At 48.6% G+C, this 71,447-nt stretch overlaps 1 protein-coding gene across 1 annotated transcript; it reads right to left on the bottom strand.

The window, feature by feature from the left end:
* Positions 1 to 30,829: 30,829 nt before the first annotated feature.
* Positions 30,830 to 35,886, bottom strand: Tcl1b (TCL1 family AKT coactivator B). Its single transcript, XM_015488574.1, has 3 exons — positions 35,716 to 35,886; positions 31,257 to 31,427; positions 30,830 to 30,883 (listed from the first exon to the last, which is right to left on the bottom strand). The coding sequence occupies exons 1-3, from the start codon at positions 35,884 to 35,886 to the stop codon at positions 30,830 to 30,832; spliced, it is 396 nt and encodes a 131-aa protein (XP_015344060.1).
* Positions 35,887 to 71,447: the final 35,561 nt, after the last annotated feature.

The following is a 71,447-nucleotide window of genomic DNA, read 5'->3' as shown; positions in this document are numbered from 1 at the left end:
TTTAGTTAGGAGCAGTCCTTGCAAGATTGTTGACCAGATAGATATTCACCACCTCTAGGAGCTGTGCTGGGCACTGGGGACACAGCAGTGAGCAGAGCAGAGGCCCTGTCGACATGCCCATGTTATTCTGGGAGAAGATAAAGGAGAAGCTTAGAACCTGCAGAATCCCAGAAGAAAACAGAACTGGTGGCTTGGGGCTGGGCTGGGCTGACTGGCTGAGAACTGCTTGCCTGTGCAGGTGGCCTTTAAGATGAGCCTTGAAAATGAGGGCAGATTCATGAATCCAGAAGAGAGATTGGCAAGGCCTAGGCCGGTATAATGTGTCATTTAGAAAACGGAAATACAGCAGAAGGATTTCTTTTCACTGGAAGCAGTGCTGTTTTGCAAGGAGGATAAGTGGCCCTAAGAAATGAACTGTCCATGAACTTGGAAGCTGTTTTCCACAATAAGAATGACCTTAGGGCTTTGGTTGGAACTGCTGGGTGAGCCACGGGGAAGGGTCAGTTTGGGCAGGGAGAAATCAGGAGTTCTCAGGCTGCATTTGAGATTCCCAGAACCCCTCCATTTGGAAGTGTCAATCGGCCTTTGGTTGAATATGATGGTTCTAGAACTCAGGTCAGGACCAAAACAATTACATTCAGGAGTCTAAAATATAAATAAATAAGGGGCCTGACTGAGGTCTAATGTGGAGATGGTGACTTCATGCAAGAGAAGTTGCAGCTGTGTGCACATGTGCAAGAAGGGTCTGCAGAAAGGGGTCATCTGATGAGAGCACAGATAGCTGGGTCCCAGGCAGACCCTCCTGGAGGGACCCTGAGCCACAGTGGGTATGTGGGCATCTGCCTGGCAATCCTCTGTTCTGCCACTCTTGTTCTTCCCTCAAAGTCGAGGTTTACTGTTTGGTTGAAATCCTTTAAGTACTTCATAATTTCAAGTACTGTACATGAACATTTATTTACATTATCTTTAATTTCTTTCAAGCAGGTGTTGCAGGTTTGGGGGCTTAGGGCTTGCAGTTCTTTTATTAACATGATTCCTAAGTATTTTATCCTTTTTTATTGTGATTTTTTTTAAAAAAAAAAAGATTTTGAGAACTTTTTTAAATTGCATGGCTAAAACTCTAGGCCTTTGGAAGGGAATACCCTATTTCCCCACCCTTGCCCCGGGCAACCACCACTTCATTTTCTGCTTCCCTGAGTTGGAGGACTTTAGCTACTTCATCTGAATAGAATCCTGCAAGTATTTGCCCTACGATCAAGGCTTATTTCACTGAGCTTTTTGCCTTCCAGCTTCCTCCATGTTGAGTGGCACAGGATTACCCTATTTTCTAAGGCAAATAATATCCCACTCTTCATTCATTCAGTGGACATTTGGGTAGTTTCCTTATCATTGATCATTATAGGTAATGAATGCTTCAGTGGACGTGGGAGAGCCAATGTCTCTGCAAGTTTGGGCTTTCAGTTCTTTTGGATAAATGCCCAGAAGGGAGATTCTGGTACTTCTGTTGTTAATTTTTTGAGAGAAGAACCTCCCTGTTTTCCATAACAGTTGTACTGTGACAGCCTAGGGGTGCTGGGTTTGTTGTCTCCCTTCAGCAAAGAATTGAAGATCAGGACACACAGAGAGCAAGCAAGCAGCAGGTTTATTGCCAAAGCCACAGAGACAGACTTCTCTACAGAGAAAAGGCCCCAGAGCTGGGAGTCCAGAGCAGAGTTTGGCCTGTTCTTTTTATGATCTCTGGAATTCCCTCCTTTTCTTGTCACACCCCCACCCTCCACGCTCTCGTCACTATTACTGACAGGTGCCCCCTCTGTCCACACGCTTATGTTAGTTTTTCTGTTGGATCCCCCACTTAGGAGCACAGGTAGGGAAGTGTCTGTCTGAGTGGGTCCCCTGCTGTGTCCAGGAGGGCTTTCATCAAGCAGGAAGTTGACCTCATTGGAAGGCCCTCTCCAGGCTCCTTTGTTCTGGCCCTGCCCCGACATCCTCACTGCCATCTCGCCCCCACATGCCTGCACCCTCCTCTCTCTGCCTTGAGAAACCAGCCTCTACCTCAGAGCAAAGCCTGTCCAAGGAAGGGGGCATGACCCTTGTCCTTGGAAAAAACCCACAGAGCACTCCTAGGCACATACCCACCCTGCTAAGTTGTTTATCTACAAATAACAGGAGAGATCTGCAGCGCCAGGTGTCCCTGACTCAGGCTAGGTGAGGACCCAGAGCAACCCCCTAGCAACCACCAGTCATCATGAGACAGGGAAAATACCTGAGATGTCAGGTGACCCCCCAGTAGTTTATGGTGGTTGATAACATGTTGGGAAACCATGTAGTTCAGCACGTACACCCCTCGAGGCTTAAACCAATCAATTCAAATGAATCCCCCTCTGTACTAACCAATCACCCCTACCCAACTTGTTCCCAACAGTGAATGTACTAATCATGTTTTAGAGTTGTTTTATGATTTTCCCGCGGTGTGTGATGATTTGCTAAGAGATGCTATGATGTATGTGGAATCCCTGCCTTCCCCAAAGAGTGTTTAAAACTGCTGCAAACCCTGGGCTCGGGGCCTCTCAATGTCACCAGTTTCTGTGTGCACACGGAGGACCGAGCTAGCTCGCAATAAACACCTCTTTGCTGCTTGTAAGGGTCCGGCGAACGACGGAGGAAGAGACCACCAAGAGACCGACTCATGCAACAGCAAAAGGGGGTTTATTGCAGATCCAGCGTGCTGGGGCTCCAGGCTCACTCAAGAAGGGAGAGCGGCCAAGAGCCCCGAGCAGGGGTTGAGCAGTGCTTAAGTACACTTTTTTAGGGAGGGCAGGGACTTTACATACATCACAGTCCCCTTTAACAAATCACCATACACCGCGGGAAAATCAAACAACAATTCTCAAACATGATTAGTACATTCATTGGCGGGAACAGGTCAGGCTGGAGTGATAGGTCAGTCCTAAGGAGGGGGATACATTCAAACTGATTGGTTTGGGCCCTGAGGTGCCAAGCTGCACAGGGTCCAGGTTGTTAAACAACTAAGTGGTCAGGGGGAATTATCTAATGGGCAGTCCCGGGAATTGTCCTAACAGCTACAGGAATTTCAGGCTTTGAGTGTAGCTTAGAAACTTAACAATACCTGGTCCTTTACATTTTAACTCAGGCTTTGCAGCTTAGAAACTTTACCCATCACTGCTTACATCGATCTTGGTCTTTGGTGGCCTTTTGGGGGTCCCGAATTCAAGCATAACAGCCTCAGTGACATTTTACATTCCCACCTACAGTGCACCAGGCTTCCATTTTCTCCTTGTCCTGCCTCACCCATATTTGTTACTCTCTGGGTTTCATTTTTTTGTTTGTTCTTTTATTTGTTTTGTTTTGATTTTACCGTAGTCATGCTAATGGGCAGGAGGTGATATTTAATTTTATCTTTTCTTTTCCAGTCTGGATGTGAGAAACTGATGTGACTCCATTTTTTAAGACAGCTTCAATCTCAAGGCCTGTCCAGAGGGAGGGGGCATGACCCTTGTCCTTGGAAAAATCCACAGAGCACTCCTAGGCAAAAACCCACCCTGCTGAGTTGTTTGTCTGTAAGTAATAGGAGAGATCTGCAGCACCAGGTGTCCCTGACTCCCTTAGGCTAGGTGAGGACCCATAGCAACTCTCTAGCAGCCAGCAATCAGCATGAGACAGGGAAAACACCTGGGATGCCAGATGACCCCCCCCCCCCACCCCCGCCCCAGTAGTCTCTATGATTGATAACATGTTAGGAAACCATGTAGTTTAGCATGTACACCCCTCACGGATTAAATCAATCAGTTCAAACCAATCCTCCTCTTGAACTAACCAATCACCCCTAGCCAACTTGTTCCCTCCAGTGAATGTGCTAATCAATGTTAACAGTTGTTTGACTTTCCTGCGGTGTGAAATGATTTGCTGTGTGATGTTGTGACTCATAGAGTATCCCAAAAAACCTATAAAATCTCACTGGACAAAGGACCAGGACTCACTCCCTGGGACCACTGTGTCGGAAACGGTTGTGAGTCCAGGCTCCAGCTTGCAATAAAGACTCTTGTGTGATTGCATCAGATTCGGCTCCTGGAGGTCTGTTGGGGTCCCACGAATCTGGCATTACAGAAGGCTTTTCTTTTGTTTTCTTGCCTGGGTTCTTCCCTGGCTAGAGCCTCAGTACCATATTGAAGAGGAATGTCGAGAACAGTCATTCTTTCCTTGCTCCTGATCTTAAGGGAGGAAAGCTCAGCCTTTCCCCATTCCGCAGGATATTAGAGAGGTCTTTCATCACTATTGTGGGTGGGGGGAGGAAATTCCCTTCTGTGCCCAGTTAGTTTAGTGTCTTATCATGAAGGGATGTTGGATTTTGCCAAATGATTTCCTGCTTCTATCGAGATGATCATATGGGGCTTTTGCCCTTTATTCTATAAATATGTCACAGCACAGTGGTTGGGTTCTGTATATTTGACCACCTTGCTTTCCTGGAGTGAATCTGATGAACCTGTTATGCGGGATTTGGGGAACCCCAAAAAAACACCAGGAGCCGAATCCGATGCAAGCACACAAGAGTCTTTATTGCAAGCTCGAGCCTGGACTCAACTGTTTCTGATGCAGAGGTTCCAAGGAGTGAGTCCTGGTCCTTTGTTCAGTGAGGATTTATAGGTTTTGGGGGGATATTCTATGCAACACAACATCACACAGCAAATCATTTCATTCCCCGGGAAAAATCAAACAACATTAACATTGATTAGCACATTCACTGGTGGGAACAAGTTGGCTAGGGGTGATTGGTGAATTCAAGAGGTGGGGGCACGAGGGGTTGCAAGGGTGTACGTGCCCACGGTTTCCTAGTATGTTATCAATCTCTGAGACTCCTGGGAGGGTCACCTGTCATTCCAGGTATTTTCCCTGCCTCATACTGATTGGTGGTTGCTAGGGGGTTGTTATGGGTCTTTCCAGGAACTAGCCTAACTGAGTCAGGGTCACCTGGCACCACAGATCTCTCCTGTTATTTACAGACAAACAACTCAGCGGGTGGCTAAGTACCTAGGAACTGCTCTGTGGGTTTTCTAAGGACAAGGGTCACCCCCACCCTCTTGGACAGGCTTTGCTCTGAGGTAGAGGCTGTTTTCTCAAAAATGGAGTCACATCAGTTTCTCAAACCCAGCCTAATTCCATCTTAAGATTGGGAGCCATCTCGTCACAAAGTCACAAAAAGTTCATTTCTGTTTTACTGTAAAATACTAAGATTTCCTTTTGGTCTGACCATAAACTTGTTTGGAATTTCTGCCTGTGCTCTGAACTCACCTATGCCTGGCTCTCCTTGACCAGATAACAACCCTCCCTAAAACCTCAGCGGCTCCTCGTAAATTCCGATGTTAGAACCTCAATTTACTCTCTACTTTTGATAGACCCAACCTGATCTTTTCTTAAAATTGGGAGCAATCTCGCCACAAAGCCATGAAAAAGATAATTTCGGCTTTACTATAAATTACTGCAAATTCTGAATCTGCTTGGAATGCTTGCCCGTGCCTTGAACTCACCCATGCCTGGCTCTCTGACCAGATAGCAGCCCTCTCTGAAACTTAGCGACACCTCATAAATATTGGCCTTCCCTGGCCAAACAACGACCCTCTCTGAGACTCTAATGGTCCTCATAAATTCTGATGTTGGGGCCAGCAAAAATGTAAACTACCATTAGTGTGATGCTTGTCAGAGTTCTGTTATCGGTAACCCCCCCTTTGTGTAACTTTCTGGGCTATAAAGCTGGGCTGAAGGAAAGCTGGGGTGCTGTCTTGTTCCCGCCGTTTTGGGAGGGAAAGGCAGCCCGGCCGGTCGAAATAATAAGCTTGCTTTAATTTGATTTTAATTGGAGTCAGTGGTCATTTCTTGCGTCCTGGTCTAACACTTTGAAATGTTAAGCCACATAGATCAGTGACCTGCTATTTGCCCTTGTATCATGCGTGCCAGGAATACATAATATTATTAGCATATTAATAATAATAATAATAATACCTGTTAGCTCTAAGTTTCCTAAGACACTTGCCTTTGGAAATTTTTGTTATAAAAGCCTTCTACCCTTAGATTGGGGCTGTTCTCATCCTGGCTTTTGGGTGAGACAGTCGCTGGCCAGCTCTCTTGTGTACACAATATAAACTAACTTTAATTTGGTTTAAAATTGGAGTCTTGTCTTTGCGTCACGGGTTCAACAAATCCCACTTGATTACAGTGGATTAGTCTTTTCATGTCGTTGGATTTTTTGATGGTATTTTTCAAAGGAGTTTTATATCTATGTTCCTAAGGAGTAAGTGTTCTGTAGTTTTCTCACCTTGGATGTGTTGGGGAAAAGTATAATGCAGCCGCACCCCAGGAAAAAACCCCAACATGGCGCCTGAGGAGCTTCCCTTCCTGCTTTTCCCTTTCCCGCCGGCACGAAAAGATCCTGCGGGCGCCAACTCTCCTGCGGGCACCAATATTTCAAATCTCGCTGGCGGGGAACCTTAGCCCCAATAAGAACTAATTCCGTGGGCTCCGGAACTGATATCTGGAAGAACTTGCCAGTAAACGGGTGGCCCACCATTTATCTAAGCCCTGCCATTTCTCCTTAGATCTATACCAGCCCACAGCCTTTTGCAATAAAGTGGAACTTTCTCCAGTGAATTGTCTGCGTGGCTGCTTCTTTCAGGATGTTTTTGTCTGACTTTGGTAGTATGTAGATTTTTCAGATTGCAAATTTTCTTCTATTCACTCTATGCCATACCTCTGTCATTTTTATTATTTTCTTTCCATCTCCCCCAGATCTATGAGGTGTTTAAGAGAGTGTTTTAAATTTTTTAGGGAGGGGTAGAGCTCAGTGTTGGGGTAGCTGGTGCAAATAGCCACGAGAGACACAGATCTGAGTTCAAGCAAAGGGTAATTGACAGAGAATATCTGCCAGGCTACCCTTCTGCAAGGCGCAGAGCCTGCTGGGAAAAACTTCTTAACTATATAGTCATGTACAATGGAGTAGTTAAAAAATAATCCATCTGGTCCTGTGATTGTTATTTGGAGCCTTTGCTATAATTTTGGTAGTTAGGGAGCTTGTGGGGATGGGCCTAACAGGAAGGTCATGCCTGATGGACAGGTGCTAATTTTCAAAATGGAGTTACATTGGCCTAAGGACCTAACACTCAGTGTGCTCAGCATTGCAAGCCTGTCTTGAGTAGCACTATTAATAATTATTCAGAAGTGGATTGTCTTTAAATGCAAGCGTATATTCAATCACATCAATCATCAAATATAAACAATTAATGCTAAAAGTGTTGTGTGTGCAGGAGCACCCCAACTAGCATTCAGTGCACACCAATTAAACAGCATAAGCAAATCACATAATCCTAGGGCAACCATGAGCCACAAAATACCTCCGAGGCCACAGGACTTCTCCTAGCCAAAGAGCAGACGTTGTCCTTGTCTGGTGGTTCTCTCCAGCTGGACGTCTGGGAATGGTGGAGTCAGTCTCACCCAGATCCTTGGAGCAAAAACTCTTCAATGTGGCAGGAGCAGCAATTTAAATACAATTCCAAGTTGGTGGTATATGTTGGTGATTGGTTATACCAAGTGAAAGTCAGTGTCCTTTGGCTATGTCCAGTGAGGTGATGTAATTGCAGCTGGGCATGTTCTTTGCACATGTCTATGGAGCTGTGCTCCCTATCAATTGTAACCAGTCATTGCTCAGCATGCCTGTGGCTAGTGCCCCTTACAGCTCCTTATCAATTACAAGCAGACATGACTAAGCAGTCCAGTGGCTGCTGTTCCTTATGTCTATGCATGTCTATGGCAGCTGTTCCTTACACAGCCTTTGGGTTAATCCCTAGTACTGTTATGGGGAACCGCTTCAGAAAACATTCTAAGGCCGAATTCAAATCAAAGAGAACTTTATTTACCTGGCCAGGGACTGTCACCCACCCGTAGAGTCTGAAGCTCTGTGGGAGAACAGCAATTTTCTGGCCTGTGTCTTGGTAATTTAAGGATGAAAACCACAGCTCAGGGGCTTTTCTCAGCATCATGCAAGCAAGCCAATAGTAAGCAGGACCTAAGCAAGACTGGAATGTTCCAGTTAGCAAGCAAGCAAGTTACAGAAGCTGAAGAAAGCCGTTAGCTTAACTGCATCTTGGGTCCGAACAAGTGTTAGACAACTGTATCCTGAGTTTCAGCTGAGCGGGGGGCAATGATCTATTTTAAAGTCATGTAGACCCATAAATGTACTCAAACCCAGGATGTAGCCACTGCAACCACCACCGTATCCTGAGTTGGGTACATTCTGTGGGGTACAAAGTACAGAAAAACAATTTTTTTTTAAAAGAAGACAGCTTTCGTTTGTGTTTTTCAGAAATGGGCCCTCCCACAGTCCTCTCTTCACAGAAGCAGTAACAGGAAAACTAAGACGGAGTCTGGAACAGCTAAGATGGAGTCCCTATGGCCACACTTCTTGTTCAGAGAGCCACAGTGACTCCTGCTGTCCCATGAGAGTAACTTATGTGATGCTGGCAGTTACCTCATTTACTCATCGCTTTACTCCTGATATCTATAAGCCTCATGTCTACAAGATCAAGCTAATACAATTGTTCACAACTATATTGATTTAACCTTGTCCATATCTGTATTAACCTACCAGCCTACATTGATCTATCACTGTAGTGGCATACGGACTCGTCACCTTTCACTGTTCCATATCTGTTTCCTGTGGCTTAAATCCTAAGTCTTACAGTTACATGATTTTATTACCATTACTTAGCCTTACTCCTGATGAACTTAACTGTGTCTTACCGTTGCTTATCTATGTTATCTAACCTTATTCCTATGATCTGTAACCTATGTCTATGACTTATTGATTACACTGATCAGTTCACACCACAACAATGGCCGTAAAGGTGGTGGAGGCCAGGCAGGGCCAGGCAGCTCTCGCAAGGGCCTTCCACAAGCTTCTTTGTATTCAGGTAGCCATTCGGGGCAGTGTGGACCTCCTCAGTGTTAACCTCCTCCCTCCGACGGAGAGTCCCCAAGGACAAAAGGTGGGGTTTGAGAGCACACAGATGCCTCCCTGGCCTTCTAATAAGAAAGCTAGGGCACCCCGATTTTTATCACGACACTGACCAAGAGGCCAGTCATATAGCAGCTATGCTGTTGGGTTTTTTTCCCCTCTTTCTACTTTTTAAACAGTTTTTCTTAAAGCTTTAATTTTACTTTATGGGAAGCAAAGCTGCCCCAAGGAGCAAGAGATGCAAGGACTGCCCCCCGCCCCGCCACCTAGAGAAGAATGTGAGGGAGACAGAGAGAAAAGATACACTGTTCAAAAGAGAAGCCCCAGGGAACTGTGGGGACTCAAGAAACCCCCAGGAACAGTCGGAAAGTAAAACAAAGTCCTGAGCCACCAGCCTGACCCCTGCGCCCTTGTCTTCACCCATAGAAAGTAGCATGATGTGAGGGCACCTGGTCTAAAATTGCCTCACATTGCCCTGACTCCACCCCAGTGCAGTCCCTAGCCGCTGACCCTCACTACTATCAGAAGCCCAGCCCAAGATGTTGCTTCTCACTCTCGAGAAATCCCCCACTCACTGTCCTAAAGAAACGTCCGTGCCTATCTGATGCATCCTTGAATTCATTTCTGGGACATTTGTCAAGAACCCTACTCGTCCTGAGTTGAGGCCCCTCTTTGCAGCAACTCCTCTACCTCCTCCAGTGACACCCCCATGACTCCCACAAGAATCATTCCCACAGCACGTTTACACAGGTGTGTGTGCTGGTTGCCTGGATTTGTTCTAGCTTTTTACCTGTGTAAGAACAGCATCTCCCAAGATCAATTTAGAGGTCTCATCAACCAATAAAGCCAAATAGCCTGGCTAACCTTAGGCCACAGAGTATAGCAATTTGAAGAAACAGGCTACTAGTCTTGGAATAGGGTCCAGTTTGCAGGTAAAGACCTTCTAAAGTCAAATCTAGCCATTTATTTATGGCTTTTACCCAGCAATAGCTTGTTTGCTTTTGGTTATATTTCCCTGCTGGGTGTGTAAGACTAAGTGGACAATTGTCCCTGTGATGACCCCAAATCAGCACCTTTCCTTCCTACTGTTAAGGTTTTTTGAGGCTTCTCAGGGATTGAGTTTTAGGGTGTTGGGAGGAATCCCTTGGCTCCTTTAGCTGTTTCCTCTATCCGTGTGCCATCTGCTAGGATGGGAAAGGTATTGGTGACCATGTGGCTCTTTCTTGGTCCCTCTCCAATGACCCTCCTCTTTGCAGAATGCACCCTGGGTGGCTTCCTGTTCTCTAGGGTCTTTTCAGTCCCCTAATTAGCAGGGTGGATTCATCAGAGTTGCGGGGCCCTTTTAGAGAGGTCCTGTTGAAAGGTTAAAGAAATTGAAATGTAAAGGATAAGATTTGTTTCAAGTTCTCTAAAGTTTTTAAGTTCTGTTAAGTTGCATTTGGAACCTGAAATTCATGTGGAAGTTAAAAACAACTCCCGGAAAAGCCGCTGAAATGTATGTTGAAATCTCCCCTGACCATCTGGTTGCTCTGTAAAAACAACCCCCCCACACCCAGAAACCGTGCAGTCCGGCACGTACACACCTCAGGGCTTAAGCCAATCTTTGTGCTGACCAATCACCCCTACCCGACTTGTTCCCGCCAGTGAAGGTACTAATCATGGTTAAGAGTTGTTGTTTGATTTTCCCGCGGCGTGTGATGATTTGCTGTATGTGAAGTCCCTGCCTTTTCCAAAGAATGTATATAAGCTCTGCTCAAGCTGTTCTTGGGGCTCTTTGCTCTCTGCTCCTCCGAAGTGAGCTCTGAGCCCCAGCATGCTGGTCCTCCAGTAAACCCTTTGCTGTTGCATGAGATGGTCTCTTGGTGGTCTCTTCCTCCGACGCTCGCCCGACCTTTACACTGTGATGACCTGGGTCCTGGCTGACCTCAGAGTGCAAGGACCATAACTTTGCCTGTCCTCTCAGCACTTTTCTCTTCCTTAGTTTTGGCTTCCATGTTTCAGTCACTGGATCCCCCAAAAGCTAGTTTCTTCAGTCTTGAAGCAGGAGCAGTGGGTTTTAATCATAACCTTTCTAATTTTCTAGTCCCCTTCCATTGGCTCAGGGGCAGTGTGCGCACTGGGGGGCAGTGTCGTGTCCTACCTGTCCTGTGGGTGATGGCTGACTCAAAACCTGCCCAGGGTTGTTCCGTTAGAAGTTGTACTTCTGCAAAATGGTAGCAGGCCACATTACAAAGCTTTACAAGGAAAATACAGAACAAAATAATGAGAGCAAAACAAATCCAGTTTCACATAGTAATTCTAAGCCAAGAAACATAATCTTTACAGCAGGATCAATTTCTACCAGATAGTTAAAGGAAAAAAAAAAAATGTAAAAGCAAGTCTGGTTTTGTCATAAAGCTGTATTTAAGAGTACCTGAGAATCCTTTTTTGAACCTGATTGTAAATGCTTTAGAGAAGAATGAAAACTGGGGACAGAAGCTGAGAAGAGCCCTGGCCGAAAGCTTAGGAGAGCTCAGCCCCTGACAGAGCCACGCGACTGTTCCACGCGGCCCAGCACTCTGCGGTGGCCATTCTGCCGCAGCATGAACCACAGCCACCAGGCTCCTCCTAGCGTTCCACTTAGGTTTCCATTTGTGTCAAAATAACCATTCTCTCTAGGTATGACTTATAGGTTACTCTTATCTAGTTACAAACTAGTAAGTGAAATAAGTCCCCATCTAATTAGTCTTTTAAGAAAAAGTGAGGGGGCATGGGGGCAGGAAAGATGGAAATCATTACTCTAGGTACATGGATGACTGACTGCATGTAGTGTGTGACTCTACATCGTGTACAACTACTGAAATGAAAAGTTGTGCTGCAATTGTGTACAATGATCAAAATGCATTCTGCTGGCATATATACCTAATGAAAATAAATAAATGAATTTAAAAAAAAAGAAGTGAAATGTTTTAAAAATAAAGGGAGACTGTCCTTGCGTTCAAAGGAATTCCCTGAGTGACCAGTAGCCAATCTTTTTAATTATCAAAATGGCATAGTTTGGAATGCCAAATGTTTGCGCACATCTAATTATCTTTGTCCAAAGATTATAATTGTAAACATGGCACAAACATAAACCAGGAAAAAAGCTGTTCCTACAAACAATTTTAGTTTGGAAGACACTAGCCTGGTGAAGGGGTCTAGGCTTTGCACTGTAGAAGACTTGTACACTGGGGGAACATATAAAGTCGCCAATAAGCACCACAGCTACGCAGAAGACCTTTTTATATAAACTTAGTTTTTACTTTTGAATCAAAATTTATAATTCAATAAGATAACTATAGTTATGTAGTTTTCCTTTTCACAGGTCTACATAGGTCAATAGCACCCAAATTGTTTTTTTTTCAAGAATAGCTTTAGACTTCTGATAAGTTTAAGAAACAGTGATAGAATCACAGACAGACCAATTACTTATGTGCTAGTGCATCTGGTGTACAATAACAAAACACTTGTTTAGTCAAAGGCAGAAATGCCCAAAATTTTATTGGTCATTTTATATGTTTAAAATCTACATACGATGCATACTGTATAAAAGAGAGCACTTACGAGTCACCTAGCATGTCTTAAATTTACGTAGCTTTAATTCCAGGTTTGGGGATAACTTTGAGACAATATCCAAACACGCATTGTAACAGTGGGCCACTTCGTGCTGGGAACAGAGCTGTGTTTCAGCCACGAGGCTTATTTTAAAATGGACACCTTTGTCTCTTCTCCCTAATCTTCCCTTCCATAATCTCAAAGGAAACAAGATTACCATTCCTCCCCATCCTAGGCCAAGTTATCTGTCCTGAGCACACACCCACCACAGGTATGGAAGCAGTTCAGACTTGGGGGATGGCTCCAAGATCTAAGAAGCCTCCCCAAAGAATAAGTGAGTCACAACCCCCATCAGGGCACACCTTGAATGAAGCCTTTGAATCACCTTTTCAAAAAATCCTGGTTCCCTGGTGGGCAGAATTGTTACCGAAAACTCAGTCCTTGTCCCTATGCCAATTCAATAATAAATACAAGACTTTGAGAAAAGAAAAAAAAAATATATTGCTTTGGTAGCAAAGGAGAAACAGAGGGGACTCCTGCCCCAGAATCTGTGATTCTGCCCATGATGGGGAACAAAGAATTTTTAAAGAGGTGATTCAAATGCTACATTCCAAGTATTCTCTGTCCATGTTGCGGGATTCTTATGCAGAGAGACAGGGCACCAGGGCATTCAGCAGGAAGCAGCGTTTATTAGTGCCAGCACCAGCCCAGCAGATTTTCATCCAAAGGCTGAGCCCTGAACATAGCAAATTGCCTTATCTACCTCCTGTTAATTCCTCTTTACTTGCCAGTGCAATGGCTCTGATTCTGATGGGGCTTTCTATTTCTATAGTAAAGAGTTGCAGCTGTGTTACAATAGAGCTGTGGGCTGTGCACATTGGTACTGATGGTGCCATGTTATCTTTCCTTTGTTCTGAGAAATTCCCTACCACATCCAGAGTTCTAATTCAAATGTTAATTTGGGGGGAATCATTTTTGCCATTTTCTAGAGCCATCCCCAAGTCCGAATTACTTCATTCCTTTGGAGGTGTGTGCTCAAGGATAGATAACTCTGCCTAGGATGGGGAAGAAAGGTAATCCTATTTCCAGGAGATTAGGGAGGAGAAGATTAGGGAGAGGGAGGGAGAGAGGAAGAAAAGTAAACGTGACCCTTTTAAAAATAAGTCACAGTGGCAGAGCAGCAAGGGCTATATTCAAAGCATAATGTGGACCACTGTTACATTTTCCCACTGTCAATTTCTCATTCCATTTCTATGGAAAAAATGGGCAACTATGTCTCTAAGCTGCTTCCTGCTGAGAGAGGACAATGTTCGTTCAGGGAAGAGGCTCACAGTCAGGGCAGTCCAAAGGTCCATAGTGGCAGTTGGCAGGTGACTGGACAAGGCATACATAGGGCAGAGATCATTCTAGGACAACAATAAATAAGACAGCAAAGCATTACTTTTTTTTTTTAACAAACAGTTAGTACAAAAGCAGTATTACAGCCAGTCTCTGAACATCATGAAGACAGTAACTCATCAAAGCTTAAGGTGGGATCCAACATGCCATTGATTTGTGAGGGAGGTCACTTAAGTCTTTAAAAACATACACAACATTTAGTTTTTATAATGGCACATGTCCCCTTGAGCTGTAGTTAAGATATCTAATGTCACCTGATTTATGCAGAATAACTTTCTTATTAGCATTACCTCTAAGTTTAGAATTAGAGATCCTTCTAATTTTGTCATTTAGAGTGCTCTTTGTGCCACATTGCATCTTTTAGACAAATCTGAGGAATAAATATCAGGGCTAGATAATCATAGCAGTGAAAAATAAGTGGATTTTATTTATGTAGGAAGTTAGGAAGATTTGTAAGTCTATGAAATCTGGGTCAGATTGACTCAGGAGAAACTTGTGACTCTTGAGTCCTTTGTGGTCATCATTTTTTCACAGTCTCACACAAGAACCAGTCCTGTAAAACCTCCAACTTTACTTACTTTGGTAGGGGTGACACAAGTGCACATTTTAAGTCATTTTTTTAAAAAAACTGTCTTTCCTTTTAAATGTAGAAGTATGGAGCGTACTTTCCTGCCAGGGTTTAAGACCCAGTTGGTCAAGATTGGCCTTGTTCTTATCTTCTCTTTGGGTCAGCTGAGATTTCTGAGATCATTCTTGGGAATATGTGAGAAGCCTTTAGGCTCCTTTAGCCTTCCTCTCTAGTCATGTCATCTCGGGATGGGTCAGGGTCTTGCTGACCACATGTGGCTTCCCTTGGAATCATCAGGGATGTTTCCCTCTCTGGTGACCCTCCTACTTGTAGAATGTGCACTGATTGGCTTCCTGTTCTCTAGGGTCCTCTCAATCTCCCTGATTGGGAGATCAAGTAACTCACTGGAGTTGCAGGGCCCTTAGAGGGGTCCTATCATTCCCTGGGTCCTAACTGACCTTAGAGGGCAAGGGTCAAAATGTTGGCTGATTTATGTTTGGCCCTTTTACTTCCCTGACTTTTGTCTGTAAGTTTTTTTAGTTTAAACATCCAGTAGGCCAGTTTCACCAGTCTTACAATGAGAGTAACTGATTATAACTTCATCTATAATTTTACAGTTTCTCCCTTTTATTTACTTGGGGTAAATATTAGTACTGGATGTCACCATTATATTCTGTCTGTCCTGTAGGTAATGACTTATTGTTTCAAATTAGCTCAGGTTGTTCTGTTAGAAGTAGGACTTCTGCAAAACACTAACAGGCAACAGTTATAAGATTTTACAAGTAAAATACAAAATGAACACTAATGTATCTTTGATATCTATTTAGCCTCTACAAACACCCAGATATTTATCAACTCAATTACATATAAGTTTGTCTTTTTAAAAACTCTTTTATAAACCTAAACACCTTTTATGGTTTACCAAAACCTTCACTTAAGTTTTGATTATATCCATTGTTTGATATCATACCAATCTTTACAACAAAAAAAAATCATGTTTTGAACACAACTTTAAATAAGCTTAATTCTAGCCTATTTTGGAATCATGCTAATATGGAGAAGGACAAGAGGCAAAACCTTAACTCAGGTGATGCTGGCCTATGGACAAATCATCAAGTATTCTACTTCTGAAGCTGAAAATTGCCTCTTTTAAAAAAATTTTTAGTTGTAGGTAGACACAATGCCTTTATTTTTATTTATTTTTAGGTGGTGCTGAGGTTCGAACCCAGTGCCTCACCTACACTAGGCAAGTGCTCTACTACCGAGCCACAATCCCAGCCCCGCCTCTTTTTTTTTTTAAGTATCATTCTAAAAAGTGTGCATGTATTGTTTCCTGAGTCTCTCTGAATATCAGTTAACATAATACAACATTATAACTGAAACATGAATCAAACAGAAAGGATAATAATGTTTTCATGTCCCACATTGTCAACCTTTGAACAAATCAGGCTCTCTCTATTACCTTCTAAAAAATGTATTTAGATTAGGCGCAGTGTTTCATGCCTGTAATCCCAGCAGCCCAGGAGACTAATGCAAGAGAATTGCAAGTTCAAAGCCAGCCTCAGCAAAAGCAAGGTGCTAAGCAGCTCAGTGAGACCCTGTCTCTAAATAAAATACAAAATAGGGCTAGGGATGTGGCTCAGTGGTTGAGTGCCCCTGAGTTCAATCCCTGGTACCCCTCCCCCCAAAAAAGAAATATATATATATCCTCCCAAAATAACCCCTTTCTTGGGAACCTGCCTTCTTTGGGCGCTTGCTTTCTTTCTTTTAGTCTGACAAATCCTGTTACTTTGCTCTCTCCCTGTGCCTGTAGATTTTATTCTTCAAATTCAGGAGTCAAATGACCCACCACCTGACATCCACCCTCCAAGTTACACCTTCATAGTCACAAATTTGTTACCTCTGGGACAGGAGCCTCCTGTGTTTCTCCTTTGTTAGAAAAGCAATAAAACTCTGTTTTCCTTTTTGTCAAAACTGTGTCCTCATTATTGAATTGGCATCAGGGACAAGGACCAAGCTTTCAGTAACAATGACATATTTAGCCCTCAGATATATACTCATTTCTAATCACAGATATCAAGGGTGTCAAATATACCACAATAGCCTAAAACAATAGTTGTTTATTTAACCAGCTATAAAGTGGTTATCCACAACACTTTAAAACACATACTTAAATACACCTTTTCTTTTTTTTTTTAAAGGAATATAAAACTATTTATTGACCATTGTTCACCAGTATTTACAATAAAGTAAACAATATACAGTTGGGTAACATTCTGATTACTACAAAGTTATTTTCCTGGCTTGTGTTGAACCAGTAATCCGAATACTGAAAAGACTGAGCCTACATGTTAAGGATGAACTGGGGTGAAGAAAACACATGCAGGTCAATAGTTTAGACTGTAAAAATTCCCTCACCAATTTATGTGAGCAGGCTATAAATTGCCAACATCTTTAGCCATCTGATCAGGTTTCTATGAGCCAAATCTTAAAGACATTCCATGAATTATGACCTTTTAGTATGCAGATTTCAACTTTTAAAAAAGGAATGGCTAACTAGAAGAACTCTTAACATGCCCACTTCTTTCTTCAATAATTTTAAGACAAACTAGGATTTGTCTAGTTTACTTGCCTGGGTGCAGAAGTGGCATAGTGATAGTATTTTTCCTTTCAGGAATTTTGCAAATAAAACTGTTGCATTTATGTGACGACAGATGTAAATTTAATGTGCTTTTAATCATCTAATTTAAAGTGTCCAATTAACTACAGAATCACTTATTTAATCTGAAAGGTTAAGTTTAGGGAAAATTTCAATTTAACTTGAAGTGACATTTCTTAGGTTGCAGAGGATGATGGCATCTCAGGAACTTGGGTTTACTACCCATTGTTTTTTTTGTGTGTTGGTGAATGTTTAAAAAACCAAAACCATTATGTAAGTATTTTATGTGCACATGCACACACACACACACACACACACAAATAAACAAAACCCCCAGAATGGTCCTTAGGCATATGAGTTAAAAACAAGTTCTGAGTAATGACTACAGAAATTTCCCCAACTTTTAGAAAAGCAGAGGAAATATACCATCATATCAAATGCTCTTTTCTGATAAAGGAAGCAACTATAGAAAGCTTTTATTTGTTCAAAGTAACCAGTGCTACTGATGCAAAACAAAAAATAAAACCCAACAACTCCCCAATACTACTTTCAAAACCAACATATCAAACTTGATTGGGGTTGGGAGTGGGGAGAAAAAGGGAGGAGGTGGCTTCACCTCTAGGTGCAGAGGACAGCCATGAATGAGAGAGAAGTCAAACCTGTCTCTGTCTCAGACTCATCCTGTTGTTTGAATAGTTTCTCCTGCCTTCTGTTCCTCTTCTATTGGGGTTGTATTATGCCTCTGTTGGACTTTCTTTGTCTGTTTTCTATATCCATCACTTTTTCTTAAATAGTTTTGGACTTTCTTCATTTTACTGACTTTTTTGTTCAGTTTTCAACTTACGTTTTTCGATTATTTTCTTATATTACTAGTAGTCAAAAAAATTACTTTGTTATCTTCTCTCTCTCTTTTTAAACGACTTCATTCACAAAGGGGAAATGCCTTTAGAGATATGCCAATTCTAAACCTGTCCTTGCATACAAAATGAGTTAACTTGAATCAGTCCAGGGAAGTTACCATCAGTGAGTGAACCTTTACAAACTTAAGGGAGAATTTTTCAAGAAAATGCTCTCACAAATACTTCCCAATCATGACTGTTTGTTTTTGTTTTATGATACCAAGGATGGAACCCAGGAGCACTCAACCACTGAGCCACATCCCCAGCCCTTTTTAAATATTTTATTTAGAGAGAGGTTCTTGCTGAGTTGCTTGTAGTTTTGAGATTAAAAAATCAACAGCTCTTGAAACCATTAAGCCCAATTTCAGTAATACAGGAGAGCTCTTGCATTTCAGCTTTGGATCTTGGTGCATGGGACTTACAGAGCAGGTTCATGGTTAAGATGCCAGTTACTTGAGGGCCCACAAGGACAAAATCCAGAGAGCTTGGCTGTTACAGCTCTGACCAGATGGCATCTCCCCTCAACACTGGCTTCACCACCCACCAGAGGCCACACCCAGTTGAGCACCCGAGGGACCATACCAAGTCAAGTGTCTGCGGTGCCTCATTTCTACCGGTCTTCTCACTCTCGAGAATCATAAGCAATACAATAAATCTTCATTTTAGAAGGGACACACACATATTTAGAACAACTTATGTAAAACTATAGACTATGGCCATAATTTGGTAATCCCATCTGGCTCACAGTGAAATCCCCAGCCCCGACTGTACCTCCATGTCAGCTGGGGCACTCTATCCTTTTAGACTTGGTTTCATTCAGCTTGGGTCACCCCGACTGGGTCACTCCAAGTCATATATCTCAGTCCCCCAAAGACTTCCGTGGGGTCTCATACTGCTCAACATCGCCCGACTCTGAGCTCCAGTAGTGTCACACAGAGTGTGGAGCTGGGTGGCTTCTTTGTCCTGCAGATTCAAAGAATGGGATTCAGGGATGGCAGGGTTGAGAGCAGAGTGTAAGAATTTATTAAAGCAAAGCAATCTGCCCCAGCTGAGAGGGGACCAGAGAGGGCTGCCCGTGAATGGCTGTGGTCTAGGAGTTTATGTGGATCTATAGGTTTGAGGAAGTCAGTCCCGGCCCAATCCTGGGCAAGACAGTTGGTGTCCACAAGGCATTCATGCAGCCTTTAGTCCAAGATATTGACCAGGCCTTTCCTTTGGTCACATATGTTCCGAACTCCTATGAACTCCAGGTCACATAGGTCCTGATTTTAAAATAAAATCTTTGTAAGTTTCTCAGCAAAATCTGCAGTGGCCATTTGTGCTCTGCTGGCCAGGAATTGCCCAGGCCCATTTCCCTGTCTGCCTGGACTTACCTCTTCCTCTGACCTCAGCAGCATTTCTAACCTAATTGAGTTTATGAATAGTGCTGTTCCTGTTCCACACAGACCACCCCGCCTGCCCTGTCCATCACTCAAATTCTTTCACCACAGGGCTGTAGATGACAGGCTTTGGGGACCTATTGGGGGTTCAGTTCGAGGGTTTGGGCAGATTTGTGGGTTCACATTCAGACTGTAGCATGAAGTGGGAAATGAGATGCTCTTGCTTAGAGAAAGCCCCTGAGCCACACATCAGTCCCCCCACTTTATGCCTTCCACGTCCCTTGGGCTCCTCCCAACTCACAGATCACATACCCTCCTCTTGAACAGCCGACAGTCTAACTTCATGTGCAGAGCAACTTGCTCTCCGACCTGGGCCAGCTTCCTTGATTGGAGGCCACAGCCATGTGATTTGCTAAATAAAAGAAAGGCTGTGTCTCCCCACAGCAGAGCCACCGTGGCTGGTTACTAGCTTGCCGTGTCCTTCTGAGGACGCCTGCTCAGTGAGCTCTGGAGTTGAGAAGGAAGAAGGAAGGGGAAAGCGTTTCTGTGAAATGAGCTATTCCAGAACTCTCCTGAAACTCCTGAACTCTCCTGAAAGCCGATGGGATTCAGGTCCCCTGAGGGAAGTGGGGGCGGTCAGCACAGGCCAGGAGAAGAGCATGCACCTGGCCCAGGACTGAGCACCCTGCTGGGCTAGCAGTGCCTTCTCTCCTGCCTCTGGGGAGGTGCTATGGGAACTGCCTCCTTCACCCAGTGAGGACAGGGCCTAGAGAGACACCCCAGGCTCCAGGGTAGAGCTAGTCAGTGGTAGGCCTGGGTGCTCAGGCAGGCAGCCCCGCTCCAAAGGCTGTGCCCTCAGTCCCCGCGTGTTGTTGAGAGCTGGAGAGAGAGCCACACCTGGACAGAAGCCCGGCCCAGCCACTCATCAGACCCTAAGCAAGGTGTTGCCCTGCTCAGAGCCTCGGTTCCCTCCTAGGTGCACTCGAGTCGATGTCACGGTGTTCCTTTGGATACACAATCAGCTGACCGACGGAAAGTGCCCAGCACAGCCTTGACACTCCTCCTTGTGATATTTTCTACTTTTAGTAGAAAGTGTCATTAATGGTGTTCTTAAGGGGAGACATGGAAAATTTTCCTAAGATTATTTTACTTTGTTAAAAAAAGGATCATAAGAAGCACTGAGGGGCACCCCAAACGTCAGTCAGTCCTGTTCTTGTATTCTTAGTGGTACAATTTAAACTGAGGGAAAGAGTTTGGGCTGAGGTAACTAGCCTGAGAATATTTCAAGAACAATACAACTTGCTTTACTTAAAAAAAAAATCAAGTGTTTGACTCTTTCGCGGGCTTCCCTTAACAAACATGACATATAATCATAAGTAATTAGGCTGATTTTTGCTCCAAGTTACAACTGCCTTTTTTCAACATTTCTGCTTCCCTTGGAGACTGTTTAGCAGGGTGACAAGCACCCTCATCCACGTGTGCTCCGGGCTACCCAAGGACAGACTTGTCCAGGTGCTGATGCCCCTGGAGGAAGAGCTCAACCTGAAATAAAACTGTCTTGCTAGGCTCACAACTACTTCAAAAACGGTCTCTGAATGAGTGAAGAGAACAACAAACTTGTGTGCTACTCATTTCCCCATATTTCCAGGCAATCCTTTCCGTAAAGAAAGAGATTTGTAGACACTGTGTCCAGAATTTTGCTGATCCCAGTATTGGGTGGTTTTAAAATGTGCACAGCCCTTCAGCTGCAGGCACACTGCCCACCGTCTGGCAACGTGAAGCTGAAGGGCACAGTGCCACACAAGGAGCTGTGGGCGGGGACTTTGGTTCTGACTTGCCTGAGGACTAAGTCCTAACAGCCCTGTTCTTACCTCAGCCACCTCCTCGGTTGAGAAAGGGAGTGAGCTAGAAAATAATTACAGCATCCTGGCTACACAATCCACAGAGGTCTCTGCTTAAAGCCTTATGAAGAAGTGTGAAGTAAGGTCACAGGAGGCCGCTGGTTAGGGCCGAGTTCCTGCACATGGCCTACAGCAGACCAGACCAAAATGGAGTCCCTCATGCTAAAGTCTTGGTCACCAAGCCACAATCAAATTGTACATCTGACTTTCCAAGAAATCCAGGAAGAGAGCGAAGAGCCAAATCCCCAAACGTGATAAAGAAGCTCCCTCTGCTTTAACCTCTGCAGGAAAAGTGCCGTGGACACACGTAAACCTCGTTTTGTTCTTTCCCATTTCCCTTAGCCCTTTTCTGTCTATAGGACCAACCATTCTGCTCTGCCCCTTGGGACACTCATTCTGGCTTTAGAACAAGGGGTTGCCAGATTTTGGAATCACAAGTAAAAGCCAGTTAAGACCTTTGAACTAACTTTGTTGTAATTTTGTCTTGGTGGAAGTGGATACTCTTGTTATCCCCAATTTCCTGGTAAAGAAACAGGCTCAGAGAAGAGCGGTGGCTTGCCCCAGGTGAGACACGGTGGGGCCTGGATGCCGCCAGAACCTGCCCCCCCTCCGGCTGGGAGTGCTTATCTGTTCTGCTAGGCCTTGGCCCTGAGCCCCGCACAGAGGACACAGCAGCCCCCGCAGCAGCAAACACACCCCAGCACAGAAAGACGCGCGGGCACAGACAGGAGCAGGCGGTGGTCAGAGACAGGGAAGGACCTCCCGCGCACAGGCAGTCAGTGAGGCCTGGGAGGAGGTGACACCAAGCTGAGGCGGTGCTGGAGGCCATCCTGGGAGCTGGGGAGGGCTTCACGGCCACAGAATGGTGAGCACTCCTGGCAGACAGACGAGAGCCCCATCTTCCTGGGGGTGGACTGAGGTGAGAGCAGCAGGACTGGCTGGTCAGGGTGAGGATTTTATGCTAAGAGTCTTGGGCAGCCAGGAAGGAACTGATTTGGCCGATCTCCAGCTGCTGTGCATAGAAAGGGTCGTCAGGGGACAGGAATGGACGCTGAGAAGTCTGGGTCGGGGGTTGGCAGAACCTTCCCCACAGGGCCAGGCAATGAGCATTTGGGGCTTTATGGGCCATAATGGGCTCCACTGTAGCAACTCAGTCCTGCCATGTAAATGATGAGTGTGGCCGAGTCAGTAAAGCATGGTTTACAAGTCACCGGCCATATGCGCCCCATGGACTGTAGTTTGCCAACCCCTGTTTAGGTGTTAAACACTGAGGTACAAAGATACTGGCAGCGAAGACACCAGGTGAGTGGATGGAGAGCCCTCTGTAGGTATTTATTTGGGGGTAGGGGGTGTTTTTCAATTCATTAATATCAATTTTATACACTTTTCTTATAGGAAAATAAAACATTACAAATAAAACCCCTTTGGTCCGGCAGGGAAGGAGGGGGCTTTAACCAGAGAAGAGGCTCTTGCCAAGAAGCATGCAGATGGACAGGCCTGGGCTCGGACAGAGGGGAGGGGAGACAGCTCCCGTCACCAAATGGAGGAGGAGGCAGAGCCGTGGCAGTCAAGAGAGGAGAGGTCGGACGCGGTCACAGGAGAGTGTGCTGGGCTGAACTGTACCCACCCCAATCTTCATGGCACAGGCCCGACCCTCAGCGCCTCAGATTTCCACTGCGTTTGGACATAGGGTCTTGGAGGAAGTACTGAAGGCAAAGTGAGGTCACAGGGGTGGCCCTAGTCCAATGTGATTGGTGTCCTTATTTTAAAAAAGGTGATTAGGACCCAGGCACACATGGAGGGAAGCCTACGGGAAGACCAGGGGAGAAGACGCCGTCCAGAGGCCGAGGACACGTTCTCAGAGAAACCAACCCTGCCTCTCCTGCCTCTCGACTTCCAGCTCCAGGATTTGGAAAGACGCATTCTGCCTTTTGGGCCGCCCCGTCTGAGCTGCTTGTCACAGCAGCCCTGGCACAGCAAGTCCCCAAGCACGGAAATGACTACCTCGGGAGGCTGCTGAGAAGGCCTGAGCCCACCTGAGGCTCGGAACAAGGGCCAGCCCAGAGTCGCGCTCTAGAAGCCTGCGTGACATTGTCGTCATTGTCACTACCATGTGCTGTGGAGACCCAGGCTTCTCATCTCTCTGGAAGGAGAGGCTTGCAGGTGGCTCCAGCTCTCAGAAGTGGGAAGGACCCACCTCTGAGAGGACCCAAGCGCGAGGCAGAGACATCTGGGCTGCTGTCATGGGCCCTTGGAGGGGCACCCAGCTCCACCATGGTTTGCTGACAGTCACCCTTTTCTTCTCTGAGCTCCTGCGGCTCTCGTGATTCTGTGGGCACCTCGTGCTCCTCCCTCTGCGTGCCCACTCTGTTGCCCCCACTTCCTCGGTTGGCAGTCCTGTGTTCCCTGCTCAGATCTGCACGCAGGGTGACTTACCTTTGTGGACCTGGCCAGGGTCCCCATCTGTGCCCTGGGCTGTTCCCCTTTCAGCTGCAATCCTTGACTTCTTACCCCTGTGTTCCCCTCAAACTGACCTTCCAGATGCAAGTTCCCCCTCCCCACACCCACCTTGCCCTGGGCCCAGCTAGACCCCTGGGCCTCCGGCACAGCCCACCTTTGGAGAGTCCACCGAGCCCTGTTCTGCTTCAGGTGGCTCAGCTTAAGAGATGGCCTCAGGGGAGCAGGGCTGCCTGGGACTCGGTGCACTGCTCCCCACTGGCTGGAGCAGATCCTGACCAGGCAGGCCCTCACCCCTGCCCCTCAGCGGCCCACCTGCTCAGTGGGGCGCACGCAGAGGGTCTGGCTGTGCCTTGCACTTGTTCGTTCCTCAGCTCCTGGAAGTGACGGAGCCCACGGAGGTTTCCTCCCAGCACTGCTTAATCAGACTTTACTGCCTCTTGTCAACGTCTGTGTGACTTGGAGCCTGTCTTCACTCTGGTGCTGGTATGGAAGGCAGCAGCTGGCCCCCAAGTCATGGTGACATTTCAGCTACCCATTCTGTGCTTCTCCATACTATGGGAAATGACCATGGTTGGCTGCAGCAGGGCCCCACAGACCACTGGAAAGGGGGCTGGGTGGGCTCAGGGGGAGCTTTGCTGAGAAATGCCACAGGAGATGTGGCAGCCACTGGAGAACCTGAGCCAGAGAAAGCCTTCAAGATGGATGAAGAGACACCGCATCGCAGGAGATGCATCGGGACAGGCGAGAGGGAGGGGTGTCCCTGGGTGAAAGATGAAATGACCGAAGGGTACAGTCCTTGAGCTGGACACCAGGGGCGCAGGTGCCAAGCAGGCTGCCACTGAACCAGAAGAAAGAGGAGGTCTGCCCGACGAGGTGGTGGCAAGAAAAGAGATTCCTCCCGCACACCATTCACAGGAAGAAATCACAATGGATCCAGACCTTGACCTTACAGAAGGAATCTGAAAACATTTATAAAAGTTCAGGGAACTATGTTAATGATCTTGGGCTGGGAAAAACCCCGGAAGAGACAGCGAAGGTGAGAGGTGGTGTAGGACAGTGAACCTGGCCGATGAAGCATTTTTAGAACTGCCTACAAACCACAGGGTGCAGAAGACAGAGAGTGCCTGGGAGTCTAAGGAAGAAAACTGGGAAAGTGGCAGCCACTGGCAGAAGAGGAGGTGCCAGAGCTGGGAGCAGAGAGCTGCAGGTTTCCAGAGGCAGATCTTTTTATCCTGGGTTTTGGTAGAAGTAGGCTTGGCGGGAATTGCCTACTGGGGGAGTGCAGGTTGGTGTAGCCACACTGGAGACAATTCAGAGGATTTAGCAAAATTTAAAATGGCACCAGGGGCTCGGCAGACCCCGCTTCTCTCCTTACCAGGAGCAGACTTTCCAAGCTGGGCGCTGAGGACATTGTGGGTAGTGCTCTGCTGAGGGTCCTCTGCTGTGGGTCCTCTGCACATTGCAGGTGTTCATCAGCTTCCTTGATCGCTCCCCACCGGATGCCAGGAGCACCCCCACCCCACCCCATGTGGTGACAGCCAAAAAAGTCTCGATACACTGCCAAATGTCCCCAGGGGGGGCAAAATAGCCTCCAGCTGAGAGCCACTGCTCTTGAGAAGCCCTCGCAGGTGTGGACAAGAGGGCAGAACAAGAACCCCATGTTGGGTTCTAATTGCACCAGGCACGAGGCTAAATAAAGGGGCGCTTGTGAGTGGATCTGGGCGGAGCCGCAGCCTGGCACCATCCCTTCCAGTGAGGAGCTTAAGTGAATCTGGCAGGAGGGTCCCTTAGGCAAAGCCTAGGATGAGGGTCTGGGGAGAGGGTGTGTCATGTGCAGGGGAAGATTCCCTAGTGACCCCGGCAGTGAGGGAGAGGAGGCTGGTTTCTCCACCCTCAAGAAGCTGTGCTGGGGGAGGCTCTGCTGGTCACTCAGTGGCTGTTCACAGCTCTCGCTCGTCTTGGGGGCAGCCTCTCCCCTGGGAAATAAGCCCTGGTCCCCGTCACCCAGCATGGGGTTTGGACAGCCCTGATCTTTGTTTTCTGAGCATCATTTATCCTGTGGCATTGGGAAGGGTCCCCGGCCTCAGGCTGCTCTCTAGGGATGCCCACAGCTGCCTTTCTGGGTGCTGTCGTCAGAGCTGGTCATCTGCGAGCCCTCCTGACGCCACTGCTGATGTCTGTAGCAGGACAACCGCCATACCTCCTGGGCCCGTGACGCTCATGGCCGGGGTGACTTGGCCCCACCTGACTCCTGCTCACTCTGCCCGGCCCAAGTGCTTGCAGTGACCCCTTTTGGCCCCTGTCTGGTGGCTGGCCTGGAGCCTCTGTTGTGGGATCTGCTTGCCCTGGCACCACACTCAGTGCCACATGGGTAACAGTGACTCTGCAGGTGCGCTTCAAGGCCCTTACCATATTGTGCTCTTCTGCTTGTGGAAGCCCCTGGGACTCTTCCCAGGCTACCTTTGCTGTTAAGTTTCTGTAAAATTGAGACTATATATATATATATATTTGGTTTCTGTCCCTGTTCCTGGCACAGAGCTCCTGTTGTGATTAATTAACAAACACCCCACTTTTTGTGGTTCTTGGGGTTGAACCCAGGAGCACTCTACCACCAAGCTACCAGTGCTTTTTATTTTTTGAGACAGGGTCTTGCTAAATAGCCAGGTGGACCTCACTTGTGATCCTCCTGTCTCAGCCTCCGGAGCTGCCGGGATGACAGATATGCACCACTGCATTCAGCTGTATTAAGAAACTATTCATTTAGTTAGTAGATGATGGTTAATGTTTTTGCCATAATAAGCCCTTTCAGCCAGAAATGTGTTCATACAAATGAGGGGAAGCTTGGGGAATGGGGACTAAGGCCAGAGGAACCAGCCTAGTGATTAGCAGTGTGAACTTTCAGTTCCAGGATGGGGATTGAGTTGATCAATAATGGCCAGAGATTTAATCACGATCCATAAAACCCCTAATCGACAGGCTTCAGGGAGGCCCCCAGGGCTGCTTTCCCACCTCAACCCTGGGCAGAAAATGTAGCAGGCTTTCCTGTTTTTCCCCCTAGGTCTCTGAGCTCAGTTGTTTGAATACCTTAGGATAGAGAAAGAACCTCAAAGTCCTTTCTTGGGATGGCATCCTGGCTGGCACAGATGCTGCCCTTCAGTAGAATCCAGCTGCCTGTATCAGAAGCCAAAGACCTCTCTGCCCTCCCCTTCAGGAAGCCGATGTCCAAGGCCACCCAGGAGGGTTTGGTGTTCCAGAGAGCAGAGGGAAAAGCACATTAAAATGTTGACCATCACTCCTGTTGCATATCTGGGACGGCCACCAAGGGCGGTCACCAGCTGAACGTCGGCCTCCTCCACCATTCTTGGTTTCCTAAAGTTTGTTTCTATGGGCTGGATGTGGATCTGTGGTGTGGCTGCCTTAGAAGTCCAGACCTAACACCTTGTGACCATTTGCCTGGGGTGTGGGGAAGCAATGTTTCTCAGATCCACTGGACAGGAGCTGAGGACAACCCCAGCTCCCAGGGACTGGGTGTAGTGACTTCTGAGGATGGGGAAGGAGGCTTGTTAGAGAAGGTGGGTGAGGTTAAGCTCCATGAGGGTGTCGAAACCCCAGGTGGTTTTGCTAGTGTGCATGGGAGCCCTGGTGCCACCCGTGTCATAGGTGTGGGTCGGTACCACATGGGGCTCACTGTAGGAGCATCCCTGCCACGTGGCTAGGTCCAGGGGTGCTGTACTAGGCCCTCCACCACCCCTGTGGCATGACCACTGACCACTGAGATCAGATGCCGGCCACACCCCCGATGTCTGTGTGGTTGATGAGCAGCTGTCACCCATGGACATCTTTTTTCAGTGGGAACCATGAAAGACTTTACTTGTCAAATCTTCTCTCTGTGAAAGATCTGCTGGGGCCACATGGCTCATCTGTGCACCTGTCTCCCTGGAGTCTGGGGGCATCCTGCGGCATTTGGCTGGCTTCCACAGACATCACAGACCCTCCCACATGGGGCAGGTCCTCTGCTGCTTGTAATTCTTCATGTAGCACCAAGTAGAACATTTTAAAACTCTGACAGTGTAAAACCTGGAGTGCTTCCGCACATTGGAGACGAGGGTACAGCAGGTGCAGGTGGGTACGTGGGAGAGAAAATACCATGGAAAGATGTTCCCGTTGGATCTGAGAGTCCCCAAAGGCTGGTGTGTTGCCAGTATAGTCCCCAGTGGATGGTGCTTTGGAAGGCGATCACCGGGGTGTGCCTTTGACGGTATATCTTGACCTGTCCCTGGCCATCTCTCTTGGCTTCCTGGCTGTCTGAAGGCTTTGCCCCACCACATGCTCCCCACCGTGATGTCCTGCCTCACCCGCTGCCCATAGCCATGGACTGAACACTCTAGTACCGTGAGCCCAAAGAGATCTCTTCCCCTTTAAGCTGTTTCTGTCACAGTGATGAAAGTGCACTAATACCAAAGATCAAGGAACAGGACTGAAAGCCTGTCATTTAAAGGAGAAAGGCCACTCCTAGAGGAAATACAACCAGTAACAGAACCAATCAAATCTGGTGGTGAAGGGGAGATAAGAGCAAGGATTACCTACCTCCCATCTCTCATGGGGGAGACTTGAGAGAGAAGGAAAATGAGAAGACTATTTGTTATATAAACACCCTAACGGTATGATATAGACCTTCTGATTTATTGCAAGGAAAACAGTCTCCTCAAAATACATTTGTAGCTATGAGAAAATTATCAAACTACACCCCAAAGTTTTCTTGCATATAGAAATGAGACAAGAAAACTAATGGAAGAACACATTTAAGACAGGTCTGTGAAGCCAGTTTTAAAATTCTGCCAAGGGACAGTAAACAAATACATGGACACAGACAAAACACCGAGGCTGTGTTTTGAAGTAGCCACATGAACTGGGCAATTTACCTTTGTGCCTCAGATTCCTCCTCTGTGATATGGGGACAACAATGATAACAGCCACCACCTCATGGGACTCATGTGAGGACTGTCCTAGCAGCCCGAGTTCATGTCGGTAAAGCTTTAAGTGGCACACGGGGCTGTGGAAATGCCAGTTAAATATAGTTAGGAGGCCTCATAATTGTATAGATGAAATAACTCCCAAACTAATTTATAAACATAAACACAATAAAACAAAGTTTAAAAGGAGAGTTTGTACCTGGCAGACTTGATTCTAAAAGTAACATGAACATTTCACACGGGAGAGAAGCTGGGAAAACCCCGAGTGAGAAGGGTGGGGAGGACGGGCTAGGGTGCGGGCACTGTGGGCAGGCCAGAGGGGGACCTCCCGGCAGGTGCTCAGGTGGGCGTGGGCACAGGGTGCAGCGTAGTCGAGGCAGGAAGACACAGAAAGGCAGATGGGGACTTAGGATGTGAAAGGGGAGGCCGGCCTGGGGCCCCAGAGCAGGCCACTCTGGCACAGATGCTCTCGTGATGAGCCACACGTTCAGGAGGGGCTCACACACCCGCCCTGTTTCCTCCTGAAACAGGAGGTGAGGCCACATGAAGATGCCCTCCGTCCACCAGGAGGAAAGGAGCACTCGTCACCCACTGTGGCCCCAGGCCAAGAGCCGTCTGTGCCAGGCGCCTTGTCTTCAGTGACTTCTCCACTGCTAGGGTCAGCTGTCCCCGCCACACCCCTGTCCCCTCAGAGCTTACGACTCTGACTGGCTGGAAGCCTTGCACTGTTGCCTGGGTCTTCATGTCTTTCTGAGGCTCCTGCGTGGCATCAACTTACACTAAACAAACATGAAGGCCTTTCTCCTGCCGATATGGTTATGTCCACTTAATTCTCAGGCCCAGATGAAGACTGTAAGAGGGTGGAGGTAAGACCGGTGCCTCTCCTGCACAATCAAGGTGGCAAGGCACTGGTAAAGGACATGCCAGGCCATAAGCGGAGTCCTAATGACCGGCCTGGCACTGGAAAACAAAAGAATTGCTTAGATTATGACTTTATTTCTCATATGAAAATAAGTTCCAGATGGATTAATGATTTAAACAAGTGAAGTTATAAAATACTAGAAAGAAAAAAATGAAAAAAGTCATAATTGCCGAGCAGAGACGTCCTTGCTTAAAAAGAAAAAATAAGAATACACAAAGGAAGAAGCAATAAATAGGACTTTATTAAAAATGAAACATTTCTGCATGGCAGGAAAAAAAATCCCAATAACAAAAACAAGAGAAACCACAAAACAACCCGAACACAGTAAAAACACAAGAATGGGAGGAAATACTGGCAAAGACGTCACTCCCTCAAAGACGTCACTCCTGCAGTTGTTCCCACGCTTGGTGACCCCTCCCCAGCCAGAGTCTGTGCCCTACCACGTGACTTGGCCAACACGTAGACCTCACACCCCTTCTTCTGTATTGTTGGTGGCAAAATGTCAAATCTGGTTGAACCCAATTTGACTTATTTTCTAAACCCGACACCAAAACATTACCAGGAAGAAAAGACGGCAATAAAAAAAAGAGGATTCCGTTTCCAATTTGAATTCCTGTCTGCAAGTGGCCTGCTTCAGCGCCGCCTCTCTGGAGAAGCCCTGAGTGGGTCAGAGCTGGATCCTCAAAGGCCAGCCACACCCCAGGACCAGGGCAGACGACGGAGCCAAGACCACTGGACTTTCAGCTTGACTCCAGACTCTCTGGTCTTGGAAAATCATTGTAGCCCCTGGCAACCAGTATTCTTGTCAACCAAGTGGAACCTTAATGTGCACGCCTTGCAGAATTCTTTCAAGGATGAGTGATGGCTACTATCCAGGGAGTCCCCTGCTTCCTGGGGGTGCTGCATGTAGAGGACAATCATATCCAACGGAGGAGGGCGACAGGGGGCTATGGAAGACAAACTCAGGGACAAGCAGTGAGGGAGGTAGACCCACATCCTGACCCATAAAGAGGCGAGTTTCCAGCTGTCCTCTGATCTCGGCACAGGGAGGCTGGGCCCGCCATGCCAGCCCCGTCACTTACTCTCCATGGTAGAGCTGCCGCATGAGGGTCAGCTGCTCCGTGGCCCCGATCTACAGAAGAAGGGCAGCCATCAGAGGCCCTGGGTGAGGGCAGCCCCCAGCCACACAGATCACCATGCAGACTGGCAGCAGGAGGCGAGAGGCAGCTGGGGACCTGGGTTCCCTGGATTCCATAGCCCAGGGAAGCCATCGCCTCCACCTCCAACGCCCCCCACCCCATGCACGAGTGCCCACGTGCACATGTGTGTGCCCCTAAACACACACACACACTCAGGCCTGCATGTTCTCTGGTGGACCCTGCTAGAGTTGCTTAAGGAAGACAAGAACCCCCCCCCAGGGGGTGGGGAGAGTGCAGAGGAAGGAGGGGCCGGGGCAGGCATCATTTGTCGCTCACCACTCTCACCCACAGCCACCCCACACTTGCCTGGTCATGGTCCACTATTCGCCAGGTCCTGGAGTCACTTCCTTGGTACTGCTTCCTTGGACAGAGCTGCCACGTGAGGGGCAGCTGGGAGAAGGGCAGCTGGTTGAAGAACAGGGTGCCCTGGGGGTGTACAGGTATCTGCCATAAGTGGACTCTGATGCTGTGTTCACGCTGAAGGGACCAGAGAAGAGGGGCACATCAGGAACAGGCTCCTGGCACAGGGTGGCACTGCGTGACATACAATCCACATGGTCCTGGATGCCCCCCAGCTGGTGGGCTGCTGGGGTCAGAGGTCAAAGGGCATCTTTTCAGAATGCCAGCCTTGACGCCATCTCCTGGGGGCTCCATGTGGAGCTGGGTGACGGTGCTCTTCTGGCCTGCGCCCACCACACCCACTCCACTTCTCCCAACTCAGCCCCTCCACCCTGCCAGCACCCCGGGCTGGCACTCAGTGCACTCTCCAGCTTTGTCTCAGCAATTTGCATAGTTTTAAAAATCCTCTTTTAAAAAACAAAATATCCAGGAGGTGATGGCTCTTCCCCAAGAGAAATGTGCTGCATTTTTGATCCTGACTTCACAAGCTTTTAGTGAACTCAAAGGTCATGAAATCCAGCCAACGCCCAAAGGTATGAAGGTAAAAGTTACAACGATGAACCGCCACCAAGCTCTACATGCAACAAAATAGCCCCACACAGACACCCGCCCAAGCGCCTGTCCCCTTTCCTGGTGCCCAAAAGGCTAAGCCAAGGCTGTTCACCCTTCACCAGGCTCTCAAGTGGCCAATGGCTGTTCCCTTTGTCATCCTGAGTCTCGTGAGCCATTTTTATGAGAAAAGCCTTAAATTACATGGCAAACTCTCTCCTTCACTTTGGATTTGGACCTGAGATCAGGGGTCCGTAAAAGAAGGGCCATGGGCCCAATGTGGCTTGTCAGCTGCTTTTTAAATAAAACTTTATTGTAAATAAAATAGGGCCCCTTCCTTCACACGCCGACTGTGACTGCAGAGCAGTTGCCAGAGTCTTCATGGCTTGCAACAGGACAATTTCTGCTATCTGATCCTTTGCAGAAAGAGTTTGCTGATCCTTGCATTTGGTCATGCTCAGGGGGTCTTGTTCCCACCCTGAGAATATATGTGAAAATACTGATCTACTTAAGAAATAATTTCTTTTTGAAGAAAAGACAGGCTTTTTAACAAATGGTGCTGGGGAAAGTGGATATTCATAGGTAGAAGAATGAAAAGAGACCCTTATCTCCAACCCTGTACAAAAATCAACTCAAAATGAATCGAAGACCTAAGAATTAGATGAGAAATCACATGATTCCTAAAGGAAAGCATAAGGTCAGGGCTGGGGTTGTGGCTCAGTGGTAGAGCACTTGCCTTGCATGTGTAAGGCACTGGGTTCAATTCTCAGCACCACATATAAATAAATTAATAAAATAAAGGTCCGTCAACAACTTAAAATTAAAAAAAAAAATAAAAGAAAACACAGTCAGCACTCTAGCATTTAAGCACAGATAATGGCTTTCTTGAGAGGACCTCTACAGCTCAGGAAATAATGCCAAGAGTTAATAAAGAGGTGGCCTCAAATTAAAAGTCTTCTTCATGGCAAAAGAAACAAGAATGTGAAGAGAGAACCTACAGACTGGGAGAAAATCTTTGCCAGCTACTTTTCTGACAGAGGATTAATATCTAGAATATATAAAGCAAAAATATTTTTATTTTTTATGTTTATTTTTATTTATTTATTTGGAATTTATTTATTTATTTATTTATTTGGAATTCAACCCAGTAGTGCTTAACCACTGAGCCATATCCCAGCTTTTAATTTTTTGAAACAAGTTCTCAATAAGTTGCTTAGGGCCTCACTGAATTGCTGAGGCTGACCTGGAACTCACAATCCTCCCATCTCAGCCTTCCAAGTCACTGAGATTAGAGGTGTATGTCACTGCACCCAGCAGAATTAAAAAAAAAAAAATTAACACCAAAGAAACAGATAACCCAATTAATAAATGGGCAAATGAACTCAACAGATACTTCTCAAAATAAGAAATACAAATGACTATAAATATATGAGACATGTTAACATCAGCAATTAGGAAATGCAAATTAAAACTAAACTGAGATTTGATCTTATTTCAGTCAGATTGGCAGTCATCAAGAATACAAACAATAATAAATTCTGGAGAGGGCAAGGATAAAAAGGAAGTGTAGACAGAACTGTAAATTAGCACAACCACAGTGGAAATCAGCATGCAGGTTCCTCAAAAGGCTCGGCATGGAGCCCCATATGACCCAGCTGTGTCCCTCCTCAGTATTTACCCTGAAGAATTAAAGTCATCATGCCACAGTGACACACGCATACCTAGGTTTATAGCAGCACAATTCACAATAACAAAACCATGGAACCAGCCTAAGTGTCTATCAGTGGAGGAATGCATAAATAAAATGTGCTGTACAGATATAATGAGTTCTTTTCAGCCATAAAGAAAAATGAAATTATATGTTTTGTGGGAAAGTGGATGAAAAGTTTTGCAGGAGAGCTCAGGAGGTCAAGGGTCATGTGTTTTTTCTCCTGTGGAAGCTAGAGAGGAAAAAGGAAAAGAAAGTTGGAAGTAGTATTTCAGGAAAATTGAAGGGAAATCAATAGAGCAAAGATACCGGGGAGGGAGGAGGAAGAGAGACCGGAAATACTGGGGATGACTGTGGCCAAGTTACATTGTTATACTGTGTGCATGTGTGAATACATAAATCCAACATGGTGAATAACTGTAATGGACCAATCAAAAGGAGGAAACAAAGAAATCTTTTTTTCTTTTTTTACATAGGAGGGGAAAAAACCCCATACTCCACCCATGACTAAGTGGCTTGAAGAATCAATTCTATTCTTGCTGATACTTTCTTTACACCATTTTAGTCATCCTGGGCCACACTCCAGTGGCGTTAAGGACACCCACATGTGCAACCATCACCACCAGCATCTCCAGAACATTTTTCATCTTCCCAAACTAAAACCCCTTCCTACTATTAGACACCACCTCCCCAGTCCTTCTGGCAGGCTGTGGAAACCACCCTGTCCTTCTCTGTGACTGTGACTACTCAAAGTACCTCACGGAAGGGCACATGCGGCCCCTTAGGACTGTCTTCTTTCACTTAGCCCCCCTCCTTGGGTTCTGCACACTGCAGTCCGGCCAGGAGTTCCTTCCCCTTGGAGGCCTCATCCCTCCTGGCACACGCCTTGTCACCACCCTCATCCATCACTGGGCATTCAGGCGGCCTGCGCCTTCTGGCTATTGTGAATAGTACTTGCACAACTTGTTCACGGCAGTATCTGTTCAAGTCCTTGCTCTGGATTCTTGTGGATCTGCTGGATGATCTAAACTACTTTACTTTCTTCTTTGGTATGGGGGATTGAACCCAGGGGCGCTTTACCACTGAGCCACACCCCCAGTCCTTTTTATTTTGAGACAGGGTCACGCTATGTTACCTAGGGCCTCACTTAAGTTGCTGAGTCTGGCTTTGAACTTGCAATCCTCCTGCCTCAGCTTCCCCAGCCTCTGGATGACAGGTGTGCGTCACTGTGCCTGGCTCTATTTTCACTTTTTTGAGACCACTCTGCACCTTCCCTACACTCAACACTTTCCTGGGATTTTTTAAAGCTGAAAATATTTGGTCCAGAACTTTTTGAGTATCTCCCCTATTTTCCACAGGGAAGAAAGGACTTTCAAAGTTCTCTTGCAAAATTTTCAGAATAACCTATTTGTTAAGCAATGTGCTGTGTTGTTTAAAATGCCCATCGACTGTTTATTATGTTTTCAGTAATATTTTAAATACTTGGAGAAGTACTTACCATAATACATAGAGGTATTTATTTTATCCTTCAAAGATGGGCTCTGATCTAAATCCCTTACCTGGGTTTCCAACCTGATTATTGTTATCACCTGGGGAGCTTTTGAAACACAGCATGTAGGACTCCAGCCAAGCCTCCTGAATCAATTTCCAAAGGTGGGATGTGTTATCTCTTCAGGGCTCCCCAGGCCATTCACGCCCTGGGCCATGTCTGCGGCTCATTTGCTAGAGGTACCTTATTCTCCCTTGTCAGACTGGGAATCTGGACCCAACCACACTGTCACACTTGGGTCCACGGGCTGCATCCAGATGGCAAAGTCTTCATGCCAGTCCTAGCCCCTTTCATCTGGAGAACTCCTGCTCATCCCAGAAAGCCCAGCTTAACAGCTGTCCCAAGTGAAAGCCTTCTCAGCATGCCCGGCACAGGACTAGGCCCTGAGTGCTCTCAGCCTCCGACCTTAGCATGCTGGACGGCAGAGCTCTACCCCCAGGCCGAATCCAGGCTGTTTGCCCTTCCCCCACTCCCACCCCACTCTGGACCCACAAGGGTGGGGTCCGCTGTGCATACCCCGCCCCTCTCCCCGCAGCCTCCCCTCTCACCCCAGGACTCACTGTGCTGGCGGTGGGGAAGCACCTGGCCTGAGCCCGCTGGGAGGGACTGATACACAGGGCCACTGTCACCCAGCTCCTCCCGTCCTCGTCCCTGTAGATGCCAGGCCTTTGGACACACAGGCGGTGGGGGGGCGCCCTGAGGAGCAGAGAAGGCGAAGCAACGGAAGCCATGGCAGGGTGCACTCCAGGCAGGCCTGGAGGCCGGTGTGGGGTCCCCCAAGTGCGCAGCCTCCTTAGGAGGAGCCTATCCCACGCAGGGCGGGACCGGCGAGGAGGCGGGGCAGCCTGGTCAGGGTGCAATTAGGGGCGGGGCCTAAGAGCAGTGGGTGAGAAATAGGGGCTCACTGTCCTGGAACTGCGTGGCAGAAGGGCAGCCCCTGGGGACAGAGCTGCCCAGGCTTGGGCTCGGGCCTCTCCTCACCAGGGCTGAGTGATCCCCAAGACCAAAGCTCCGGCTCCCTTTGGTCCGCTGCAGCTCCTCTCTGGGCACCTTCCCCCGCCCCCATTTTCCCATGGGTGATTTTATTTTTCCCCTCTGACACCCGCTGCTACCCCCCTGCACAGACTCAGAGCTTGCAGGCACTGCCCACCCTTGGTCTCCGGCACCCTGGGCCCAGTCGTCCAACAGGACTTCGAGTCACGAACCCTTCTTGGTTTTAGAGGTATTGGGCGTGGGGCTGTGAGCTCAGAGCTTGGGTGCCTACCAGTGTCTGGTCTGGACCCATCCCGGCAAATCCATCTCCCTCTCCTCAACAAAGAAGCCAGCAATCGGGAGACTTGAGATCAGGATCCTGCAAAGCGTGAGCTAAACAGGCCATGGAGGGTGGGGGGCCGGCTTTTTAGCACTATCCTTCCCACCTGGCCTGGCTGCCTTATCGGCTCAGCTTTGCTAAGACGTGGCAGAAGCTCAATCATCTAGCAAGAAGCAGACCCTCTAGGTCAGCACGGAGGGTTCACTTCCTGCACAGTGAACACCATCATCTTCCTTTTGAAAACTGCAAACACGATGAAAATCACAAGCTGGGTGGCAGAAGAAAGAGGAACTCAGCTGTCCTTGCCCACCTGGCCACGTGGGCTCACCACTTGAAATGGGCAGACTCTGCCCTAGGGAAATCCATGGTGGCTGCTACGAAATGGCAATGGGGTTCCAAGGTAGTGGCCAGGAACACCACCCTGGGAGGCAGGTGATATGCAGAATCCTTTGTCCTTCAGCTGGCCTTTGTCCAGAGCACATCTGAGATGTGGTTATATCTCCTTGACAAGTTGTCCATCTCTGTTACTTGTGACCTGAAGGATTCACTCTCCAGATTGGACGTCACCAGCGTCTCTGGGAAGCACATAGATCTCTCCAGAGTTTCTCCCTCTTTTTGTCCCATACTGACAGTGTAATCATGTCCAGCTCAATGCAGTCCTCCTCCAGCAGAGGAGGCCCTTCCCAAGCCCTGCCCCAGGTGTCATGGTGGAGGGCACCCAGCTGGGGGATGATTCCAGACCATGCACGGGGCACTGTGCAGGCCTCGGAAGGCTGGGCAAGAGTCACAGAGCCCTCCGCACATTTTGTGTACTGGGGCAAAATGCCAGGGCAGACAAGGTGCAAGTGGTAGAGAGCCTAGATATAGCATGGCACCAATGGAATGGGGACATTTAGGCCACTGGGGAGGCAGCATGAATAAAAACAGGGAGGAGAGGAAATTCAGTGTGTATTTGGAGACCAGGGCACAATGGGAATGATCCAGTGTTAAGGATGCAGGCTCTGTGGTAAGGATAGGGATGTGGCTGAGCTCTGGTGCCCCAGGGTAAGGACTGGCAGTGCCAGTGTGGGCAGAATGAGAGGCAAGGACAGGGCTCGAGAGGAGTGATGGCCATACCCACCTGCAGGAGCTCCTACTAATGATAAGAGTGACCTAGCCATTGAGCCAGAGCGTGTCTGCTAGGAAAGGATCAGATGGAGAGTGCAGATAATAACTCAGACCAGAAAAAGGTCCAGCTCGGCTGGCCTCAGTGACCGGAACAAGTTGTCAGAATGACAAAGAAACTCAACCCAACCGTAGAAATGGGGGTTTAGGGGAGTTTTCCTCCATCCAGAGCTTTGAAGATGTACTTTTTCTTCTAAAGATGTTATTCTGTCTAGACTAATTCTTCCCTGTTATTCTGTTAATACCACCATTTAAAGACTACTTTCTCGCCTGTACTGTTATCACTTCTCTCATGAATATGAGCCAAATGTGCACAGATGTTTTTGGACGCACTCCTGTTCCAGGAGTCTGCTTGTCCATCTTTATGTTGATACCTCAGTGCTAGTGACCATCGCTTTAAAGAGGTCCTGAGATCTTAGAATGTGAGTTCCCCGCCTTTGTTGCTCTTCTGAATGGTTGGCATGGTTATTGTTTTTGGATGAGATTAACATTTAAATTAGTGAACTTTGGGCATAGCACCTTCCCCTCCATAATGTGGAGGTCCTTGCCCAATCAGTTGAAGGGTCCAAATATAACAGAACGACCAGCCTCCCCAAGCAAGACAGAATCCTAGTTGATGGCCTTCAGACAGGAACTGCACCATTGACTCTCTTGAGTCCACCAGCCCATGCTGCAAATTTGTGACTTGTTTGATCCATAATCATGTGAGCCCAATTCCTTTTTTTTTTTTTTTTTTTTTTTTGGTACCAGGGATTGAGCCCAGGGGAGCTCAACCACTGAGTCACATCCCCAGCCCTTTTATATATTTTATTTAGAGACCAGGTCTCACTGAGTTGCTTAGTGCCTCACTAAGTTGCTGAGGCTGGCTTTGAACTCTCCATCTTCCTGCCTGGGCCTCCGGAGCCTCTGGGGTTACAGGTGTCACCACCACACCCAGCAAGCCAGTTCCGTATAATAAATCACTGTCTGTGTGCACGCGCACACACACACACACACACTCCCCTATTGGTTCTGTTTCTCTGGAGAACCCTGACTAATCCAGCTATCCTCTGCCCTTTACATTTCTATATGAACTTTAAAATCATTCTGTTAACTTCCCTGCTTGTGCTCCACAAAGCAAGCCTGCTGGGATTCTAGTTTGGATTGTGCTAAATCTATGGGGATATTTTGAGGAGAATTGACATCTCACCATACTGGACCTTATAATCCACTGATATTATATGGTCTATCCCTCTACATCTTAGATTGTCCCTCATTTTTCTGTACGGTTTCATTAAATTTATTTTTAGGTATTTGATACTATTTTAAGTGGTGTTATTTTAAATTCTGATACACACACACATACACACACACACACACACACACATATATGATCAGAGAGAGAGAGAGAGAGACTGGTATAGAAAAGTAAAACCGATTTTTGCACATTGATCCTATTTCCAAAGACCTGGGTAATTTCACTTAACTCTAATAGTAAGCTATTTTGGAATATTCTTAGCCACAGTGTCTCCAATTATTTTTATATCACCCTTTCTCCCCTCTGTTGGGAAGTCCACATTTTTGGAGCTTTGAAGTTGTGTGTCGAGCCTCCTGTGCTTGGTTTGAATTGGTTTTCCCTATTCTTTCCTTTCTGAGCTTCAGCTTTGTTCTTTTGTACTGACTCATCTTGCAGGTTATTCATCCTGACGTCTGCTGTGTCCAATCTGCTCTTAAACTGGAGATTGATTTCTTAACCGCAGATATTATATTTATTAGTTCCGGAGTGTCAATTTGATGCATCTTTCAAGCATTTCTCTGATAATCTCCCCATTTCTAGACATTTGTCCATCATTCTGCTTCCTTGGACATACTAATTGTGTAAGTCAGCTTGTCATTTCTGTGACCAAAATACCTGACAAGAACATTTTTGAGGAGGAAAGATATTTTGGCTCAGGGTTTCAGAGGATTCTGTCCATGGTCGGCTGGTTCCAAGGCAGAAATTCATGGTAGTCGGGTATGAAAGAGGAAAGATCCTCAGCTCACGGTAGCCAGGAATCAGAGAGAGAGAGAGCGCGCATCTGGAAGGTGCCAGAGACAGAGTCCCCAAGGCCACACCCCAGTGTGCCCCACCTGCCTAGAGTTACCACCTCCCAGTAGTCCATTCAAATTGTTATGCCCTCAAATGACTGATCCACTGATGAGGTCAGAGCCCTCGTGATCCAATCATGTCACCTCTGAACATGGCTACCTTGCCTGACATATAAGCTTTGGGGGGACATTCATTCCAGATTCCAACCAAATCCTAACTAATACCTATTAACTAGTGGTAGTTTTTTGTTTTTGTTTTTTTAAGTTTTTGTCTGAGTACTCTGGTTTCTAGTGGGTCTACTTTTATCATCTGTTTTTCTCTTGATTTTCAATTCATTGGTCCTCTCTCCCAGCATAATTTTAAAATGTCGTATATAAGAACACTGTAAAGGCTCTAGGTAATGTTCTCTTCTATCCAGAGAGAGTTAGGCACTGAAGAGCACCATCTAGTCCAGGCTGGGTTGTGGTTCCACTAGGACTGAAGTGACACCCCCTTTCTCCACAGAAAAGACGTAACTGGGCCTCTCCAGAAATCTTCACCCAGACTGATTTTGGGACTGTCAGCAAAAGAGTCTCTGCAAAAGAGTTCAATGCAGATAAGCTATTTTCGTGTCGCCCTGTTTTACTTGGCCACTGGCCAAGAAGATACCAGCACTCCAGGTGCTGGAGACCCCCTTACTAGTTTTTCACAAACGTATCCAGTATAGTGCTTTGCCGAAATGTGCAAACAAGGCCTTGAGCTGGGCTTCACAGAGATGTCTACATTCCTAAGAAAGAGAAGTTACAATTGTTCTCCATGGTAACAGCTGACAAGGGGAGAATAGAAAGGGGAGAAGAAGCTCCCCCCTTCTCAGGTGTTGTCCTTGAAGGGTTAACTTGCCCAAAACAGTGAAAGAAAAAGCTGCTTCTATGTGAACTTCTGCAGATTGTGAACTTCTGAGCCCCTCCCTTACATGCTGGGTGTAAAACTCTGAAACTCCCTGAACTCAGGGTTCGGGAGATTGATTGATTACAGCAAAAGCTGTGCCCTCTGCACCTGGTTGGAGCCAAATAAAGCTGTTTCCTGCTATCTTCGGTGCCTTGCCTCGTTTGTCCCTACAACAGGACCAGTCGTTGGCCGCCGGTTTGCCCTGCTCCTAGAGGGCGCCCTCAGTCAAGATCCCAGGGAGCCCTCGGCTCAGCAGAGTCTGCAGGAAACTCACTTTGCCTGTTTGGAGGTTTGGCTGTGCTTGTCATCATCCCGCCCTGAACCACTTCAAGTGGGAAGAGGCCTCTGGAGAGAGGAGCCACAACTCGTCTCCACCTTGGTCCAGCGTGAGCCAGTTCAGCAAGTTTGCTCAGGAAGAAGCAGCGCAGGTGTCTGATGACACGGGTCAGGCCACCGTCCTCCAGAGCCTCCAGCTCTTGCCCCATTGTTCTCAGGGGCTGTACCTTTGGCTTCTGAGGAGATCACAAGAACTCCGCTCTGCTTCCCAAGGAGTCCTTGGGGAGCTGTATAGCTACACACTATACAGCTTCGTCCTTCTACACGCCCTTCACGGGGGGCTGTCCCACAGCAGCAGCCCTCCTCTGGCCTCTGGCCTGTGCCCAGGCCATCAGATGGCCCTGGGGAAAGTCACAGCCATGTGGCCCTCAGCTCTGAGCATCCTCTCCCTACAACTTAACTGCCTCTGCCCCTTGTGGCTCTCACAGATCCTGATGCTTAGGAAAATATGACTTTCATCTTTACCCAGATGTATCCACAGCCTGGCAGTTGAACTGGCCTGCTGTAAGCAACGCCTTCTTGTCCCGGGGGATGAGGGTTTCTTTCTTTCTTTCTTTTTAAGATAGAAGAATTAAACTACATTTGTTTGTGCTGAGGGAGGTGGTTTAGGGAGAACAATGACAGGCCAGGAATAAATTGAAGGCAGCTCTTGAGGAAAATAGCACTGTGGATGGCGTGGTCTCGAGGGGAGGGGGCTCTTTTCCAGTGTCACTGAGGGAAGACGAGGAGTGAGGTGTACGGAAGGGCTCAGGTTAGCGGTGCTGAGAAGAGGAAATTCCCTTTGTTTCCGTCTAGGGGTGCTGGGTTCGTTGTCTCCATTCAGCAAAGAATTGAAGAACAGACACAGAGATCTGAGCAAGAAGTAGGTTTACTGCAAAGGTGACAGAGACACAGAGATAGGCTTCTCCAAAGACACCCCAGGGCCGGACAGTAAGTAGGTATTTTGGCCTGTTGTTTTTATGATCTCTGGAATTTCCTCCTTTCCTGATCATCCCCCCACCACATGCTCCTCACTATAACTGACAGGTGCCCCCTCTGTCCACACATCTGTGTTAGTTTTTCTATTGGATCCCCCACAAATACAGAAGTGTCGGTCTAATTGGGTCCCCACTTGTGTCCACCAGCACTTTCATCAAGCAGGAAGTTGACCTCATCAGAAGGCCCTCTTGGTGCTCCTTTGTCCTGGCCCTGCCCCGACCTCCTCACTCGCCATCTTGCCCTGGCTGCCTGTGCCCTTCTGGATCTCCCTTACTGAGTTCCCCCACCTTTCACAAGATAAAATGACAATGGCTTAGAGTGGCCTCACCTTGAAAAATAAGTAGGTGAAAATATTCACAATCACAGAAAACATGTTTATGACCTTGATATGAACGACCTTCTTAAAGATGATGCACAAAGCCAATGAAGAGGGTATTAGTTCTGAGACACCGAGCAGTGGACCTTCTTATGGCAGTAGATGAAGTTAAAAAAACCAGTGACAGAGTAAGAGGAAATACTAATGTCACATTGCAAGGGATGAGTATATAAAAGGAACTCTTATGAGTCAGTAAGTAAAAGGTACCAGCCATTAGGAACATAGGGGATGGCCAGAATAAATCCACAGAAAAGGAAATGCACATGACTGATGGCCATATGCAAAGATCTCCACTTCAGAAGGAGTCCGGAAAATGCCAACTTCTAAAAATAAGATACGTTTTAAAAATCTACAATAGTAGCAAAAAAAAAAAAAAAAAAAGCCCACTTGGTAATATCAAATGTTGTCAAGTGGTGTGCTTTGTGGTATTGGCCAGGTCCCTGCTCCACTAGGAGTGGGTGGGATGGGACCTGGCTCCTTCTCCCTTTGTCACCTGGCCCATCAGTTTACCAAACTAGCAGACCAGGATGGGGCCAAGAAATACAGGATTCTTTACTGAACGTTGGGTCCATTTCAGGAGGAAGATTTTGAAACAGAGAAGACAAATACAAGCATTCTAGAGGTTTTTCCTTGAGTTTGGTGAGGCAGATGACCCCAGTAACTTAGGTATCCTCAAGGAGAGATGATTCCCCAGTGGACTGTCACCTGTCTGCTAGCCTGCCCGCTGCCTTCTGGGCAGTCCCTTGACTCACAAGCATCCATTTCCTACGTCTCCTACTTGGAGAGATGCTACCAAACTGTCCCTTCCTATGTCCCTCTCTCTCCATCATGCAGAGTCCCCATCCTTGGTGGAGAGCAGGCACAGGCTTGGTCAGGTGGTGAGTGGTGCCCAGCCTACAAGCCTGGGTAGGGAGGGTGCACTTAGAGTGCCAGGCTCCAGGCTGTTGGGCAAGGCTGAGCCTGGCCGCTGCCATTCAAGCTTCCTGTGGCAAGGGCTGCAAGCCAGCCAGTTATGTCACTAATAGATCTGTAAGTTGGAACTCCTCCCAGGGACAGACACCCCCGCCCCCATGGTGTCAAACAATCTAAAACCACGTCGAGGGGCAGCACTTGTGCATTAGCTGAATATGGCTCTGCCCTTTGCAAACTCTGGTCTCCACTGTTATGGACAGGTACTCCCAATTGTTTTGCTGTTCCCACAAGGAGGGGACAGGGAGAGGGGACAGGATTTATTCACAGCTGGGCTTTGTTGGAGGAAGACCCAGGGTTAAGCCCATTTAGTCCAGCCATTCCTTCTGCCTGCCCCAACAGGTGGAGAGAGAGGGTCCCTCCAATTCGATCACAGTATTTTCCACTTGCAAACAAGTTAGGAAACCCAAAGGGCAGTGTCCAGCCCACAACAGGACCTCTGGCCTCTGCTTCCTTCAGAATAACTTTCTCCCGCCTTTTCCTCAGACTTCGGTTGAAGCATCAGCCTCATTTGGCCTTGACATCTATTGCCTGGATGCTATTTCAGGATTTCCACCTCCACAGGGTTCTGGCTCGCAAACCAAGAGGCGGCCCAGAGCCCTTGAAAGTCTCTGGGGTTTGCTGTCAAACAGCGCTGAACACACAGCTTGGCTCTGGCACTTGGTCACTGTGTGACCTTGAGCTTATAACTTAACCTTTTGGGGCTTCCTCTTCCTCACAACGTGGTGTCTGCCTTATAGGTTGTTACAAGAAGTGTCAATAACACTTGTAAAGCCTCCAGCACAGGGGAGGTCCTCCATCAATGGCCATATATCAACGGGGGAACAGAGACGCTCTCTTACTCGTCTCAGTGTACCCAGCATCAAATTAGTGCCAGAAACATTGGAAGGACACAGTGAATACTTGTTGGGACGAAATATCCTTTAGCCAAGTTGTTTCATGTTTCAAAACCATTCCAGTCAAGCCCAACATGAGTGCAGAGGTGTGCTGGAAATATAAGTCATTCAGAGACACTCTTCCTGCCAACGTCTCATAAAAATGTCCTTGAAAATAAAAGTGTTCACAGCCGAGTGTCAAGAATCTGCAGTGAAATCAAGAGATCCAAGGGGTTGGGAGACACAAAATATCCTCTAGTGCAGATGGTCCCCCAGGGTCCCCATGATTGTCATGTCTTCTTTAGGAGGTCTACTTTGTGACAGGTCCATTTAGGTTGGCAGAGCTGCCTAGGTAACTTGTGCCATCTGATTGGCTGCTTTAAGTTAGCAAAGTCACCAGCCAAGGTGACACGAGGGATCTGATTGGTCATGGGGGCTGCATCCTGTGCCTGGAGCGCCTTCCTGTCTTGGAGTGGAGCCTCCCTGGGCACGTGCAGGGCTCCACCTGCATCTTCTCTCTGCAGCCTCTCCCTCGGGCTCCTTGGGATGTGGCTTTTAAATGATTCTCTGTTTCATCTATCAGAATGACCCAGAAGGAAGCAATTGTCTTTAAGTGGGTCATTCCCTGAAGCATGGTGGCAGCCTTCTTATGCAGAAGAAAGTGGGTCTTTGCAAAGAGCAAGCATCCAACCAAAGGCTGGGGTGAGGGAAGGGAGGCTGGCATGTGTCGGAGCTCCTGGTGGGAACCGTGCTTCAATCTTATCCTCATTTTGGAGATGAAGAACCAAGGCACAGAGAGCAGCCGTCCCTGGGCCAAGATCACAGAGCTAGTTGGTGTATCTGATTCCAAAGTCCCAACTCCCACCCACTACACCACGTGCATGGTGAACACTGAGAACTCTTAGCAACCTGCACAAGCTGCACACCTGTGCCCTAGTAACTCAGCAAACCTTGCACTGCCAAGGACTGATCATTGGTGCAATCCATGCAAGGCACCGGGTGTCCTGCTACAAGCGACTACAGCACAACAGAGGGCATCGTCTTATTTAAACTCAGGCTCTGTCGGATCCAGTTTGGGAGATGATCTGGGGATGAGGTGGAGAGGACCTCACTGCACAAACATACTGTGTGGAATGCCCGATGGACAAGCTCATGGCCAGGGTTGCTTAGAGATCCTGGGACCCAAGGACACCAATCCTTATATGTAGCCTTTTGGGGTCACTGTTCATGCAGATATCATGAAGACTCTGCTGGTTAGAAGCAAGCCTTGCCCACCACCGCATCCTGAGCACCTTCCAACCTGAGATCAGCTCCTCAAACACATATTGATCCGTCACAGAACCAGAGGCCCATGTCTGACCCAGCTTTGTTTTGAGCCCTGCTTGCTGACCATCTCCTTGATGTGAGCTGGAGAGATACACGCCCTAATTCTCAGGGCTTACAGTGGGCCTGGCATATGCTGGTGCCTAGTCAGTGAGTGAGAACCCACATCTTCCCCTGACAGCCTAGAGCCGGCTGCAGGTGAGGCCATACAGAGCAGCCTAGGGAGCGTGGAGTCAGAAGGAGACACCAAAGTTCAGATTTGGGAATGGAAACCTACTGGCTTCGGATGGTGAATACATCCCTCAAGCACTCTGAACACGGTGGGTTGCTGAGGAGAGAGTATGGTGGCCCTGTGGACAAGTCCCTGTAGGCCTGACAGCAGGAGACCAGCACACACAGGAGGCTGCTGCAAAAGTCCTGGGGAGGTGGCCGGTGGCCTCTTGAGTGGTAGAGACACGTGGAGAAGGGACCAGAACAGGATGTACTTCAGAGGATGATTGGCAGGTTGGGTGGGGTGTGAAGGAAGATAGCTGAGTTGGCCTTCCCAGGGCAGGCTTCTCGGCCTCCCTGCCCACACACCCTCCTCAGTCCACGCCTCCCGTTGTGGACACTTGGACACTCTCCTCCTCAGCTCCTTTCTCACGGCCCAGTTCCAACCAACTCCATGAGCGTGTGTGTGGGTGGGGGGTCCGTGACTAGATTCTGCAGCGGTAGCTGCGCTCGGCCCAGTGTGACTGTATCTGGGACTGAGTCCATTGTCTCCGGATAAGGAGAGAAACAATTAGTCATGCAGATGAAACGCTTTCCTTGCTCTCCTTGACAGCCAGCATCTCAAGGAGGCTTTTCTGTGTCCGTCCTCCACTGAGATAGAAGCTGTGTTTTCCATCTGCAGACTCCGGGATAATGTAAGGCAGCTCCTGGTTTAATAATGAGCTTCCAACTTTTGGCAGGGCCCGGAGTTAGGAGGCAGGGGAGGAGGGAGGCGAACCGCAAGGGCACTTCCAGGAAAGCGCACCGAGAACTGCAGGGAAAAGTCATTTTAAAGTCAGGAGAAGTCAGACACGGGCTGGCCCAGTTACAGAGCCGATGTGGGGCTCCGAGAAGGATGAACCAACAGGCAGCCTCTGGGCAGGGGACGGGCCCAGCACCGGCAGTCAGGGCCTGGTTCCAAGTCAGGCTCATCATTTCTTTCATTCATTCATTCGACACTTGCGTAGTGAACCCGCACAGTGTGCCAGGCCCTGTGTGGGTTCTGTTTCAGGAACTGGAGGGTTGAGCAGGGGGGCTTGTCAAGTAAACAGAAAAACTGCAATGCAAGCTGATGAGGGTTACAAGAAACCTGCCCAAACCTGGGTGCTGCCAACAAGCTCACGAAGGAAATAACACCTGAACAGGGGCTGTCAGGTGAGGCCAAGGCAGAGGTGGGATTCCAGGCAGAGGGAACAGCACTTGCCAGAGGAACTTGGAGGGCCTGGGAGTTGCTAGGAGTTCGGTGTGGCTGAGGTGTGGATTGGAAAGTCTGATAGGCTGCTTCTGAAATGGCTTCCAACCACCCTGGCCTCCTGGAGGTCACACCAACGCATAGTCCCCTCTCTTGGGTATGGGTGTGACCTGTGACTTGCTTCTGACCCATGGATTACAGGACAAAAGTCACATGATGTATGGGATTTATGTATAATGGGATTGCATTACATAAGATTATGGTGCCCAGCTGGTGGGGGATAGGAGGTGGGGTCCCTCTCTCTCTCTCCTTTGCTGGTTGGAGGAAGCAAGGAGTCTGTTGAGAAACACCACATACCCAGAAGTGCAGGCAGCCTCCAGGAGGCGAGAGTGGCCTCCAACTGACAGCCAGAGGAACTGGGCCCTCAGACCCACAAGCCCAAGGACACAAACCCTTCCAGCAAACATGCGAGCTTGGGAGCAAATGCGTCTCCAGGCTAGCCTTTGGGTGAACACAAGCCCTTGTGAGACCTTAAGCAGAGGATGTAGTAAAGCCATGCCCAGAGCCTGACCCACCGAGACCATGAGACTACATATGTGTGTTGCTTTAAGCTGCTAAGGTTGCAGTAATGGATTCCATGTCAATCAATAACCGATAGGGAAGGGGAATGGGCAGAGAGGAGGGGCAGAGGGTGGATAGTCTTGCAAGTCACAGAAAGAGATTGGGACTGATATGCTCACTGGCTGCAGATAATCCCGTTACCCTCCTAGGACCTCAGGAAGTCAGATAGATAACTTCAGAGGTAAAGTATGGACCTCACCAGATAGAGCTCGGTGGGCCTGCTGTAATGGGGCAAGATTACAGAATGGACAAGAAGGATGACCTTATGTCCATTCTGGAAAGACAGTGGTGGCCCCAGAGCCAGCAGAGGGACCCTGAGGACACCAACTCAACCAGTTAACTTCATTTCCCTCCTTAAGACGGGAGAATGGATCCATCCAGGCCAGGAAAGAAAAGCCTGGCTTAAAACAGGGCAAGACATGACAACAAACAACGCCAAAAGCTTCCAAAGGTTTGAGGTCTAAAACAAAGCTATAAAGAGTACAGATCACAGACCTCACATTTTCCCCTCTAAACAATAACAACTGCAAATCCACAATTATGTAACTCTTTATGGATCATTCCATGTCAACAACGCTGGCTTATGTTTGCTGATCACCACAATGGTGTGAGTGGAGAAGCCACCAGAGAAAGGACCCTGCCCCCAGATTTTCTCTTCCACGTATTATCTCTCCATCAACGTTCATTCTTTGGGGTCTTGAACGTGTGTGATCTTCTAGAACAAGTGTCCCAGGTGGTCAAGGACATGGGAATCAATCACCTGGGAGTCTTGTCAAACTGAAGAATTGCATCCAGTCGGTCTTCCATGGGGCTCAAGGCTGCATTTCTAACAACCCCCAATGGAACAGGCCAACATGGCCCAGCTAGAGACAGGTCCTTTGAGAAGCAAGGATGTCGTTCTCACTTTGGCCACACAGTCATTAAAGCATGGGGAAGCTTTTTAGAATCCCAGTGTCCAAGCTGGACTTCAGATGGAGCCCATCAGAGTCCTTCGCCGCAGGTCAGGGCATCCAGACTCTTTACATCGATTCCGGTGGGTAGCTGAGCCTGAGAGCCACGCACCATACTCTGGGTTAACCTGGCACCACAGTAAGCAGCCTCTGGGACCTCTCAAACTTTATATGCCCACAGTGGCCAGGAACTCGCTAACTCTGCCGGCTCTTGGGGCGCATCTGCAGAGGTTCTAAGTCCCCTGGATTCAGGCAGGAGTCCTGGAGTGTGTTGGTTTTTAATGCACCAGGTGATTCAGATGCAGGTAGATACCTGAGAACCAGCTGCCTCCATATATACTCAAGGCAAATGGTCAGAAAACACCAATCAGTAGTGAACTTATTTTTCAACTAAAAGCTGAGTAGCACAGCCCCATGGTATCAGCAAACTCCACGGTTACCAACTCAGGCTTAGCTAATTACCAGCTTATTAACACCAAAATTCTAACTCACTTCCGGCAAGGAAGAGTTGGCAGCTGGCCAAGCCAAGTGCAGACTGATGGACAAGAGCCAGACAGTGCTGGACACAGGAACGAAGCTGGCTAGGGAGGCGGGTCCACTAGGGGCTGCCTCACTCCTGGGAGCCTCGTCCTAACCTGGTCTCTCTGCAGCATTTTACTCCGTTTTCTATTTTTCTCTCCATTTCCCTGAATCAATTTGTAAGTGACTCTGTCCATCTGTCTGCCTCTGCATTCCCAGCCCTGGTGGGATCTGCATCCCCACCTGGAGGAGGCTACAGGCAGGACTGTCTCATTCAACTCCAGCTGAGGGTAGTTTCTGGAACAAAAGGGGCCCCTGGAAACAGAGGGGTCCAGGGAGTGAAGCCGAGACACCTCCATCCTGTAGCCCATTTTGCAGACAGGGAACTGAAGGCTGGAGATCGTGTTTCTTGAACTTTGTTTGAGACTGGGACAGGGAGTAAAAAGGGCCTCCCTGAGCCAGGTGCAGACCTGGGCTTTAGTGTGGCTCTGCCACCAATGCCCTGGGAGACTTCGGACAAGCCGCATCTTCTCCAAGTCTAGGGGAAAGTCAGAAATCCATGACCCCCTCATTCACTTGAGAATCACTTACAGAGCCTCTGCTTAGGGCCAGCCCTGGGGCTAGGAGCGAGGGAAAAACGTGGCCTCTCAACTTGGCCAGACCACTCAGTGGAGGTTGGTTTGTTTCTGTAGCCACGCGTCTTGGTGGGTTTTGGTCACATTTTCTCAGTGAGTCTTGTCCGTGTAAGTGTACATGGAGGGCTAAGAAGGCCCATCTTACAGTCTGCTGTGCAGACCCGAGGATCATGTACGGAGGTCTCCAGAGCAACCCTGGCCTGCAGAAGGATCTCCATGTAGACCACACTGGTCAGCAGGAAGCTGTAGACAACCAGCAGTAGGCACAAAATTCAGCAGACCAGGGTCAGCCCTGGAAGCCGCTTCATCCAAACCATCCACCTCTGGAATTTGGTAAGAGTGTGCTGAGAGCCATAGCCGAGTCGGAATGACGCATGGCATTTTTGCCAGAACAGAGTGGTTGAGAGGTGACACCAGCAAGCCGTTGAGATGATGATGGTCATGTTAAGCTGTGTATGTTAGACCCCTGCTGTCCGCCTCAGCCTGCTACTTTGGAGTTCTCGCGGGGATTCCTGGAGAGTTCCCATTGGTTGGGGAAGTGCCGGAAGCGGGATTTCCGGTTGGTGTGTGGTGTGTCCTGAGAGAAGGCCGTGTGCAGTGGCGTTCGTGACCTTCGCGGGAGTGCGGACAATAAAGGAGTTCCTGTTTTGAACCTACAAGGCTGTGTGGCAGCTCGGTTATTTTGTGCCCAGCCAGACTGCGGCAAGAGTGCTTAACCCAAACCTCCTGGTCATGTTTCAGGGCTCCATGGTAATTCCCACAGGTCTCCCAAGTGGGGAGTTCCACACCCCAACAGTTCACAGCTCCAGCCTACTCAAAACTATAGGGAACACCATGCGTTTGATGTTAGTAACGTATTTTTAAAAATACACAAAAACACATCTCAATGGTGTAATTATCTGTCTTCATGGTAATTACAGCCTGTCAGGGAAAAATTCTAACTCGTGGAAAAGCACTGTAGGTGGGAGAGAATCCTTACCAACAAGGGTGGACGGTGAAACTTCCCAAACGAGTCCGGTGAATGGTAGGGGTGGCCTGGGCTCCCCAGAGGGTCTCTGACCACAGGCCAAAGCAGGAGGTTCCTGGTGAACCCAGAAAGGGTGAGAGTTGGGGTTGGGCTTCTGGCTGGGATCAGATCAGAATCACCTGGAGCCCTGAGCACAGAGAAGGTGGCACAAGACCTGGCCGGGTCCTCACCCCCAACCTGCCAGAGCCTCCAGGGCCACGGTATCCTCACTGGGCCCAGAGGAGCTGCAGGCAAAGCACCCATCAGGTCCCACTGTGCTTACTGTGCACCCCTCCTTCTTATGGAGAGGAAACCAGAAGGGCCATTCCAAGCCGCAGCCAGGGCAAGAAGACATGTGTCCTGTCTACAAGATGCGGCCTGGGGCTCCGAGTCAGTGCAAGACAGATGAGATCTGGAGCTCCGCAGATCCTGGCTCTGCCCCTTGGTGACCTTATGACCTTGGGCAATTTCCCTCACCTCTGGGGCCTCAGGCTCCTCCTCTGCATTGGGATGAAGCCGTTCCTGTCACAGGGTGTTTGAGGATAGAGATTGACACTGTGAAACCCCTTGGTAGGCAATTAAATGTGCCCTGGAAGCATAAGAGATCTTCTTTGTCCTTTCAGGTTTTCTTTCTGGAACTAGCTTTTGCTGCAGCCACTCTTAACATGCCAGGGCACCACCATCCCTGGAAACACGCTCCAGCTAACCTGTTGGGGGATGAGATGCACATGGAAGGAGAGTTGGTTCATCCTATCCTGACTCTTCTGGACCAGCTAGCACCAGCCAGCCTGCAGCAGGCCTTAGATACATGAGGAAAGCCAGCCAACACAGGCCAAGATGGGCAACCCACACAACTGACCCCAGGACTTCTGAGCTCCAGTGAATGGCTGTAGTTCAAAGCCACTACATTTTGGGAGATGCTTGTTATGCAGCAATAGCTCACTGATGCAAGCAAGGATAGCACAGTGGTGGGCCTGAAAGCAAAGGGCGGTTCAGCTTGAGAGGGGCTTGAGCATTTGTCAGCAAGAAGCACCGACAGAGTCAACCGCTCACAAGAAGGGTAGGCGTGCTGCAGATACCTAGGGTCATTCTGCCACCACGAGAGAAGCCAGCCTGAGGACAGAGCTGACTCTCCAAGGAGGAAGAACCAGAGGATGAGGAGGACCCTACTTTTGCACCTGTCCCTCCTCCTGTCCTTGCACATGGCTGAGATGCTGATGCTCAGAGCTGGGACAGCCATCTTACAGAAGTGAAGAAAAGAGAACGTCTACGAGGGACGCCAGCTCAGGGCAACCATGAACCGACGCCGGGCTTCTGCTTAGGGATAAAAATAAGCCCTTCCTGAGTCAGACACAGGGGCCAGACTTTCTGTTACCTGCTGCCGGATCACTCCTGCCTCACACATGGCAGCTGCTTAGTCCACGTGCCTCCCTGACTCCTGCAAGACCAGACCCAACACCTGAGGCCACCATTCCACCTCCAGGCCCCAGGTCCAGGCCTGATTGGCAGATTCCTGACTTTGGTAAAATCTTGTTTGGTGCTCAGCCTAAAGGCACAATGATATCTGGTTCAATTTTATCTATCTATCTATTTATCATCTATCTATCTATCTATCTGGGGGGTACTGGAGATTGACCCCAGAGGTGCTTAACCACTGAGCCACATCCCAGCCCTTTTTAATATTTTATTTAGAGACAGGGTCTCACTGAGTTTCTTGGGGCCTCTCTAATTTGGTGAGGCTGGCTTTGAATTCGAGATCCTCCTGCCTCAGCCTCCCGAGCCGCTAGGATTACAGGTGTTCACCATCCCTCCTTGGCTTAATTTTATTTTTGCTCAACTTATTCTTTATGAAAAGTTCTTGAAATGCTGGGTCTCTTGATACACCCTGTTGCCTCCCCCAAATGGCACTACCTACCCAGGTGCTGCTTCAGATCTAAATGGCTGTCTACTTAAGACTCACATGAAGTCCAAAAGACAGTTTGGGGGTAACCACGAGATATAAAGATCACCGCTGCTTCCCACCTCTCCTCAGCTCCACACACGCATTTAAACCTTATCACTTCAGGAAAATGGACATGGGGTTGAGAATAGGCAGCATGGGGTGTAGAAAGACCACAGAGTCAGGAAACCCAGACCACCTGGTGCTTGGACACTGGGGCTGTGTGACCTTGGACTTGGCACTCCCCTCTCTGGGCCCTGTTTTTCTTCTCCGTAAAGGAAGTGCTCACTAAACCCCCTTCCCACTCTGCTCTTCTGAGTCTAGTGAGAGTCTTTTTCTTTAAATTCCACCTTATCTGCTGCCTCGCTGTGTCTGGGGAGCAGACCTGAGCTTCTGCTCCAGCCCCCGGGCTCGGATGTTGAGTTCATGTTGGGCAAATTCTTAGCCAGTCTGATCTTCCGTTTGTTGTCTGCAAAGAAGGAATCCTACTGCTTCGTTCTGGTGATTAAAGGCAATGCATGAAAGCTACAAGCACATAGTAGATGCTCTGTGGACGGTAAATACCATTCTTCTTTTTACTTTTATCACTGTGTTTCTTGTTATGGATTATAAGGGAAGTCCGGTGAGCCTCTATATAAACCCAGATCTCCCCTGTGCTGGGACCTGTTCTTGGCTGGAAATGATGCAGTCTGCAGTTGGAGTGTCCTTAGGAACTTTCAAAGGATCAGAGACAACCCCGTGAGCTGGCCCTTCCATCTTGTGAGAGGGGGCGAGGCTGGCCCAGCAATGAGCCTGAAATGGAAGCGAAGTCACACTGGGCTCATCCCTAAGAAAGGGGCATGTCCTGGATGCCCCCTTTATGACCCCCAAAAGCCTGTCCAAGTTAAGAGAGCAGGCCTGGGCGAGAAAGTGCAGGTACACCTTGCAGGCCGCTGGCTTTCTCTCATGCCCTCCGGGAACCAGGCAGGTCATCTGTGGAGAGCGACTTCCCTGATGTACCCCGGGAGAGCTGGTCCTTGGAATGCTGGTCATATAAGCAAGCTAATGCTGATGGGTCACTGCTTCTGCACTAAACCACGCCTCTATGTGGGGACGGCACAGAGCTGAGGGGACTGTGGAAGGGATATGCGTCACTCGTCCAGCCGTCCACCACTGGACAAATCTCCATGAGGCAGCGCACCTGGGCAAGTCACTGTGGGGGGCAGAGGTGCTACCTGTCTGCCCGTCACCACTGAACTCTGCTTGGAGCAGTCTCTGATCTCTTGTAAGCTTTTTCCAATAAATCATACTGTAAGGGTAAAATAAATTGAAGTTAAAGTGTAAAAGTTAAAGTGTAAAAGACCGGGCATTGTAAAGTTTCTAAGCTGCAAGTCCTGAGTTAAAATGTAAAGGACTAGGTATTGTTAAGTTCCTATGCTACACGCAAAACCTGAAATTCCTGTAGCTGTTAAGACAATACTCGAACTGCCCAGTAGATATTCCCCCTGATCGCCTGGTTGTTTAATAACTTAAGGGCTCTGTGTGGTCTTGTCACGTAGGCATTCAAGGCCCAAACCAATCAGTTTGAATGTAACCCCCTCCTTAGGAATGACCTATCACTCCAGCCTGACCTGTTCCTGCCAATGAATGAACTAATCATGTTTAGGAATTGTTGTTTGACTTTCCCGCGGTGTATGGTGATTTGTTAAAGGAGACTGTGATGTATGTAAAGTCCCGCCCTCCCCAAAAAGTGTACTTAAGCATTGCACAACCTCTGCTCTGGGCTCTGGGCTGTTCTCCCTTCTTGAGTGAGCACGGAGCCCCAGCGCACTGGAATCTCAATAAATCCCCTCCTGCCAATTGCATGAGTGGTCACTTGGTGGTCTCTTTCTCCGACGCTTCGCCGGACGCTTACAATACGCTGTCCAAAAAATCTCAATAAATCCCCTGCTGTCTCCGGGCACTTCCTGTGGCCTCTCTGAACCTGCCCCGCCCTGGCACACACAGGCTGTGCTGAGTCAGCACTTATCCTGCATCTTGTCGCCAGTAAAATTAGGAGTCAAGTTTCTCAGTCTATTTACTAAGGACAAGAACCTTCAAGTAATAATGAAGGGTTTGTTGCCAGAGTCCAAGGACCTGGACATCAGGATGTTTTTAATCAGAAACCACATTCGTGAGCAAGTTTGTTGTTGAAAAAAAACCTGCTTGCTCAGTTTGAGGGCAAAACCATATTTGCGTAGGTGGTTGGTTCCGCCCGCCCCGCCTGATGGTAATTAACTGGCTTGACCTCCATATTCAGATCTATTCAACTCACCCTGCAAAAGAGAAGTTTCTATTTACCAGTAAAATTAGGAACACAGCTAAAGGCACTTTTCTCCAGATGAGCCATTGTGTTGTGAATAAGAATAAAATGGCTTTAAACAAATGTAGAATAACAATTTGTTTCAACACAAATTGCCCGAAAGCAGGTGGGAGAGACCACTTTTAAGTCCAGCTGCTGTGGCTGCAGGGACATCTGGAAGCAGGCCTCAGGGACATGCTGAGAAGAAGGTTCAAAAACACCGGCCCAGAAGCTACTCCTTCCTCGACCTGAAGCCAAGGAGGCTGTGCCCTTGTGGGGGCCCATGCCTGTCAACCTAGCGAAGCTGGAAGGACATTTTCCGCAGTCCCTCCTCCTGAGTGGCTCTGGGCTGGCTGAGGAGTGCGAGGTGCCAGGCCCGTTCCTCCTGAAGGAGCTTGTGCTTGGTGCTGGCCACGTTCCCACAGCTCACACTGACCATTGCTGACCTGCTGCCCCCGTCGTGGGTGTGGGGCGGTTGGTCCCCACAGTATGACCCAACGAGTCGGTTCTCACACGTACCACTGGCTTCTGCATGAGTCCTGCAGCCACCAGCATTTAGACTTCAAGTTCTGGAACCGGAGGCACCGTCGCACCCACATTGGTCGATCCTGTGGGTCACATATTCATTTACCTATTTAACAAATATTGTGGCATCCACTCAGCTTGAGCAGAGCTTATATACATTTTTTGAAAAGGGCAGGGACTTCACATACAGCACAACAAATCACCTCACGCCACGGGAAAATCAAACAACAACAACTAGGTGGTCAGGGGGAGGGGGGGAATTTCAACACACACATCTAATGGGCAGTTCTGGGAATTGTCTTAACTGCCACAGGAATTTCAGGTTCTGAGTGCAGCTTAGAGACTTTACAGAACCTGGTCTTTTACATTTTAATTTCAATTTCTTTTATCCTTTCATTCCCACCAGTGAATGTGCTAATCATGTTTTAGAGTTGTTATTTGATTTTCCCACAGTGTGTGATGATTTGCTAAGAGATGCTATGATGTATGTGGGGGTCCCTGCCTTCCCCAAAGAATATATAAAACTGCTGCAAACCCTGGGCTTGGGACCTCTCAGCATCACCAGTTGCTGTGTGCACGCAGAGGACCGAGCTAGCTCGCAATAAACACCTCTTTGCTGTTTACATTGATCTTGGTCTCTGGTGGTCTTTTGGGGTCCCGAATTTGAGCATAACACAGCCAGAGAAACTAACAGAGCTGTGGGGTTCCGGATCTTTCCCACCTGGAGCCGGGGCAGGCCCGGCCAGGGGGCTGCTGCCGTCCTCCAAGTCGCCTTCAGGAAATTCAAGGGAAGCGGTTTGGCCCAGAGCTTGGCCCAGGTGGGCCCTCAGGTGTGGAACTGACTTGTCCTACCTTGGTATCGGAGGATAATGTGTGTGCACTAAGAGGACGTCACAGAGAGTTTTAAGTAAGCAGGGATGGGGCTGGGTTGTGGTGTCAGGTAGAAAGAACAAGGGTTTTCAAAAGCACATGCAGCACGATCTACTGAATTTGAAATCAGGGAGAGAGCGGGGCTGAGGGAAAACGGACATGGAAAACTGTGCCAGCGGCTCTCCTTGGCCGGGGGACTTGAGCTTTTCTGTGCAGGGTCTGGGGAGGATTCTGAGCCATGCCAGGTTCAGAGTGAGCCACACGCAGATGGACCTTTCTGAAATGGCAGCAGAGAAGGGGGCTCCCAGCTGCCCCTGGGACCTTCACGGTCAGACCACGGAGCAGGGTGGCAGGCGAGCACCGGGAGACTGAAGGAGGCCAATAGTGGACAGTCATCTGCCCCTGGTTTCCTAACCCGCCTTGCCTGCATCTGCCACAAGGAACAAGCCTCCCCTGCCCGCTCCCTGGGTCTCCCAGTCACTTGGAGACTCACATCTGGGCAAGCCACAGGCTCCATCCAGCCAGTGCCGGTCCTTGTTCGTGACTCACCTAGCTCTGTAATGCTGCACTGCTGCTGGGGGTGGTGGGCTCCTCAAGGTCCCCAGGGCTGGGCTGAGACTGTCTGTGCCACCCTCCTCAGGGCAGACAGGTGACTTGTCCTCCATGTAACTTAGATAAGGAAACCAGGACCAGAGGAAGAGAGGGCGGCACAGTGGGTAATGCTGTGTCCACCTGGTACCCCCACGTACAACTGCCAGGTCCTGCTGCCCAGAGGAACCCCGGCCCACTGGCTGAGTGGCAGCAGGACAGACCCCACGAGACCAGGAGCCAGGCCTCATCTGACGGCGAGGAGCAGATCTGCCAGCCAGAGGCAGCAGGATCAGCATGGGGGAGAGCTGGGGCCTGGGACAAGGGCCTGCCCCGGGCTCTGCAGGGACAGGGGTGGAACTGAGAAAGGCCTCCGATGCAGCAGCGCCAAGGCTGGAGGCCCAGGGCAGTGGAACTGTCTGTTGGCACTAAAAATTAATAACGTGGAAAGCTAAGAAAGAACAAGGCCCCGAGCCTGCCCACCAGGCAGCCGGGGTGGCCGGCGACGGGTTCTATTTTTATCAGGAAGTGCCACGTCCTATTACACCATCCAGAGGAGATGCTCATCCCAACGCAGCCAGGGAGTCTTGGCTGGGGCGGCTCTGAAGGGAAAGGGATAAGTCACAGGGTGTGTGTGCACTTGCACGGGTGCCCGTGCGCGTGTGTGAGCACTTAGAAAAGCCAGAAAATGCTCCTGGCCAGAACCCTAACCCTGCAGCCGGGCTGGGTGGAGGCACGCACCTGCCGGTCACTCCCAGGCCTCCTCGTCTGTCTCTATTCCAGACTCAGGAGCCCCCTGTAGAACTCATCTTCCTCCTGTCCTGAGCCTGCCCACCTGCTCCAGGCACCACACTGAGGTTCATCCATGACACCAGCTCTCCCTTGCCCTGCATCCAACCTGGGGCCCGATCCTCACTCCTCTCCTCGCCTCTCTCTTTCCACCCACCATCAAAATAAATGGTGGGCACCGCCATCCGCAGCTCCTCCTCATTCGCTCCCTCTCCCTGACCCTCTTCTCAGGGGCTCACGGGGGAAACCTGAGCACCCTCCCTCCCTCCTCTTCGTCTAGGGCTCCCAGGTGGGCAGCCCCACCTCTCAGCTCTGCCCCTCCCCCTAAATGGAAAGGGCAGCTGGACATCTACCCACCTCTATCTCCCTCTGCCCCAGACCAAAGAAAGGACAGTAAGGAACAGAGCTGCCAGCGTGCCAGGACCAGGAGAGGAGGGGCACGAGAAATGGCAGCAGAGGACCAAAGGGCCAGCTAGTCCAGGGCAGCCTTGGAAGGATGGAGGAGATGCGGGTCAGCACAGGGTGGGGCATGCGCAGATGACAGGGCCCCTGGAACAGAGATTCCTCGAGATACTCCAGGTCAGAGAGCATCAGGCACTGAGAGGGCCTGGTTCTAACTGGTGCTGAGGTCACTAGTTAGACCCCCAAGCCCTTCCCTCTGTGCTGAGGCAGAGCCACCTCTCTCACTGCGCCTGCCCACCTGGAGGACACCAGGTGCAGGAAGGGTGGGTTCCCAGCTGAAAATGGCAGAGGGGTGCTCTACATCTCGCACTATGGGCACCCTCGTCCCCTTCCCTGCAGGCAGCCCCCCACCCCAAAGCATTCCCACAGTGAAAACAAAAAGATTAATCAGGTGACACTGTGCCAGGAAAAAGATGGCTGCCACTGATATCAGGGGACCCCAGTGAGAAGTTCAGCTCACCGTCTGTATGAATCAGGGTTCTCCAGAGAACAGAACCAATAGGACAGATAGTTGGTAAACAGATAAAGAGATTTATTCCAGGGACTAGCTCCTGGAGGCCAAGAAGTCCCGTGATCTGCTGTGTGCACCTGCCATCCAAGAGAGTCAACAGGAGGACACCAGCATTCCTGCCCAAGTGGGACTTGACCCTGCTCAATTCTGCCTTGCTCCATCTCTTGTTCTAGTCAGATCTACGAGGGGTTGCACCAGTTCTGCTCATACCGAGGAGCACAGCCCACCTTACTGGATGCCTCCTGGGACATCAAACCAACACACAAATTGAGAGTCACATCACCCAGACACATGCCAATAAAACCGGCCAAGTGACAATCCCCACCCAGGCACAGTCTGCTCTTAGAAAGAAATAAAGGGCTCAGGAAAAGACTGAGGGAAAACTCCTACAGGAAAGAGAAAACCCTGAGAAATCCTAGAAAAAGAACGTGGAGAAAATTTTTTTAAAAAAAAGGAAAAGCAAACTTTAAAAATTAGAAAAAAAATATTCTCAGAAAGAAAACAGGAGAAACCACACATGAAACAAGAATAGGATGCTATAAAAAGGGAACAAGAAAGAGCTCTTAGATTAAAAAACAATCACCGGCCGGGGCTGTGGATCAGTGGCAGAGTGATTGTCTAGCATGTGTGAGGCATTGGGTTCTATTCTCAGCACCACGTAAAAAAATAAAATAAAGATATTGTGTCTATCTGCAACTAAAAATATTTTTTAAGAAAATAATCACCAGAAGGAACAATTCCTCAACCCAGAGTTGAGGAAATTAGAATGAGAAGACACAGAGATAGAAAATAAGAAGAAAGAGATAAGATAATTAGAGGTTCCAACCAGTCTGGGAGCTGATTTATATGTGAAAAAACAAAAAACAAACAACAACAACAACAAAAAAAAAAACAGAGATGCAGTGGACATGGCTTACCTCCAGAGGGCGCCATTCCCAGAGAATGTGTCTAGACTGTGGATGCCCTGGTGACAGGTGCCACAGAGGTCTGGTACCTGATCAGGAGAAAGAAATCAGACAAATAATACCAAAGACATTTCCCCAGAACCAAAAGATATGTGTGTGAAAGTTGAAAGAGCCACTCCAATGTCCAGCCCAATGGTTAAAGAGACTCACAGCAGAGTACTGCACTGTGAAGTTAAAGAACACCAGAAACAAAGAGATTTAAACAACAATAATAACAGCAAGGATTTGGTCACCTTTATTAAATTCCAGGGACTGTTAGAGAAATTTACATGTAATTCCCAGTGAGCAAATACTGGTCACATTAAGAAATACGTTGGAATTTCAAATGCCACCAAAAATCTCAGTAGCAATACTGAATGCTAGAAGATTAGGGACAATACCTTCCAAGTTCTGAGGGGAAAGATTTTATGTCCTAGAGTCTGATATCCAGTTACATTATTAACCAAAGATGAAGACAAAATAAAGACATTTTCAGATAAGCAAGGACTCAGGAAAAAGTGTGCTCTCTGTTCACCCTTTCTTAGGAAGCTACTGGAAAATGTACTCCCTCAAAATAAGGGAATAAGAAAGAGAAAAATGTGTGTTAAAAGGTTATTTTCAAAGTCAGGTAAAATCAAGACTCTAGCTATAAAAATGAACATGGTCTAATATTGTATTTGACTCATGAATGAGAAAACTGCAGAAGCACCCCGGCCAGTTCAAGGGAGAATCTGACCAACAGACACATTTATTGATCAGCAATATAAAAACGGATGTGCTAAGTGGAAGCAAACCAAATTTTGGTTCTGTGCAGATACAACCATTTCCATGACCACGTCAGCAAAGACAGCCTTTTTGCCCGGGACCTGGGATGGGTCACTCAACCTCCATGGAGCTGTGATCCACCCATAAAGGTATAGACAGGGAGAGGATGGCCGCCATCCTGGGATCAGTGCCAAGCTCAAGGACACCTCCCCAGGGAACACCTTCTCTCATCCTCTGTGCAGCTGACCGCTGCACCGCACCTGACCCCTCTGTCCACGCAGCTCCAGGACCACTGGCCCTGGCCATGTGGCAAGAATTCATTCATAAGCACTCGCCAAACTGCAATGCTGATCAGACACTGGGGGCCAGTCAGACGTGGCTCCTCCCTGCCACAGCGTGCAGCATGAACAAAAGCTATAGTGGTCTCTGGGCAGAGCTCCCTGCACCTGTCAATCCTTGCCCCTCCTCTAGCTTGGGCTATTATCCTCCACAGCTGGACCATACACTGGCCTCCCAGTGTTCACCTGCCTCTAGGTTTTCTCCTCAAATTCACCCTCCTGCTGCCTCCAGAGAGATGCTGCCCCATTCTAACATAATTCCACCTCATCGCCCCCAAAACTCCTCCATGGATACCCATGTTTTGATACCCCAGGGACTGCAGGACCTTCATGCAAGCCTCCATCAACTATGTTGATCTAGATGCAGCACCTGGCGGTTCCCCTAGGGAGCTGTGCCCGTCACACCTCACACCTCTGCAGGTGCTGCACTCCCCCCTCCATTTCCCACCTCCTTGTCCACACTGCCTTCATCAGATGAGCCTCTGTCTGTCTCACATATTCCAGAAAATCTTCTCTGTTAGGTGGTTAGTTAGCTATGAACAGGTGGGAAGAGGGGTAAGAAGGGGAAAATTATACAGAGATGATGTCAAATGTGTACATGAGAGAAAAAGTCCATAGATCCCAGGACTGGCAAAGACAGGAAGCCTTAATAGAATAGTCAAGCATTTGCTCACTTATGACCCCCCCCCCACACACACACACAAAGGGAACTGGCTTGTCAAACCACCCCTGACATAGTTAAGTATAGCCCCTTAACGGAATGATGTCTCCAGACGTCATCTGTGGCCCCACATTTGCAATGCCTACTTAGTCCTTCTTTTTTATACCCAGCTCATGACCCCTGACCAGGATGCCTTAAGCACAGGAAGCTCATGTTTCCCCAACAGTCATACATTAAAGCCCCAACTTCCAAGGTAACTGCAATGGGAGATAGCACTTTTGTGGTGGTAATTAACGATTCATGTCCTTACAAGAAGAAGAGAGACACGAGAGTGTTTGCTCCTCTCTCAACCCTTGCACAGGAGAGGTGTCGGAGACCAGCTCCAACAGGGTCTCAGGAGACGAACGGATGGTGAGGAGTCGGCGAAAGGGGGGTGGAGAAACAACACAGACACCAAAGTGAAGGTGTTGATCCCAACCTTTACTTCTGAAGTTGATCATATATACTTTTCATTTTGGCAGGCTCACAGTACTTTGTGGTTACAAAACAGGAATCATTATTCAAAGAAACAAAATATTATGTAGCTACAATTAGAATAGAAGAATGTATCTTGGCTTATGCATAAGCAAGCATTTGTACTTTCAGTTCCCGTTTTGCTTTGAGCTGTTTCTGCCTAGTTAACTTTTAATAATAGTTAGAAATGTCCCAAACTATTGGCCTATACCTTGACTATTCTTTCTTGACTTACTGACTGGAACCGGTGCCATGGTTACGGCAAGTGGTTGACTTGTTATTAATTTTAATCAAACAAGAGTAAGAGCACAAACCATTGTGCACAGGAACAAGAACAAGTTGCCCAATACCAAGCACTAATCTGTCTTCTTAACATTAATTTTTCTTCTCTAGGTTTTAATTTAATTTCTCAAAAACTTCCTTGACAGGAATACAGGGAGTTTTTCATTAGACATTAACAATTTACGTTCCACAGCTGAATCATTGCATTTAGAGCAAACAGATCTATTCTTTAGAAGTAGTTGCATTAATTGGGAAAGTCATGTTTTTTCCTTCATACTTAATGGTCATATGAGAAGTCGCCACTATACTTATTAAAGGAATACAAAAACAAATCAGCCCATTCCCAGAAATATACTGCGCTCCTCCAGAGGATGGACGCCTTGCGCCATCCACCTCAGTAGGGCCTTGCCAATGCCTGAGTCAGGGGAGGGGCGCAGCAGAGAGGCCATGTGAGGACACAGTGAGAAAGCATTGTCTGCAAGAGAGGAAGGGAGCCCTCACCAAACCCCACTGGACCTGCATTTTTGACTTTTCATGCTCCAAAACTGAGGAAATCAATGCCTGTTGAATAAGCCTGAGGTGTTTTGCTCTTGGAGCCTGGGTAAGCTAATGCAATGCCCATGGCCACGCCCTCACCAGCCCACCTGGGTTCTCAGCTCTGGAGCTCCTCAGGGCTGCCATAACCCAGGACTTGCTATTGAGCAGAAGCATCGTCCAGAGCCAGGCTGGTGCACAGCAACCCTGGGCTCATCACACGCTGTTTATATAAAACTCTGTACCTTCTACAGATTCCTACTAAAGCCTGATGCTGCCCTGGGTTGTTAGTAACTGCACAGTCCTTATTGACATCCATCTCTTTGCTCCCTGCTACTGAGCTCTTCCTTGCTTTCCTTTTCTGGAAAGGCCCACTGTGATGCTTTGCACCAGCTGTGAGTTCATTGAACATGTTACATTTCCTCCCCAGACCTTGGAGGTGGAAACTTAAGGACAAAGAGGCCGTTTATCTTTTTTTTTTAACATAAAGGTCATGCTCCCTACTATTCTCTTCACTTGGATTGTTTTTAGAGGTTGGCACCAAGTCGGAGTCTCCTGGGTCTCCTTTGATGTGACATCACTGTTCAAAACAATCTCTGGGCAGCACCTACCAAAAAATACCAGGGGGCGCTGGTGTTTCCACGGTGAAGAGGATCGAGCGCTGAGTACCCTGTATTATGAGCCTTCAGGTGTCCTACTTCGTGATCCTGTAGTTCCTCTTCTGGGAACCTGTCTTAAGGAAATTACCTACTCAAAGGAGCATTACATATTTTGCATTGGGAATCTCTTACAAAAAGATTTTAGAGGTATGTAGAAAGCATATAACATGAGTTTAAAAATTTGGACTGAAAGCCAGCATGTAACTACACGTAAATGGAACAGGAAAAAAGGTTGTGAAAAAAAAAAAAACACAGCAAAATAACAGTAGCAATTGTCACTCATTTTACTTAATGACATTTAATATTTTAGATTATTTTCAGAAACTTACAGTCTGGGTTCAAAATGGAAACCGGTGACAGCTACAATGGATTCCCCTCCTCACTTCCCTCTAAAAATGTCTCAGGAGACATAGAAATTCAGAACTCAAAATACCAACCCAAACTAAAGCTGGCAGACGAGCCCTGCCAGAAGCTGGTATCGAACAGATTTTAAGACAAAGGGGGCCCTCTGAGAATGATTTGCCCAGGTTCAGCCCCACGACTGGAAAAGGGAGTAGGAGCGCCTTATCCCTCCACAACTCCCCTGGGTGACGGGCCTTGGATCTGTCTTCCCAACAGAAAAATCAGCCACTGCTCCTCTCCTACCAAGGAGCACCCTCCAGGGAAATCAGGAGAGTTCTCCTCCATCCCTCTCCTCTCCTTTCTATGGATTCGGCAGCTGTTCAGACTCAGCGACTCCCCTAAACAGTGGGAGGAACAGGCGGGGTGCTTCGGCCACCTCTCCAACGTCCTGGAAGTGAAGACAGAAACAAGAACTGGCGGCAGGTGTTGTCCAAATTCCCCTCCCTCAGAACAGAACATCAGGGAGGCAGGATGCCCCGCAGCAGACCACGGTCACGCTGGGTGAGGACTTCTAAAACTGGGCTGCCACCCAGATGCCCACTGCAGATCGACCCATGAAGGGTGTGGGCAGATCTTGCCCCTCTGAGAATAAAGAAGAGTAGGATTTCTGTGATGGTCTTAATAAGAGGTGCTGCGGAAAGCGGGGGAAGGGAACCATCTCCTGAAGCCTTGGAGAAAGAAGATTCCTCTGACCTCCTCCCCTGCAGGAGCCAGAAGAAAGAAGATGGCAAGAAACGCATTCTCAATAGAAGCCCAGGGGGAAACGGGCTGAAATGAGAATGGATAAGGACAAAAAGAAAAATGGCAACTTCAGAAAGGTATGGGGGAGATTGATGCCTCCACAGCAGCAGGATATTCACACCCCAGGCTGCACAGATCAGAACCGCTGCTGGGAAACAAGTGCCTACCCGGACAAGCTGAATGGTGTGCTTGTTTCCATCATTTCCAGACCCACAGGGCTGAGAAGGTCTCCCCCAGCCCAGGCAGACTGAAAACACAAAGAAAGGAGAAAAAGATGTAGGGTTTTCTTTCACCTGACACAGTCCCCTAGTCATGGACCCCACTTAAGGGGAGGGTCTTGCCAGCAACCACCCACCAAGGCACAGGTGGAATTGCCTGCAGGGCGCAGCGGCCCCTTGGTGAGCCCTGTGGCTTCCCAGGAGTGAGCCAGGCCTCTCCAGGGTAGACACAGTGGTCCTGGGCCACCTTTAGGAGGCCACTTTCCGAGAATGGATCAACGATCTTTTTCAAGTCCTCCTGGGTCTGGTCATGGTGTTTGGATTTACTCCAAGTGGTAAATGAGTCAAAACAACACATTAGTTAAACTAACTCCAAAATTCTGCTCCTATTTTTTTTTCGTGGGGGGAGTACCAGGGATTGAACTCCGAGACACACAACCACTGAGCTACACCCCCAGCCCTATTTTGTATTTTATTTAGAGACAGGGTCTCACTGAGTTGCTTCGTGCTCACTGTTGCCAAGACTGGCTTTGAACTTGTAATCCTCCCACCTCAGCCTCCCGAGCCACTGGGATTACAGGCATGCGCCACTGCACTTGGCCTGTTCCCATTTTTTTTAACTTTTTATTTAGAGATAAGTATAGGTTTGATACAGTTGAAGGAAATAATGCAGAGAAAGCCCATCACTCCATTTTCCCCTGATGATATAACTATAGTTCAGTATCACCACCAGGGAGACGTCATCATGATACACAGTACTCACCTTGGTGTCTCTGTGTGCACATGTATCAAACGCAGTCTGTGCCCATGTATCAAATGCATGAATTTGTGTGGTCACTGCCACAGGCAGGGTGCAGAGCAGCTTCACCAGAGGAACCCCTGTATGACCCTGGGATCACCAGAGTCCTTTCCTGCCCGCTCTGTAATCCTGAGGAGCCCTGACCTACTCGCTATTTCTAAAATTCCAATTGTTCAGAGATGGCCAAGGAAGTGGAATCGCACAGTATACAATCGTCGGGAGCTGGCTTTCCCACTTGGTGTAATGCCCTGGAGATTTATCCAATTTGCCGTATCTATTAAAAGCTCATTCTTTTTTGGTATTGGGGCAGTTTAGCCACTTGCCGGGAGCCATCCCTGAACCGTGTGTAAACTGAGCCATGTTGAAGCCATTAGGCAGGGAAGCCTGGATCTGGGAACTCCCAGCTGGAATCCTCTAGTTGGAGAACACCACATCCATGTGGCACACTGTCCTAGCTCCGGCTCAAGTTCTAGCATAGTTCCAGAAAGGGGGTGACCCGCGGGAGCCACACAGCCTCTTGGAGATGGCTGTGGCTTGCCAAATGCCAATCAATCTGTTTCCTGGGAGACCCCTGCCACACTGAGAAGCAGGCACGGAACCAAGACTCCTCCCGCTGACCCTTCTCCCTGCCTTTGATGGACTCCCTCTTAAATAAAGAATCGGGCCCTTTTCAGTTGTTCGGTTCCGGCTCCGACCAGGACTGGAAGAGCTATCAGGCGCTCATCTTTGAATCTAATTTCTGGCTCCATCTTTCTTACTGATTATGTCAGACGTTTCATTTCCCAGGTGGCTCACTCCTCCTGAGCAGGACCCTGTCCTGTCTGGGTGCTGGTCACCCCGATAGCCACTCGCCGGCTTCAGAGAATTGGAGTTGTTTCCTGCTTCTGCCTCCTGAACGCCGTGAGCGCGGATGAACCTGACCTCGTGGACAGGTTGGGGGCAAACGTGAGGCTCCGGTTCTGGGTTGCGTGGTCAGGGCCTGTTTCGTTTTATAAGAAACCGCCCATCCGTTTTTCAGAACCTGTGCCCGGCATCCCATCAGCGATGCGGAGCGAGGCTGACCCTGACACCGGGCAGCCTCCGTGGGTCAGTTCGTGCGTTCGGAGAGCTGCGGAGGGTCCTCGCAGGGTCCTCGCTGGGGCGTGAATTTGCGTTTCCTCAGAGGCTGATGGTGCTGAGCTGCTTCTCTGGTGCTCAGTCGCCATCTGTGTGTCCTCTTTGCTGAAATGTCAGTTCCTATCTTTTGACTGTTTTCTAACTAGATGGCTTGTTTTTTTTCTGCTGGTTTTGAGCACCGTGTGTATTTTCTAGATACCACCAGGGTGGGGCTGTACGGGGTGGGGCGGGGGGAAGGCTCTGTGGATACAATGGCTCAACCATGACATCACTTGGGGTTTGGCTATTGAAATTTCTAAATCAGGGATCCAAAGGAGGAGAGAAGAATCAAAAAAAAGGAGTTTCCTCATCATGGGGTGTGGAGGGCTGGTTTAAGGTGCCTTAGGTCCCGGGGCTGCCCACCTCTGAGGATCTGCCCTTGGGCCTGCTGGACAGCGAGTGGGTCCTCATCCATCAAGCATCAAGAGTGCTGAGGACAGGATGCAGGGCGACACCCCTGACACCGTCCACCATCGGGGGTCATCCCTACCCCGCCAACCCCGCTGCCCACCTCCACACCCTCCTTTTGCCGCTTGCTGGGCTCAGGGCCCCTGCACCAGCCCCTGCAGAGCAATTTATGGGCCCCACCCCCAGGGCTTGGTTTGTCCAGTGGAATCAGAAATCCAGCTCCAAGGCCACGGTCAGGCTCCACCTCCCACTTCCCTTTAAACACACGTCCTGAGCTGTGGATCTTAAAAGCAGAAAACTGGCTACATCCAAATGAGGCTCAGGGAGCCGCAGGGCAGAGGCGAGCGCTCTGGGTGACCCAACAGCTGGGGCCCCTGCACTGCACCCCACCATCCGGGAACCCTGGGAACCCCGCAGCAGTGAGGGAGGGTCAATAAGCAAAGGCTGGGCCTATAAACAGCCAAAGTAGGTGATCAATAAACGTTGGGTAGGAAACAGCCTGCCGACACCAGCAGCAAAGGCGAGCCCCACTCCTGGGAGAAGCTGGGCAGCCCGTCTCCCTGGAGGCCTCCGGTCCATTTTTAAAAGCGCAGAGCCTTAACCCTCCACCTTACATGCTTAGAAACTGGATTTTTCTAGTTCTTAGTCGATGCACTTCAACTGAGCCCACAGGAGGGAAGTAAGAAAACAGAAGGCCAATTCATTAATTTACTAATGCAAGGCAAAAGGTCGAACTCGTCTTGTGAGGACCAGAACAGCCCCAGTCTACACCATCACTGCCTTCTCCCCTGTATGGAGCTGGGCATAGCTTAGTGGGCGGGATGCAGAGCCCAACGACCAGGGTTTGGACCCAGGCCTCCCTCCGACATTAGACCCTCTCTAACCACTTGGCGTTATGCTGCCTCAAGCAAGATCGATTAGCAATGAGCTGGTTGTCTGTGAACTCAATGCCACCCTGTGCTGTTTCTTGATTTTCCAGGGAGGCCTTTCACCCAGTCAATCTTGGATGAGTTTCAAAGTTCCATCCAAATTGGAAGCTTCATCAAACTCACCCCTAGGAGGCACCACTTCATCTTCCCAGGCTCTGGCATTTCAGAGGCTTGCTCCCAGATGGCTACCCCAGCCCACCATGCTGGATCCATTTAGTTCTGTTTGCAAGCAACAGAAAAACCGAAATAGCCATAATCCCAGAGGAAAACACATTTGTCCACAGCTGAAAGTGCAGGGGAGGTGCAGCTTCAGGCCCAGCTGGATCCAGGCTCAGCTCATGCAGCCAGGACTGAGTCCCTCCTCACCCAGCTCTGCCTCCACATGTCAGTCTCCACCTCCAGCTTCCTTCTCTGATTTTATGGCTGACTTGGTCACATGGTCCTTTGTTCATAACAAGCAGGTGAGGGAGGGGACAATGAGCTACCCCAATGACCAAAATACACCTTTTGCTCTGCACCAGAACTGGATCATGTGCTCATCCCTGAGCCAATCCCCCTTATCAGAGAGGGAAACCCAGGCTCTGGTCCGGCCTGCATCACATGCGCCAGGAAGCAAAAACAACGTCACCCCAACAGAAACAAGCAGGGTCTGTCGAGGAAATGCCGGGGCAGGGGAAGGAGCAGCTGAGTGGCTCCACTGGCGCCCACCCCCAGTGCTCTGTGCACTTTGACTGGCCTCAGCCCCCTGGAGCTGCCCATCCCCCCCCCTTCCCTCCCCCACTCTCCTGCTCATGCTCTGCACCCAGATCTGCCTGCCCTCATTCCCACACTCACACGCCCCTCCTTGCACTCTGAAGGCATTCAGGGTACATGAAGCTCACAGGGCACCCAGCACAGGCTGCTCGTCCAGGTCATTGTCTCTTGGGGTGTCCCGCAGGGCTGGGTTGTGTGAACCTGTTCTTCAACTGGTCAGACAGTAAATATTTAAAGCTTTGTGGGCTACACAATCAGGAACAACCACTCAACTCTGCCCTTAGCCAAAAGCAACCACAGACAACATGTAAATGTGTGAATGTGGCTGTGTTCCAATAAAGCTTTATTGACAAAGGTCTAACCCAAGGGCCGCAGTTCATCCATGCCTGTGCCAGGTCCTTACAATGCAGACTCTGCCTTATTTACTTTTGAATTCCCCATACACGCTAGCATGATCGTAGGTGCACAGCAACCTGTAGTTAGCAGAGGTGATTGGACAACATCATGATTTTATGATTTTAATTTCTTTCTTTTTAAAAAGAAACAAAACCAAAAATCTGTGAAGAGGAGCTATACCCAAAGAGGAGAGCTCATGTGTCCCCAGTCCATACCAAGAATAAAAAGCAGGGTGTATGGGGGAGGTCTCTGCCCAGGCTCTTCGAGAAAAAGCCAGGTATATCCACAGCAGTTGTCAAAGACACTTCTTTTCTTGGCACCCAATCGTTAGCATGAGTGCTGTACGTGTGTACATGTGCTTGCATGTGTGGAAGGACATCGCACATGGGTTGACATCCCCTACTCAAGGGATTGTATGTTAGGTGACTTCATCACTGCGTGACGAGCACAGTGTCCTTACATAGACCTCCATGGGACAGGTCAGTCACCCAGTGTGGCCTCTGGATGCCATCAAGAGATGCAGTAAAGAAAGGATGTGAGTCTGCTGCCAACTTCCCACGACACACTGTTCTACAGTAAAATTTTTATGTAAGTTGAAGGAGTAGACTCTAAAAATAATTTTTAAAACATATCATATTAAATACATAAACCAGTAACAGAGTCATTGACTGCCATCAACATGGGTTAATGACAAATTGTTTGTGCAGTACTTTTATGTGACTGGAACCAGGTAGGTTTGTCACACCCGCCTCGCCACAAACACACAGGAACGCATTGTAAAGGATGTTGGGGGCTCTGGCGTCACTAGGGGGCAGGACTTTTTGACTCCACCGGTCTAATGGGACCACCTTCACACACGTCATCCATTGTTGACTTTAGCCCACGGCCAGCACAGGCTTCATAAATGAAGGTTCAGTACATGAGAAATCCTAAGGGAGTTTGAATTAAAGAGACAGGCTCTAATGACCTTTAAACCAGCTCCAGGACAGCTTCTCCTAGCACCAGCCTCCAGCTACCTATTAGGGTAGTGAGGTTTACTGAAGAGGCTAGTGAGACAGAGAGCACATGCCAGGGAGTGGACTTTTATTGGCGAACAAAAAATTCTGGGGAAAATCTCATCCAATGAAGATTAAGGGGGGCAATGTTCCAAGGTAAGGGGCGATGATTGGGTCTTCAGGGTAGTGGCCAGACACGCCTCCACACAGACAAGCCCTCGGACCTGAGAAAGGTGGGGAAAGCTCTGGACACAAGGATGTGTCTAAGCGCCTCTCGCCCAGCCAGGGAGGTAACTTAAATCACGTGCGAGGATGGCCTCCCACAGGCATGGGTGGCCTACAACTTCATGTGAACATGGGTGTTTATGCATGTGTGTAGGACAGGCTCATGAAGAATAGAACCCACCTTGCCCTTAGAACCCCCAGTGCCCTTGCAAGTGCTGCTAAGGTCTTTCCTCTGAGGTCATTTCCACTGACCTTCTGGAAAGAGATGGCACAAGCCTTGGGCAGTCTGTGGTTCCATGCTAGGCATACCTGGGGACCTTTGTTTGGTCCACAGGGCTGTGTCCTAGAGATATCACTGCAAACAACAACAACTAAATGTTTTTATTGGGAATATTGCTCCCTGTTTGTCTTAAAGAGCCATGGCAGCCAGGTGTGGTGATGCACATGTATAATTCCAGTGACTCTGGAGGCTGAGGCCGGAGGATCTTAAGTTCAAAGCCAGCCTCAGCAACTTAGTGAGGCCCTAAGCAACTTAGTGAGACTCTGTCTCCAAATAAAAATTAAAAGGGCTGGGGATGTGGCTAAGTTCCCCTGCTTTCAATCCCCAGTGCAAAAAAAAAAAGAACTAATTGTGTCCCTGAATTGGAGGCAGATGTAGAGAGCAGTGGAAAGTCCGTGGCCTGGAGCTTGGCAGGCCCTCCTGGGATTTCCCTGCTCTGTCGGGGAGACAGCCTTCCTCTCACACCTCCTGCTTTCCTGACGTGCCAGGCTTCGCGGTGACAGTGGGCTCTGCCACTTACTAACCGTGGGATCCTGAGTCCGGTGTACTGCTGTGCTGAGTGTGGCACCGACCCACACTGCCGAGGGGATCTCTGCCCAGCCTACCAGTTCCAAAGCCAGTCTCTTCCAGAGACACCCTCACTGACACCCAGAAGTCACATCTGACCAGCTGTCTGGCGCCCCTTAGCCCAGTCAGGCTCCACGTGAAATAAACCATGGTGACCGGGTTCAAGCTCCTGCTCTGCAGGTTGCTAGCTGGATCCCTGGGGCAGGTCTCGGCCTCTCTGAGCC

This window comes from Marmota marmota, unplaced genomic scaffold (genome assembly GCF_001458135.2).
Source record: "Marmota marmota marmota unplaced genomic scaffold, marMar, whole genome shotgun sequence".
Taxonomy (NCBI): Eukaryota; Metazoa; Chordata; class Mammalia; order Rodentia; family Sciuridae; genus Marmota; species Marmota marmota.
The sequence above is the reverse complement of the archived record's forward strand: the minus strand, read 5'-3'. Positions and strand labels throughout refer to the sequence as shown.

Bases quoted from the DNA above. Each gene is read 5' to 3' on its own strand.
- Tcl1b (XM_015488574.1), bottom strand. From the start codon at position 35,886: ATGGCTTCCGTTGCTTCGCCTTCTCTGCTCCTCAGGGCGCCCCCCCAC. The intron at 31,428-35,715 runs GTGAGTCCTGGG...TGGTCCCTTCAG, and splicing joins GCTTCCCCACCGCCAGCACA to CGTGAACACAGCATCAGAGT. The intron at 30,884-31,256 runs GCAAGTGTGGGG...CTTCTTCTGTAG, and splicing joins GAATAGTGGACCATGACCAG to ATCGGGGCCACGGAGCAGCT.